At 42.6% G+C, this 72,089-nt stretch overlaps 1 protein-coding gene and 1 long non-coding RNA gene across 3 annotated transcripts; one reads left to right on the top strand and one right to left on the bottom strand.

Annotated features, from left to right (window-relative positions):
* Positions 1-18,766: 18,766 nt before the first annotated feature.
* ADAMTS5 (ADAM metallopeptidase with thrombospondin type 1 motif 5) lies at positions 18,767-64,110 on the bottom strand. Of its 2 annotated transcripts, XM_045501568.1 has the most exons (9): positions 63,947-64,110; positions 61,756-63,606; positions 49,839-49,971; positions 37,958-38,125; positions 28,247-28,530; positions 27,047-27,230; positions 26,504-26,679; positions 23,761-23,936; positions 18,767-19,679 (listed from the first exon to the last, which is right to left on the bottom strand). In XM_045501568.1, the coding sequence occupies exons 2-9, from the start codon at positions 62,857-62,859 to the stop codon at positions 19,112-19,114; spliced, it is 2,793 nt and encodes a 930-aa protein (XP_045357524.1). In that variant the 5' UTR covers positions 62,860-63,606; positions 63,947-64,110; the 3' UTR covers positions 18,767-19,111. The 2 variants fall into 2 exon arrangements, with proteins under 2 accessions (XP_045357524.1, XP_045357523.1); XM_045501567.1 differs by having other exon boundaries at positions 61,756-64,110.
* On the top strand, positions 38,133-49,902 carry LOC123610671. Its single transcript, XR_006718240.1, has 3 exons — positions 38,133-38,735; positions 43,762-43,962; positions 49,790-49,902. It is a non-coding gene; the product is annotated as an uncharacterized LOC123610671 (long non-coding RNA).
* Positions 64,111-72,089: the final 7,979 nt, after the last annotated feature.

The following is a 72,089-nucleotide window of genomic DNA, read 5'->3' as shown; positions in this document are numbered from 1 at the left end:
TGAAGTAAGTGTTGACATTCTTTTTCTTTTGTTACATAGCTGTCTGGTTATTCTACCACTCTTTGCGGAAACAACTCCTTTCCCCATTGTATTTCCTTAGCACATACATTGAAAATCAAATGACCAGATATGCGTGGAACTATACCTAAGACTTTTATTGTATTCCTTTGAGTGATATGTTTGTACGTTTGGAAATATGACCCCGTGTTTTTTTTAAAAACCTTTTTTTTAACGTTTATTCATTTTTGAGAGACAGAGAGAGACAGAGCACAAGCGGGGGAGGGGCAGAGAGAGAGGGAGACACAGAATCTGAAGCAGGCTGCAGGCTCTGAGCTGTCAGCACAGAGCCCGATGCAGGGCTCAAACTCACGAACTGCGAGATCATGACGCGAGCCGAAGTCAGATGCCCAACCGACTGAGCCACCCAGGCGCCCCCAGAAATACCACCCTGTCTTGATTACTGCAGCTTTATGGGGGAATTTTGGCCATTCTTTCTTTTTTTCTTTTAATCTTTTTAATTTCCTCTTTTTCTGGCAGTTAAATTGTTCCACAGGTAACAGCTTCTGTTTATTTGTTTTTCAATCTTTTTTCCCTCAGTATTTAGTTTGCATTTCCCACTGCTATGGCTTTACATTCATTAATCTTTTACTGTCCAGTCTCTAATCTGCTATAAAGTCCATCCAGTGAATTGTCCTCTCAGATACTATGTTTATCAACTCCATTAATCATGTTTTTAAAATCTTTAATTTTTTTGTCATTATGTTCTTACTTTCATTTAATTCCTTGAGAATATTTATGCTGTTTTTTTAATTTAAAATGTTTTAAAAATGATTTCTATTTAATTTTGAGAGAAAGAACACGAGTGGGAGAGGGGCAGAAAGAGAGGGAGACACAGAATCCGAAGCAGACTCCAGGCTCCGAGCTGTTAGCACAATCTGAGGGGCTTGAACTCACAAACTCTGAGATCATGACCAGGGCTGAAGTCGGATGCTTAACCAGCTGAGCCACCCAGGAGCTCCAATATGCTGCGTTAATATACTCGTCTGCCAATTCTATCATCTGTCATTTCTCAGTTTATTTCTATTAACAAACCTTTCTTCTGACTATGAACTACACTTTCCTGCTTCTTTTCATGTTCAGTATTTTTTGTATGATTATAGACATGGCGCATGTTATGGTGATAAGTGTATGGATTTTGCTGCCGTCATTTCAAGAGCGTTGAAGTATATTTTGGCAGGAAATGTAGAGACCTGTGGATTATTTTGAGCTTATCTTTCAGCTTGTTTGAGGAGGCATGGAGTAGCTCTACAGTAAAGACTTTATCTGGGGTGTCTATTGAATGCCTCAGGCACTCGACGAGTTTTCTCCAGTTTGAGTAGTCAGACAAAATAGTTTGGGACTTTTTCAGCTTATGACTCTGTTGTGGCTTTTGTTTTGTTTTCGAGGGGGAGAGAGAGAGAGAGAGAGAGAGAGAGGTAGGCAGAGGGAGAGGGGGAGAGAGAGAGACTTTTAAGCAGGCTCCATGCAGGGCTCGATCTCACTACCGTGAGATTGTGACCTGAGCCAAACTCAAGAGTTGGATGCTTAACCAACTGAGCCATCAAGGCGCCCCTTTCCCTTGTAGCATTTTTTTTTTTTTTTTTTTGCCCAGCCTTATTGTGTTTTACTATATGCAAGGTTTAACTTTACCCTGTGCACACATTACTAAGATCTCAAAGGGTCCCATGCAGCTTTCTAGAGCTATTTCTCTGAGCTTCCTCATAATCAGTACTCTGCCTTGGAGGTCCATCTGCTGTCATGTCCAAATGTTAATGCCTACCTCATCCACTCAGTGGGACTGCCACGCTTTGCTTGGGCTCCCGTTCCCTGCTTTGAGACTTAGAAAGTGCTTCCAGAAGGAAAGTTGCAGTGATCACACAGCTCACTTCATGTGTCTCCCTTCTCTCCATGATCATGGAGAGAAGTCAGTTCATTGTGACCTCATGTTTATTTTGTGACTTTTAACATTTATATTATCAATCAATTTATCAATATTTTTGATAGCATAGTTATGAAATAGATCTATGTGAAAATAAAATTAAGGTTTAATTAAAATAAATTAAGTTATGAAATAGATCCACATGAAAATAAAATCAAATTAGTTCTCTTGAACATTCGCATGTTCTTATTAAATGTAGGGAACATTGCATTTTTTACGTTTTTGTTACAGAGTCCAGACTGAACATTCATTCTCTCTCCCAACTTTTCCTTTTCACATTCTTTCTGTTTTACTCAGTGTCTCTCTGCCTCTCTTTATTTTTACTCAAGGCTTGATTTTGTTGGTATATTTCAGCCTCTCATTCATTCATTAAATGTGACTGGAAGTGAAATTCCAATAGAAGTTTAGCACAAACATGACTGGTTTATTTCAGTGTAAGCCCATCAACCAAAGGCGGAAAAAATTCCAAAAAATTCTATTTGCTGGAAAATTTGCTAATAAGCTTTTGGTTACTCAAAGGCTTGGTCACAGTGTGGGACTTGAGGGTGGGAGGCCTGGGTGGAGAGAAGACAAAATGTAATAAACACAACAGAAATTCCCTGGCATCAAACTGATTGGAGTGCACTAGGAAAACAAGTTATGAAGGAACTATGAAACCCGACTTTGCACTTTGGAAAAATGGAATATTTCAGAGATGCCGATTATAAAGATTGGAGCCATAACAGTGCCCCAAAGCAAGGTTTCTGTTTCAGGCCTGCGTAAGCACTTTTTTTATTCTTCATTCCTAAAGAAATTTCAGTTTGCAAACAGGATGCATACCAGACCCCTCAAGGATCTCAGAACTCGATCTACGTGGAGAATTAATGCAAACACAGGCTTTTCTTTGAGAGTGACAAAAGGTTAAGCTAAAATGAAACAAAAGGTATTTCTTTTTTTCAGGCGTATCTGTTTTCTAGTCCACTTGTTGACTCTGCCATGAATTGAAATAAGTTCATGGTGTGTGCTTGGTTTATTTGACTTTTGATTTTAAAAAGCAAGGGGTGAATTTCAGTCTCTGAATTTGGAAGAATGCATTTGGAGTGAGATTCTCCTCGCTTCTTGGAAGAAGTGACAGTGAAGTTGGTCCTTAGAAAAAGAGCACACTTTCGATAGCAAAATGGCGGGATAGAGTCCTGCCATACAGAAAGGATGGGGTCCTTCGATACACGTACATGGGTCGAGGGCCAACTCATTTTAGATGAGTGAGAATGACCCTGTGGTGCAGGACAAAGGCAAAGGGGAGACAAAGTGAGAAAATTCAGCTTGTGTACGCCCCAGAGTGCCAGAACGGGGAGTTCTGTTTGAACAATTGACAATCGGTAGACAATGACAACTTTAAGTAGAACTCCACGAAGAGAACGTGGGTACACTTAGAAAGGAGGATTAAAGAACAACCAAAGTTTAAGGAGCTATTCCTCTGTGCTCTTCGTTATACAGGCATGCCAAACTCCCCATTTTACAAACAGGGAAAACAGGGCCAAGAGGTTGAAAACGTGCCAACGTCTGAACCCTCAGATCCAGGTTTGTTGAATGAACACCGCCTAAGCTTCAGTCAGGACAAGGCAAAAGACATGGCTCAGGACCAGAGATCTGGCATAAGGCACGGACGCCAGGGTCAAGGGTAACAGAAGAGATCCTGTAGCCTACATCCAGGTAGAGCTCCTAAGTTGTATCTAATGTTACAGAAGGTGGGGCAAACACCAGAATTCTACCTTTATTACTTTGTCCTGGTTATCAAAGTTAGTAAGATTTCTGGATTATTATTACTTTGTTCTGGATTATCAAAGTTAGTAAGATTTCAGCACACTCGGCATGCTTAATAAAATACCTCTTTTATTTTTAAGTTTATTTATTTATTTATTTATTTATTTATTATTTATTTATAAAGAATAAGTGTGTGAAGAGAGGAGGGCTAGAGTGAGAGGGAAAGACAGAATCTCAAGTAGGCTCCATGCCACCAGCGCAGAGCCCGGCCCAAGGCTCGATCTCATGACCCGTGAGATCACGATCGGAGCTGAAATCAAGAGTTGGAGGCCTCACTGACTGAGCGAGCCATCCACGTGCCCCTAGTCTATCTTTTTTTAACTTCCTATTCCAATACACATAATGATACACAAAGTAGCAAGATCAGATATGAAAACGGACGTGTGGCTGGAAAACTTGGCTGGGATTTAAATGCTCTGAGGACCCATCATCCATCATCTGCGGGATTCCAGAGTCAGGCCCTCCAGGATGAAGAATGAGCCTGTAAATACTCTTCAAAGCGCGGAATCCCCGCAAATGAGAAGCCACTGTCTTTCTAAATGCAACAGTGCTTTGGCAGCTTGTGACTTTGGCCGAGTAAGCCTAGCCAAGAAGATTTAGTTAAACATCTAGGAGAACAGGCTGCTTCCAGCATTTAGCTTTGAACTGACAGAAGGAATTAGTCACTCGCCGTCTAGATCCCGTGCACAGCGACTCAGAACCGAGGTAACGTGTTCTTAGAGATGGTCCTCAATTCTGAAGACTCTTGCGAACATACCAGTCACCGTGTGTCAGATTTTGAATTGAGCCAAGATCGACCCTTATGATGGAGCACCATTTCTGCGAGAGAAAAAACAAAGTACATCAAGAGCGCCAGCGTTTTTTTGTTTTTTGTTTTTTGTTTTTTCAAATTGTACACTCGCTTCTAGAGATGTAGCGTCTTTGGCCTCGACTTAAAAGCTGTGGTGTTGAGTCTTTTAGGAGGTGGAAGGTAATGGCTTTAGACAGCAGAAATAAACGAGAACCTCAGGAATCCTTCTGGTTTGGCATGATGAAATCCAGTGGCAACTACGCGGTATATATCTGAAAATGAGTAATAGCCTCATGAAAATGTAAGCGCACTTCCGTAGTGTGTCCTCCCCTGATCCCACGATCTTACCTGCTCTTAACCACGATGCCCGTGACCTACTCTCTACCACGCGCCCTCAGTCCACCTCACATCTTCCTAATCTTGAAGATATTGTGTATTGTGCTTTCTTTTTGGTTTTGACCAAATTTCCAGCATTTGTACTACTGGCGATTTCCTTTCTAAATTAGGAAACTCTGGAGGAGAAAAGAAGGGAAGAGAAAACCCCATCCACCCCCCCCACCTTAGTCAATTATAACAGCATTAGAGGTATTCTAAAAAAATCAGCTTGAGAATGTATATTTTGGCAAAAAATCTTCGTATACAAGCCTTTATACAGCTCTTATCCTTAAAACAAATTCTTAAAGAAAACCCTAATATCTATCGTTAGTGACTCCCATCAAAAACTTGAATTGGGATTGTCTGTTGTATTACGGTGTTTTTGTATTTCCTAAAGTTGTCATACTTCTAAAACTCCCCCAGAAACTGAAACAGGCTCATTTATAGTGCTTACTATTTAAAAATAAATAACATTTTCACCTAAACTACAACATCATGTAAAAATACCCTTGAAGGAACAAAACTTTCATTCTTCTCAATTCATTTCATTTGGCTATATGGAAAGTATTCCGCTTGGCTCATTCAAAAAATGTGCAAACCTGGCTTTGGGCACAATACTAATTTTCTAGAATGGATGGGCCAAGGCTGATCTCCGTGCATTTCTTGCAATCAGTTGTACGTGGCTGGAAGTTAGACTAACAGTGATTTATAGTAATTGCCTATCATCAGTCTATGTCATGCTCACCTGAATAATCCGTCGATTGTCCCAACAATGCCCAGGGCTCCGAACCTACCTGAGATTATTTGCTTCACATGTGAGGGAATACATACCAAATGCCAAGGTCGCAAGAATGAAGCACTGACTCCCCAGCCCCTGCCTCTCTAACTTCCACAGCAGCCAGAAGAAAAGACTCACAGGCATGTTGACTCACATCCACTTAGAAAGTAAGAAGTAGTCCCCTGAGAATGTGTATCACACAGGTAGAGTGAGACGGGAGGGAACCACTAACATGGTGTTTTTCAATCTCACTGCTACTGACATTTTGAAGGGGATAATTCTTTGTCGTAAGGGGGCTATCCTGTGCTTTGCAGCATCCTTTGATTCTACTTTCTAGAAGCCAGTAACATCCCCCCTCCACTCCCCGCATCGTGACAATCAAAAATATCTCGAGACATTGACAAATATCCTATGGGGATAAAATTTCCCCTGAATGAGAACCACTGTACTAGGGAAAAAGTAAAACTAAGCTTTCATGATTGACAGCATTGAATAATGAATGAATACATGAAGGGAACATCAGTCTATAGGATGAATAAGATAAATATTTATTAAATATACTTAAAAGTAATATATATATATACACATGCATACACACACACACACACACACACACACACACACTGCATACCTTGACACTTTAAAAAAAATGGGACGCCTGGGTGGCTCAGTCGGTTGAGCATCCGACTTCAGCTCAGGTCACGATCTCACAGTTCGTGAGTTCGAGCCCCGCGTCGGGCTCTAGGCTGATGGCTCAGAGCCTGGAGCCTGTTTCCGATTCTGTGTCTCCCTCTCTCTCTGCCCCTCCCCCGTTCATGCTCTGTCTCTCTCTGTCCCAAAAATAAATAAACGTTGAAAAAAAAAATAAAAAAAAATAAAAAAATTTAAATGTTTATTTTTGAGAAAGAGAGAGACAGAGCATGAGTCAGGGAGGGGCAGAGAGAGAGAGGGAGCACAGAATTTGAAGCGGCCTCCAGGCTCTGAGCTGTCAGCACAGAGCTCGATGTGGGGCTCGAACTTGTGAATGATGAGATCATGACTTCAGCCGAAGTCAGATGCTCAACCGACTGAGCCACCCAGAAGCCCCATACCTTGACACTTTGAGAAATTTTTCACTGGAGGGAGAAGTAAGAAACCTTTATAGTTATGCTACTTTTGAGGCAACTGTGTTTGAAAGAAAAGCTGGAATGTGAGAACGGCAAAAACTATTTTCTACATTGGTCCTTATTTTGACAAACTCACCGGTTTTAAATCTACCCCCCCCCCAGTTCTATAAAGTAATCATAATTTTTCTTTCCCGTGATAACCCGTCAACTATTTGAAAACGTACTACGTTGTTCTCCAGTTCCTTCCCAACCTTTTCTATCATATGAAATAGAATGTAGTTTGAAGGTCCTCTATCTTTCCCTTTCCTTTCCCCCAGTGGAGGTGCCGTCTGCTGACACAATTCCTGAGTTAGGATTCCCAGGACCAAAACGAGTCCATTAGAAATGCTTTGGAAAGAGAAAATCTAGTAAGGACTTAAAACCTTAAAAAACAGTTCCCACTGACAAGAATTTCAAAGGTGGTTGACTGCTGGCATTGGGTGAACTGCTCAAGGACCCACTCTCCAGCTGACCATCTGCCCCCCATTGTTCACATGGATGCAGGAAGGAAGGTGAATGGATGTTAGCATTAGCAGTGTCTGCAACGTGCAGAAGAGGAAGAGAATCTGGAAGTCTAGCAGCACACTTCAAGAGTCTAGCTCTTTCCTTGGTGACTATCTTACATGAATGACACTGTTTTCAACCGTTTTGTAGAAATGATTTGACTGCAAGATGATTTCTTTTTTTCTTTTGTTTATTTATTTATTTTGAGAGAGAGAGAACAGGGGAGAGGCAGAGAGGGAGAGAGAGAATCCCAAGCGTGCCCTGTGCCGTCACCAGTGTGGAGCCTGATGTGGAGCTCAATCACAAACCTCAAGGTCATGGCTTGAGCCAAAATCAAGAGTCGGAGGCTCCACTGACTGAGCCACTCAGGTGCCCCTGCAATATGATTTCTTTTTCACCTGTAGAGACCTCTTTCTGGCTTGAGGTCCTTGAATCCTGGAACTGTGTATTATTTGCTATCATGCCTTATCACAGACCACATTACATAAGGGATCAGTAAATACGTTTTTTAAAAATTATCAGTGTATACTAAATATGCTGCAACCTTAGGAGCAAAATTTTCACTTGCAAGTTATTAATTAGAAACTTGTCATTTACAACATGTATATTTTTCTTTGTGTTACATTGGAATTCATGTTCAGCTTCCAAAGTCCTCGAGTTCTCTAGAAATTGTACATAATATTTTGCGTACATGTGCATTTATTTAAGAAGTTGAACTCCTTATACAATATAGATTTTTCCAAAAAAAAAAAAAAAAAAGGATAAATGGAAGATCAAGGGAAAAGTACTTTAAGAGGAGGATTATTTTCAGGAAAACTGGACAATCAGAAAGGACCTGTGTTGGAGATTTCTGTTTCTTCCTATGATCAAAAAAAAAAAAAAAAAAAAAAAAGTTTTAGGAATCTATCTTTATGGGATTATAGGAACAAAATCATGGGCTCCGGAGACACTCTACCAATATTAAAATGGTTTTGTTCTTTCACGAGGAGGAAGATACAACATCTAAGAGTCCTTTCTTTTCTTTTTTTTAATTTTTTTTAACGTTTATTCATTTTTTGAAAGACAGAGTTCAACTGGGGGAGGGGCAGACAGAGAGAGAGAGAGAGAGAGGACACAGAATCTGAAGCAGGCTCTAGGCTCTGAGCTGTCAGCACAGAGCCCGATGTGGGGCTCGAACTCACAAATCACGAGTTCATGACCTGAGCCGAAGTCGGATGCTTAACCGGCTGAGCCACCCTGGCGCCCCTCCAAGAGTCCTTTCTTAAAGCTCCCGACCTAGAGTTGTATGGGTGGCTCATTCATTAAGCACTCGACTTCAGCTCAGGCCGATCTCACAGTTTGTGGGTTTGAGCCCCACACTGGGCTCTGCGCGGACAGCTCATAGCCTGAAGCCGGCTTTGGTTTCTGTGTGTGTGTCTCTCTCTCTGTCCCTCCCCTCCTCTTGCTCTCGCTCCCTCTCAAAAATAAATAAACATTAAAAAAATTTCAAAAATATATAAAAGAAAAAGAAAAAAAAGTTTCTGACTCATTTTCAACAGTACATACCTTTTAAAATCCGTGCTGATGGATTTATATACCGATTCATCCATAATCTGACTGGTCCCCTGTAGGACCAATGACAGAAGAACTGGTAGGATTAGGAGTGACGTCTGTCCCTTTAAAGGAATGGGAACTTGATTATTGCATTACAGATAGTTGAATTAATGTGCTATTTATAACTCCTAAACAGCTCATTTTCTGAGTCCTTATCCTCCTAAAATAGAGGGGCTTTACTGGCTCGCGAAATGACTTGGAGGTGATTGAACAATTTATTACGCTATTGCATACAGCCGGCTTAATATACTTTGGAAAATAAAGGTTTATTTTTTATGTAAGTTCACATGTACCACTGATACCAAAACCTGTCTTTACAACATTAAATTTGGGGCCTTCTTAAGTCAGGCACTTGTGGTCCCATAGAACAACGTTTTAGACATGTTGAAATGTTATTTTAGGGAAAGGCATGCAGATTGGGAAAACAACAAAAAACAATAAAAATCAATTCATCTTCCCCACCCAACCCGGCAGACTCCCCAGAGTCAGGGCCGGTACACCAAGTTAATTATAAGACTATGCGACTCCTTGTCTGTAGCTTGCTTATTTTATACAGAAATAAATATAAAGGGTAATGATTTCCACTTGCTTGTTCACTCTTACGCCTCTCTGATTCTGAACAGTGTTGTTTCTGAAACAAAAACCTCCATTTTTATGTGTGTAGAAATGACAGGTTAGCCAGAAAAATTAACCTTAAGGGTTGATTGACCAAACTTCCAAAAATGGCATATTGTACAATCTCTTAACTTTTGGAAGAATCAAGAAAAGGTCTTTGAGTGTTGCCAATTCACACATAGTAAAAAAAAAAAAAAAAAAAAAAAAAAATGTGTTTGTTTATTTATTTTGAGAGACAGACAGAGCATGTGAGCAGGGGAGGGGCAGACAGAAAGGAAGAGAGAGAATCCCAAGCAGGCTCTGAACTGCCACTGCAGAGCCCTACATAGGACTCGACCCATGAACCGTGAGATCATGACCTGAGCTGAAGTCAAGAGCCAGATGCCTAACCAACGGAGTCACCCAGGCACCCCACATGTTGAAATTCGTAATTAGTTGTGTTAAAATGGGATATTCTGGAACTTCCAAGTCTCAGCCATAAGAAGGCTAGTAGATTCCATTTGGTACTCTGGTAACACCCGCTCTTGGAACCCAGAACCACCTTGTAAGAAAACTCACAACTTGGTGAAGATACCACAGGGAAAGGCCTAAGACTGCATAAAAAGGGAAGGGCAGGGCTGACCCTGACCTTCTGAATGCACCTGTCAAGACACTAGGTGTGTGAGTGAACCTATCTTGGCCCCTCCACTCCAGTCCAGCCTGATGCATCTCACCAAATGACCCCAGTTGACCTGTGGAGTAGACATATTGTTCAACTGAACCCTGACTCACAGAATCATGAAGTTCAATAAACCGCTGTCTTAAGCCACTAAGTTTGGGGATGGCCTGTGAATAGCAATATATAATCAGAACATTCTTATTAAAATTTTAACTTATTTGATGAAAACCTCTACATTTATTTATGGCAACAAGGGATTTCTTAGCCGCACTTTGGAAAACATTGCTGCGAGCAGATTTTCCCATCCATCCGCTCCTATCTCTTTGAAACCTGTTTGTGCTTGTTCTTATCACTGTGATTCTGACTTCACACCAAGATTTTAACTAATTCTGTCCTTGAGTCTGAGTGTATATATGGACCTATCCTCTAGCAGCCCAAGTGACTCTATGTCAGTTAGCTTAAATGGGAGTCTCCTTCCACAACTTTGTGCGAGTTCTAATAACTCAGATTCTGTGTTTGTCCTGTGTTCCCCCCTTGTATTCTAGCCCCAATAACTGGGTCTTAACCTTATTCATTCCACTTAAGCATCTAACCTAATAGCCTTTCTCATAATCCCTTGTAGATGGGGATCCTTCCTTGTTTTCACCTGTGTTCTCATTCTCTGTAGGTACCATAAAAATTGTCACACATTTAGCAGCTTAAAGCAACACCAATATATTATCCCACAATCTTATCAATGTCTAGGCTCAGTGCATGACTGAGTTTTTGAAATGAGCCCACCTACAAGTGGTTAAGAAATATGCTTTCCTGCTCCCCCAGATTTTGATGTTTTCAATAATGAATAACCACCGCAGCAAAAGTCTGTACCTGCAATTCGAGGCCAACCCTGACAAAGGCTGAAATAGGGAGACAAGGTGCTGTGGGCATCTGGAGGTGAAAAGAGAAACCGTGTATTACAGCCGAATTCATGAATTCATGTTAGATGTGGTCCTGGGGCTGCTCTGTATCTTTCTCTACTTCTAGGAACGACCCAGGTGGTTGATCATTCTGAGATTTGCTTCTCTTCACCTTGGGAGATGGACACGGAGGGAAACTGGGAAAAATAAAGGTGCACCCTTCGCTTGTGTCTGCGTTGGGACACGTAGTCATTGGTTCCGTGGGAAGATAGGAGTTTAACTGAGCAGACAAAACAATGAGCTATCCAGAAAGATTCCCACAGAACCCAGGAATTATGGGTGATTTGGACTTTTCCAGGGTCTATAGTGGCGTTTCTAACCATCTTTGTTCACTCTACTCCTGATCCAAAAGCACCCCTCAGGACCATTTTTATGCCTGTGACCTTGTCTGAACCAGCTCATTATTAGCTGTGAAGGAGACTGTAAGGTTAAATACTGCATTTTTTTTTTAAATTCTTCCCAGCAATTTACTAGTTTTCTAAATCAAATTCTCTTTCCTCTCTCTTTAAACAACAGTCCTTTGTACACTTGGAGCACTTGCCTCTTTTCTTGCTGCTTGTCTGATTCTCCATAGTTTCCTTGCCGTTTTTATTGGAATTTCAGGACTACTCTTGGATTTACTCAGGAGGCCCACCACACATAGGGCATCTAAACACTTCCCTGCACTTCTCCAATCTCACACAGTCTGCCATTCACCCCATAGTCCCTCCCTCAGGCTCCCATTCCACAGGGATAGAAGACTCCCAGCGCTTAAAGAGGGTGAAAAGTGATAGTAAATATCTAAAGTGCTTATAACAGTGCCTACACTTGGTAACAACAAAATGACCACTAACAGTTATTATAATGGGATCGTCATCTGTAATATTGGGATTTTTTTTTAAGTTTATGTATTTATTTAGAGAGAGGAAAAGAACATAAGCAGGGGAGGGGAAGACAGACAGAATCTCAAGCAGGCTCCACACGGTCAGCCCGGAGCCCGACGGAGGGCTTGAACTCACGAACCATGAGATCATGACCTGAGCCGAAGTCAAGAGACTGGCGCTTAACCGACTGAGCCTCCCAGGCACCCCTTTAATATGTGGATCTTAAGAACAACCTTATAATGGTCATAGAGAGAAACACATGCAAGAAAGTTTGTGAGATGTTTCCCACAGGTCTTGACCCAAAAGAGATGTTCAACCAATCTTAGCAATATTATTATGGTTAAGTTTCTATACCATCTTTTAAGAGTTTAGGTGTAACTACGTATTCAAAATCTATATATCCTGCTAAGTGGCACATTTAAAGCACAACAATTCTGAAATATTATTTGGTATGTGGGAGAAATTCAACCTGAAGCACACTAAATAGCAATGATTTCAAGCTTAGAAGGAATCAGCGTCCTTAGGAACCTTAGTGCCATCAAGTTTTTTCGCAAACGGAAAGGCTTTTGCTAGTGAATGAATGTCAATGCTTTTTGAATTTCCATGTGTGCGTTGTTGACTCTTTCCTTGTCTACCTAGAATAAGTTTATCTTTAAAGAAGGAAAAATGAAGGTGACTACGTTACTTGCTGTTACTAATTTAACATCAGAATTTCAATACTAGACAAACTTTAGCGAGTGATACTCAGGTACGAAGAACTTGAAGTAAGAATTCCAAAGTCCCGTAACTAAGGTAGAAGTACCGTCTAAGCCAAATGGAAGAAGAATGTTAGAAACTGCAGAGAGCCTAGGACTTCCTTAAGGACTTCCTTAAGAGCTGGCTTGGTCCTACTGTTATGAGAAAATTAAAAATAAATGGACACTATTTTCCAACTCTAAAACATATTATATGCAGTACATGCTTTAACCTAGTTTACAATTAACATTTATTATGCCCACTGAAACCACAAAGCCAATGTTTAATTTTACAGTTTGAAGTCACACATAGGGAAATGCTTTACAAAATAGGATATTGTTCCTCAACGAAAAATATTACAGTATAGGTCCCAAACGAGTCAGTTCAAGTGGTTTACCTGAATAACAGAACTGTCGTGGAATGCAGGCTACAAGACGCGGTAATGCTTTCAATAGCTGATTCAGGTTCAAAATTTGCCAAAGTGGAAGAGACATTTTAAACAAGACCCGTCTTAGTTTTCCAAGATTTTTGGTTTTTCAACTGCATTACATTTACTGAAACATACCATCACTTCTGACAAATTGAAGATAATAAGCAGGTCACATTCTACTGCTTATATACAACGACATGAAAATCTTCGGTATTTCACTCTGGCTTGAAATCATGTTTCAAGATATAAAAATCTCCGTTATACCCACTTAGGTTTATTACCTGTCTTTGCTCACAAGGCTCTTATATAGAAATCAAAAATTTGTGCCACGGCTCACGTCAAATTAAATATATTTCTGCAATCTGTTTAGTTATCTGCAGTCTATTTACAAAGCATGTACATGATTTCCTCTAGTAAACATACTAAATGGAAGCAGTGTTTGTCAACTCCTACATTAATGTCATGGCTGAGCGTGTTAACGCAAAGGCACCATCCAGAGACAATATATTTTTCTTAATCGAAAGTCTAGTCTTACAGAGTCACACACAATATGATCTCCTATTCTAATTATACTCTCAGTCTGAGGTGTTTCTAATATACTGTGGGTTGTTAAAGAAAAGACCAAGAAAGAGTTGCCAAGGGTTTACCATAGACATAAAATATTGCAAAGCTTAAAAAAAAAAAAAAGTCAGGCTAAATACACACAAAAGCTTGTGTATCGGAAACAAAAAGTTAGTTTGAAAGGAACACGGATGGTTTAGTAAGTGCTGAAACACGACTCATCTAAAAGTCTGTTCCTCTAGCCTGACACTCTTCAAGTTTCGATGTCACCTTAAACATCCTGGATGTACCTATAGCTTATGTCACTGAACCCTGCTGATCAGGCTGACCATTTGATGCATTTCCCAAACATTGAGTATCAAGTTGTGCCCCGCCTAGACCAAAAACTTAAAAGAGTTTTTGTGGGTTTTTTTTTTGTTTTTGTTTTTTTTTTTGCAAATTGAAAAATCATGTAGAATAAAATAGTGAGTCCGAAGTAACATATTTGATAGTTGGTCACTGATCAATATTAGCACCTTGATAAAAATTACATTGGATGTGCCAAAAAGAAACTGAAAAAATATATATGCTGTTTTATTTACAAATCACAGTTTTCCTCACAGTGTTAGACTTTGGATCACTCTGATGTGGCCGTGCCTTATAAGATGATGGGCCATTTGGTTTTCATTTGACCTATGACAGTCCACATGGACCAGTTGGTGGAGCTCCAGGATAAGAACCACAGGTAGCCAATTTATCACTAAAGTGCTACTATATTTGGAAGGTGCAATTAACTGGGTTGGCTAATATGTACATTTCCGTCTTCCTCTCTTTTAAAACCAACAACTTCTAGCAACTATACCTTCATTATTTTCCCCATAAAATCTGCATTGCGAACTAGGGTATCATTACACCAGAAAGACATTTGGCAGATGAATACTTTTCTGATCTGAACATCATGTGTATTTCCAGTTTCTTTATCTCACTAATGTAACGGGTTCTTGTTTCAATATGTTCCCATGCGCTAATTGATTAGAATATAATTATGCCTTATAGACTGATGTGTTTCATGATCCTATAACTTCAGACGTCATTTCTCTAGTTCATGCTAGCAAGGAGGCTATTAGGGAGTTTTCTGGGTTTTTTTCAGTGTACTAATTACCTAAAATGGTCTGTCTGACAATCTAAAACTATAGGTGTTGGCAAATGAGAAAAATGATAGAGAAAACGTACAAGTTCCTTTCCTGTGTGTTTAAATCATAGACTGGCTCTATGATAGCTCTGGATGACCATTTCTATACTCATGGCTATTCATTTATTAACTTTGAAATGTTAAAAAAATATAAGGTATTTTTATCACCTCCACTTAATCATAAATAGATCAGTAATATTCACCAATCCCCAGCCATAAACTCTTAGCAAAATTTGGCCATTATTAAATCCAATCTTGTTTCACAAAGAGTGACCTCTAAGTCATACACAAGTCCTGGACTTCATTGAATCTGGCTGCTGTGCTCACCTAAACCATTACAATGACCTTGTTATTAAGGAATGAGTCAGTGGGGGAAACATCAGAGCCAGAGATGGATCCGGTCAGTTGTATATCCAAGGGTGCTTTGCCTTATTACCGTGACCAGACTGAAATCAGTCAGAGGCAAGCTGATGTGATAAAAGATGTCCTTGCTTGTCCCAAGTCCGATTTTCACTCAGTGAGATTCATTAGTAGTACAAAGTGACATTCTATCAACGGAGACCCCATATTTGTAGCAACGTTCATGATTACTAGTATTTAAATCACTTAAATGCAATTCGTTTACTCTAACTCTAGGATCCCGCCAATGCTAGAGAATAAATGGTATTAATTTTTAAGGAGTGTTTTTAAAGCAGCCAAGGACAGTATTTGGTTTTATCATCACTGATAGCTCTTGGGACATTGTGTGCACACAAATTTCACGTATCAACAGCTCCCTGTCCGCGTTTATCACTGGTATCAGGGATTCTGAACTGTGTCTTAGCTTCTGTGGGAAGCTTCCAGGCTATCTATACACCAAGTTGAGAACTTAGGCTTCAGTTGCTTGAGTTAAGTGTTTTTCTTATCTGTGACTGGGAAAAACTAGTATTAATGAAACCCAACAGACTTATTAATGTAACTACAAGTAAGGAATACCACTAGTCAAGAAAGAGTAAGTTTAAAACTTCCTTAGAGAGGAAGACTACAGTATCAGAATAAGGATACGTGAGGAATATATACATATACGCCTGTTTCACGCAGAAAGCCTTCTGTAAAAAAATACAAAAGCAACCAGTGCTGTATATCATGTAAACTCACAAAGTGTACTTTATACACAAACATGAAGCATAAATTAAAAGTAGGACAACAGCAAAACTTTTTAAATATAGAATTTGCACATATTTTTGTTAAATAAGAATAAATACTTTTATCACACAAATTCACATACCAGTCGCAAAAACAATAAATTACATTTTTTTTTTCAGTGCTGCAACTTTATTTTTGTTTGTGATTAATCCCTTCATTCTTAGTTTCATGGGATAAAACTGTTTCCACAGGAAGGCAAAGGACGTTGAATTTACTGAACAAATTAAAACAATGCCCTGAAACCTTTAAACAACAAGGCAGGGCTTAATTTGGCCTTTTCTGTTCCAGAAGAAAGAGATGTCATTTTCTTCTGGGCTCCCTTTATTTAGTGACACTGAATCCGGAGTGTTTAGTTTTGTGGGATTAGATTCTTACTATCCTGAGCATTTTCAGACAAACTTTTTTCCTCGAGGAAGGAGCCTCAGCATCGTGAATCCTGGACTCTTCATTCACGATGCAACTATGCAAAGGGGAAATGCATAGTCCAACATTAGACTGGACTGAATTAGATTTCATTATAGGGGATTTTCCCTTTATCATTCCTTTTATCTATTGAACGCTCCATTTCTCTGAATTTCAGTTTCCAGTCTGTATCGCTTTTCTCAGGAGTTTAGATAGACATACATTCCTCAGTCAAACTATTGATACTCGTATGAAAAAACTAAAGAAAACTCCTTAAAAGCACGGAATAGTGGTTTATTCCTTTTAAGCTCTCTAGGATTATTTCAATGAGAAGTATAAAACTTCACTGTTTGGGGGGAAAATAAATGTAAATCATACTAAAAAAATCTATGAATACAGTATAGAGAAGCGGAGAAGGAGACAAACATGGCTGCCCTTCAATTATTTTTTTTTCATGCTGCTATGAATATAACAACAAAAGATAAAAACAAATTTTGTCCCAGTTGAGTTACTTGATTAAAATTATTTTGAAAACTGGGAAAAAGTCAGGTTGGCCTGGCTATTAATTCTTTTGGAATAGTCAAATAGTCGGTATGATTTAAAATTCTTTTCCGAGTGATTTGAATAGCATTGTTTCCTGTCCCTGATATCTGGTGACCTCCATCAAATGTAGGTGACCAGCTCTATATAGGACTCATTTCTCTAATGAATAATTTATTAAGAGTAAATGACCATGTCTAAAGCAAAGTCAGTCGATGAAAAGCCAAAGGATGATTAACAGTTTTGTAAAACGTTATTTTGTTTCACCAAATAATTTCTTAAGAAAATACTTAAAACAGTGAGACCTCCATTCTCCTCACCCACTGAAATCAATGTGATCTAGCAAGATCAATTACATAATTATTTTATATTAAAAATATTTTCTAATAAAAATAAACTCTGGTGAGCTTTAAGGGAACTCAAACAATTGTCCCCTAATATCTTTATATGCAAATCTCTAATAATAGGCACATTTGGTATGATTATTATAAAGTTTCATATAAAACAATTGACTTTGTAATCTTTCATAAAGAAAAAGAAATCCCGATTTATTTGAACACCTTGGATTTTCTGAGCTATGGGGTAGAGGGGTGCAGTTGACCGTTTAAAAAGAGATTTTTAGGCAGTCAATTGTAAAAAAAAAAAATTCCATTATCTAACACCCAAACGTACAACCTACCTAGACAGGCTATGGAAACAGAAGCAACAAACTTCTCAAAAATCGTCCCGTTTCATCAAACACTTACTGGTACAACCAAGTGCTTTCCAACTGGGAAAAATCTTACGGACACTATCAGTATACTTGGATTTAAAAAGACAATGCAAAGACTCACTGCCTGGATGGTGTGGAAACAGTCTTATTAATATTAACCACTATTTTTTTTTTTCCTTTTGCAAGAGCCACATATATGATAATCACTTCTAGATGTGGCTAACTCCAAAGTGATCTTTAATACTCCTATCAAACTAAATCAACAAGTACAAAACATTGCGGGTCTTAACAGAACCCTTGAACAAAACATACAAGCGAAAACAAATGCATTTTCAAGGCTGGCTGGTAAGAGGTATACCAGTGTTGAACGTGTCGGATGCGATTAGAAAACTCTCTGCCGTGTGTTTTGTACGAATATTACACAAGGTAGGATATTAGCTGGAAGCCTCTGAAAGGGCAAGCAGTGTGAAGATATAAATCGAAAATTTGTATTTGTGTGCTTTTCTGCCTTTTAAATTCTAACATGAGGAAACTAGTGTTTAGACTCTTGAATACGCCTAACATACACACACGCAAACACTACATCTACATCCTAATTATGCATTCATTTGGCTGACTGCCTGAAACAATACAGGCAGTTGACGTTTAAGTAAATGGATCCGGTGTATCTATTTAAATGACCAGCTACGCGGAGATCCTTTTCCTTTTTAGAATTTCGCAGAAGATGCTTCCTGTCAAAATGGTTTTTGACTAAAATCTGATCTCCTGTAGTCTGAAAGTATGTGAAATCTTGTGAAAACAGCAGCAGGTTCTTCATTTCCAGTAAATCATCCACAGCTCTTTCTGGAAACTGGAAGGAGTTGAAATAGCTGCAGACCTACTTTGGTCAAACATTTTTTATAGAAATATATATATATATATATTTTTTTAATAGAACCAAGTGATATAAAGTGACATACCAAGGGAGAATGATTTACAGACAGTAAAAATAAGCTACTGTGTATTATGGATGAAAATGATTATGATGCCTTTGAAGACATTCTATAAGAGGTAGGTGACAAACCAGGGGATGTTCAATAACTCCCAAGTTTTTCTGTATTCCAAGGTCACTACTGACGCGCGAAGCAGTGCACATCTCCATTTGGTCACAGAGAGCAGATTCTGCCCATAATTAGACTCCTGTTGACAATGACATTGAAGCGTGACTTTCTGTGCTTCAGGTAGACCTCTTGTTTACCACGATTGATCACCACCATTTGCCACGACCGATCAGTGATGAATCATCCAGTTAGCTCTGCATAAGCTCATGACCACAGGCTAACATTTCTTTAGCAAACATTGCTTAAACGCAGAAGGCCTCTGGGAGAGAAGGCATCCCTTCGCTAACTTCCGGTTTGCATCCTGGCACTGGACCGTCCGGGTGTGCCAGCCCGTATCACAGGTCCTGGAACAGGCGAGCCATGGGCCTGTCACCCACTGCAGCTGTGGAGTGTGTGAGCCCACTTTATTGCTGCCGTGGCTAGTGACAGAGTTTACTTTTTGGGTGGACTTCTTGGGAACGAAAAAACTGTAGCGGACATCTAATGCTTTAGTTGGATCTGTTGCAAGAATCTGCACTATTAGAATTTCCTTCGTGGCTGAGTAGCCCATCCCATGCAAGAAGTCATCCCTGTGGCTCCAACCACTGTAGTTCATGACTGTTCCATTGATGTCGATGATGGTTTCCGAGGTGGAGATCATGTACTTCCCATTGATAAGGTACTCACCATTTTTCTTCTTCAGGGCTAAGTAGGCAGTGAATCGAGTCTGGTCTTTGGCTTTGAACTGTCGGACTTTTATGTGGGTTGCCCCTTCGGGGATCCTCACCACATCAGTGTAACCCTTACTGGAAGCAGGAATGTCCACAGAGAAGAGAGAGGGAGAGAAAGAAGGAAAAATAAGTAAACACTTAGTAAACGGATAAACAAATACGAGTTCTCTAAAAGTCTTACCTTATCTTCACACGTTTTAATGTAGTGAAGAGATTAGTTAAAAATTGGCTTCAAAAATTAGTTTCCTTATAACAAAATAAAATTGTGAGTAGACTATGAGAGTATATACATTTTTATTGTGATGTTCAAAATTAGGATGATGTTAACAACCTGCCTTCGTTTTAAAACGTACACCAACTTTATTTAGATTTTCAAACACATTGCACACTCTGACCAAATCCTATCATCTTTACAAAGCTCCTTTATGTTCTTTTGGCACAAAATGGGATATGTGTAAATACTAACAAAAATCCGCCCTCAGTCTCATAGAAATCTTTAAATTAACGAGTCTCAGATTTGTCTGCAGACTAAAATCAAGCAGAGGTCTTTTAAAAATTTAAATCCCCAGACCCCACACCAATTAAATCCCATCTGTCAGGATGGGAAGAGACAGCAGGATTTTGGGAGTCGTTCCAAATGTGCAGAATAGTTGGGGAACCACGGATTTAACTGATGAACTAGAGACACAGTAGAAGTTCTGTTTCTATTTCTACTAGAACTCTGGATTATTTGAGCAGAACACCAATGGAATGTAAAATTCTCTAAGTGGGTAACCATCGCTGACTAGTATCATCAAAACAAAAAAAAAAGTGAATCTTTGATGCCATAGCAAATTTCCTCAAATGCTGTGTCCATGAAACTTATGACAGATAAAGTGAGGCTATGTGATGGGTGACAAATAAGGTAGGTCTCGAACGACCCATCATATGCTCCAGAATATGGGCAAAGGCATCAATATCTCTAATATCCACAGCTTTTGAAAAAGGCCAGGACAGAAATGCTAATTGAGCACCAAGAGACTCTACGTGTAAGGAGTCATCTTTGTGAAAATCTCTGCCTCCATAAGTAATTTGATAATAGGTCCCCATATGTTTTACTTTCTTAGTTATTTGAATAGAAACAAATTGCCCATGTAGTTTGGTGTGTGTGAAACTTAATGATCTGCTGCTAAATTCTTACTCAGGTTGAGGGGTTATGGGGCAACTAATTTGTACCCTGAAAATCCCTAAGGTATTTGCCCTGCCCAGGCATTTCCTCTGAATCCAGAGAGGGGCTCCTCCCCAGGGAAATCCTTTTGTGTGTTGGGAATCTGATGGACAGCGACTGCCACTTTCTATTGTGTTGGGAGAAAGAAGACGCAAGGCTGATGATACTGTTTACCCATCCAACTGGACTCATTATTTTTATTTTTGTAATACATTTTGCCTTAGAGTTTGTTACCGGACTTACTTTTTTTGAAATATCTAGGATCAAGAGATCAAGAGATCAAACCTACCGTGGCTTGAAACATAACCTGGAGGGGTGTTGGAGAGGATATCTCATCTTACGTAGGAAGCATATAGAGCGGAGGTATATTAAAGTATTTGAACAGGTGCACTCCAGAGCCGGTGGCAGTGCTGGGCTCCAAAGCCATGGCCCCTTACTCTTACTTTATGCTCCTTTCCCAACATCCCCATGTGCGACACCCTTACCTCTGCCAGTCATACTTTATAACCGTTACAGGAAAATACGTTCTGATTATATACAGAGTTTAAGTGACGCCGAACAGGATGTCAAGAAAATAAAGAATGAAGGGTAAGGGAATCAGGTAGGAGAGCTTTTTGGTTTGTTTTGTTTTGTTTGTTTTTTTGTTTTAAATCCTTATTCCTTAGCGTTCCTCATATTCGTGAGAATCAGTTGGGATTATCAGCCATTGCAGGAGGTCTTGAGACTGACCTTCCCAAGGCAGCGGGAGGTAGGAGGCCTAGTGCCTTGATTTCTTAGGGCCTCAATAAAATATGATTCTCTTACTCTCCTGATACTGAGTAAGAGGAGGACGGAGCTGCCATTTACTGAGGTGAGGAACATTGAGGGAGGAGTGAATTAAGATTAGGGTCGTATTTGTCAAGAGGTGTGAGCTTGCTGAAATATTTTAATATGCATCATCTCTTCTGATGCACACAGCAATATTAATTTGTAAGATAATTACTATTAATTCCATTCTACTCTCACGCATTCTGATTGTAGGGGTTCCTGGGTGGCTCAGGCAGTTAAGCATCCGACTTCGGCTCAGGTCATGATCTCACAGATCGTGAGTTCGAGCCCCGTGTTGGGCTCTGTGCTGACAGCTCAGAGCTTGGCCCCTACTTCAGATTCTGTGTCTCCCTCTCTCTTTGCCCCTTCCCCGCTCATGCTCTGTCTCTGTCTCTCTCTTTCCTCAAAATAAGTAAAGATTAAAAAAAAAAAGAATTCTGATAGTAAAAAAAATATAAAAGCGACTCTTCAAAGATCACATGATGTTCGTCACTGAGTCAGAGCTTGACTGTCAAGATTTCAGCTCCAAGATCAATGTCCTTTCTCATATGTCACATTTGACCAAGGTAATTTATCTGGAATAGTTCAACAGTCATATCACACAATATAATCTTGGTTAAATCAACTGACAAGCTGCTGTGTCACCCACCACTCGTCGCTACCGTGAATTTCTTCATCTTTTCATGTGACAATGAACATGCAGATATTGGTTGTCAATACAGAGACAAAATGCTAAATTTAGCACTTAAAAAAGTGGCTCCTAAGCTTATGTAGGAAAAATGCATAGCATAGGGTACATAAGGTATTTTATTTCTTATTTGATTCTTGAACTTCTTCCCTTCCCCTTCCTTTTTTTTTTTTTTTTTAAACAAGACAGCCTTCTCATTTTACGACCTAAGGTATAGCCTTTGCTTTAGCATTTAACAACCGTGCAAGATTAGATAAGTCCTACACTTTCAGAGTTCCAGTTTCCTCATTTGTAAAACAAAAAGGTATACTTCATCATTTCTAAGGTGTCTTGCACCTTGGCAATATATACAAATGCAGTATGTAATTGACATGCAGGGTATTTTACAGAGATGGCTCAATACAGTCCGATGAATCGCTAGCAAATAAGATTAGTAATGCATCTTTTAACTCAGAATAGATTCTTCAGACATACAATTTTTTTATTATATCAAAGATAATTTCCAGTGGTTCATAATAACATGGCATGTGACTATTTTAATAAATCCTTATTGTTAATCGGGTTTGCATATTACCTGCCGGTAAAGACAATACAGCACACACATCAAGAATGCATGCATACCGGGCCAACATTACTCAGCGAAAGAGTGGTTTGAGAAAGGGGAAAGACAATCCTGCATTCCAGCAGACTTTTTAGCCTGCTCCGTCCTCCTAGCTGATAACATAATATTTCATGCCAAAAATTGGGTACTTTGGTTTTATCATTCTTTTAAGTTTATTTATTTATTTTGATAGAGAGAGAGTGAGCAGGGAAGGCGCTGAGACAGAGAGAGAGGGGGAGAGAGAGAGAATCCCGAGCAGGCTCTGCACCATCAGCATGCAGCCCGATGCGGGACTCGAACCCACCAACCATGAGATCAGGACCTGAGCCAGAACCAAGAGTTGGGCGTTGAATGGACTGAACCACTCAGACGCCCCCCAAAACTGGATACTTTATACATTTACATACTTAAAACAAAAGCGTAATCAAGGACCGTGACAGGAAGCAGACATTACTACATATATTTCTTTATAGAGAAGATTTAAACCTGCAGAGGTCACTATAAAATGGGATTGCTGTCTCCATCAGCGCAGTTAACTTACAGGTCTTCTCAAGAAAAATGCAGCCTAATGAAAAATCCTTTGTGAGATGAAATCGTTATGATGCAAACTGGCCATCCTTTCCTAAATTATGCTTCCGAAATAAGAGATGCTTCAGAAATAGCGAGATGGCTAGCGGGGACCCCACCGACTTTTCCTTCTGGGTGTTCCTACTCTGCAAGACCTTGACCCTGATCAGAGCCATTGCGGTTTATTTGCCCCGGTGCCTTGTGACGTAGCATGAGTCACCCTTTCAGTTTCTCAAGGCTAAAGCTTTGTCCTATGCACGTAAGGGCAAGGGTTCTACCCCCTCACCTTTTTTTATTGAAGGTCCCGACCACCTTGGTGCAACTGGAGTTGTCTCCCCCGCACACTGCGCACTTGTCATACTGCAGCCTGGAGCCGATGATGCCGTCACAGCCAGTCCGGACACACTTCCCCCGGACGCACACGGAGTTACTGTACGGCCTGCATTCGGTCCCATCCGTCACCTGAATAACGAGGCTCACGTTAGCGGCGGGAGATACTTGTGCGTAGGTGGTTTGGTTTGCACGGTAAGAGAGCAAGTCCTAATTCGCTGAGTTTTGAGTTTGATCGGGACAGTACATCGAAAAGTGAACAAACAATCGAAAAAGCATAGTTCCCAGGAGTATCTAACCGAGACATCCTCGACATATTGGCAGAAGGAAGACCTGAGATAAATCTCAGTTATGCACTTTCTTTCTTGAGCCTAATTCCAAATGTGCCAGGAGACCCAAGGTCGTCCTCTCCCTTTCTGTATCCCGAGCATGTTCCCATGGTATCGTCTCGCCTTTTTACATTGCTAGAAACGATCGTTTCACTTCGCATGTGGGACGTGTCCCTTGTGCGGAAAATGAGCAAGCTCAAGATGGTAGAGATCTGGGGCGCCTGGGTGGCTCGGTCGGTTGGGCATCTGACTGCAGCTCAGGTCACGATCTGGCGGTTTGTGGGTTCAAGCCCCGCCCTGGGCTCTGTGCTGACAGTTCAGAGCCTGGAACCTGCTTCGGATTCTGGTCTGCCCCTCCCATACTCATGCTCTGTCTCTCTCTGTTTCTCAGTAATAAATAAACATTTTACAAAGTTTAAAGAAAAAAAAAAAAGATGGCAGAGATCCTTCTTGGTGGCATAATTGTTACTCTAGTGATGCATTTGAAAGTCTACACTTGACATCTAAACCTCCTTGTGGTTGAAAAGCATGCCCTATCGTGTGTTGAACTGTCAGACATTGAAATAGACACAAACATATTAGTGCAGAAAAGGAGTCTGGGGAAGTCAGAGCAAAGTACTTACTAGAAGATACTGAATACATTTGGAGTGAAGGAATCACACCCAAAAATAGTATATATTTGAAAAACTAGCTATAAAATAGTATGAATATGCACTCTGTGGTTTGTGCATGTGAGCGTATAAAAATAGCATATGTAGTCACATGTATAAATAAACTTGTATTTTGCAGTTGGGTATCTACTACTATTTTCATATATGTGTGTGAGTATGTGAGTGTGTATATGTGTGCAAAGTGAAGTGGGGTATACTTCAGCAGACCCACAGGTCTCCAGATGGTGGCATTTCCAGGTGATCTTATTTGTCACAATTTTTAAGTGAAATTGTATTATTTTTTTTTTCTTAAAATTTTTTAAATTCTTTTTTATTTATTTTTTGAAGGAGAGAGAGAGAGACAGACCATGAGCGGGGGAAGAGCAGAGAGAGAGGGAGACAGAATTTGTTTGAAGCAGGCTCCAGGCTCCGAGCTGTCAGCACAGAGTCCTACGCGGGGCTCGAGCCCACGAACCGTGAGATCATGACCTGAGCCGAAGTCGGACACTCAACCGACTGAGCCACCCAGGCACCCCGAAAATGTATTATTTTACAATGAAAAGAGAAAGTATTTTCAAAATGACTTAAGGTGGATGTTAACTTCTGTTTTCAGTAGTATGTCACACATATCTGAAGGCCAATTTCAGAGGTAGTTTTAAATGCAGCACCTGTTTACAAATTAGATAAACAGTATTTTAAATTGCTGCATACCATTCACTGTGAGAAATAAAACTGTTAGTAACTTAGCAAATGCCTTCCTGTGAAACATGAGGGAAAATTTCATGCACATATATCATAACGCATCTAACTATAGGGATATGAATTCGTATTATGGGTGTAAGACATTTAACAGTCTGGATCAGAGATGATGATCTTGAAACCGACTTTCATGAATCACCAAAGGAATTTTTTTTTTAAATGTTTACTTATTTTTGAGAGAGACAGAGTATGAACAGGAGAGGGGCAGACAGAGAGGGAGACATAGAATCTGAAGCGGCCTCCAGGCTCTGAGCTGTCAGCACAGAGCCTGACACGGGGCTCGAACTCACAAGCCGCGAGACCATGACCTGAGCCGAAGTCAGACGCTTAACCGACTGAGCCACCCAAGGTGCCCCGCCAAAGGAATTCTTTTTTTTTTTTTTTTCAACGTTTATTTATTTTTGGGACAGAGAGAGACAGAGCATGAACAGGGGAGGGGCAGAGAGAGAGGGAGACACAGAATCAGAAACAGGCTCCAGGCTCTGAGCCATCAGCCCAGAGCCTGACGCGGGGCTCGAACTCACAGACCGCGAGATCGTGACCTGGCTGAAGTCGGACGCCCAACCGACTGCGCCACCCAGGCGCCCCAGGAATTCTTAATTAAACAATGGAAAAATAGAATGCTTTCTTGCTTTCAGTTCCCTATACAACCATACCTCGGAAATTCTAGTTGTTTTCATGCTTATTTTGAAGTTAAAGTCAAACCACACCTTCCCTGACAGAGAGCTACGCTTTTCAAAAGTAGCTTTTGAAATATTGACTTGTTTTGTTTGTACAGAATAATTTCTTGTTCTTTGTGTAAGGTTTGAGAACACAGACCTTCTAGAGATGAAAAGAAAACACTCCAAAATCTAGCCACCCCAGGAATAATGACTGTTTATATTTGGTAGCTCTAGGTTTTATTCTACCAAATAATCTCCAGCAAGGCTCGACTGCTTCTGGACAGGCGGTGGGCAGTTACCTTTGGAGAAAACACCACGTAGTAACCAGTCCCCTTAGCTCTGCAGGTCAATTTGCACACATCCCCCAGCAGGACACCTGCATATTTGGGGACCCATTCCACAAATGTCTTGACTCCTTTCGCATCAGACTGATATCCATTTTTGGCCTCACACTGTTCGTGACGGAAAGATTTCCCTAAAAAACAAACAGGTCATGTGATTACTTTACCTACTCTGAACCTGAGACATAAGCTTGTGCTTTTAAATAATTTTCAGGAGAAGCCGCAAACTTCTTTCCTTGCGAGCCTCTTGACACACAAGGGTGGAAGGGTTTTATCTGTACATGGAGTTGAAAACCACCATTATTTTCTTCCTACTCTCTGAATACCGAGTTGCTTTTAATAACTGTTTAAAAATCACTCATGCATCTGTTATTAATTCGCACACTGGTGGAACCGTGAAGTACAAGATTAATAGTCTATTTCTCTAGCCTCCTTTATTACTGCTAGAATACAGGTTACAAGTGGCACATGGTGGGTTGCTGACACTTGGGAGCAGCGTACCGTTGGGTGGGCAGGGCGTGACGCTGCAGGAACGGTAGATGGCCCTCTTCCCCGTGCAGTAGCGACCACTGTTTCTGGGTGCGGGGTTATTGCAATGGCGATAGGCAAACTGCACTCCTCCCCCACACGAGCGAGAACACTGGCCCCAGGGCCCCCAGGATCCCCAGTTGCCATGGCTTGATGTCTGAAAGAGAAAATAGAAGATATTTCTAACTCAGAAAGGAGAAAAACATTCAAGACGTACATTTGGAAATCATCTGCATTCAATGACATAGTGGAAACCGCATCCCAGGTGTAAATTTTCACTGAGTTGGGCATGGTCACAGATATTGGACGTTCTGGAATGACAGTGCAATTCCAATTCTAAGCAATTCCTCTTTTCTGCTCCCTGCCGTCCCGTGGCACTAGGATCTGAATGTTTCCCTGTCAGTATTGAGCACACTGCAAGGATCACTCCTGGTTCCTCTGGGCCTTCTGATACTGCCCATTTCCGTCAATAACCACGGCCCTACAGCTAACTTTTTGTCAGCTCTGATTCCGCGTTTTTAGCAAGCTATATGCCGCTGAGGCCTTTGCACGATGCCTGGCATGGCTGATCGTATTTATGGTTTTCTCCCTCTTTAGTACCTAAGTTCTGCATCCCTTTGTTGACATCACGCATCCCATCTGAAGCAGATCCCCTGTCACATGCATAACCGCATTTGACGTGAGTTTGGCTTAGTTCCTGATAAGACTAGAGTCCTTCTCTGTCGAGAGGAAATATGACGGATATCGAAGAGCACCCACACCCCCACGCGCTCACGCTACGTGTTAACTGCACCACAGGGAATGATTAGCTCTGTTCTGACGCCCTAGGGGTCTATGACTCTGGCAACTGCAGCAGGAAGATGAGAGGGGCTGCAGGGAAGAACGCTATAAACTCCTTGGCGGAAGGAATGGGCGAAGAGCTCTGGCTGCTGTCGGGGCATCTGAGACGCGTGGTTGTGTAACAGTCTTGAAAAACAAGCACTGTGCGTGTGTACGTCAACGCTCTCCTCGGGACCTTGAAAAGCGGAGGAGACTGAGCAAATGCTCCGCTTGAGGAGCAAGGAAAAATATCTTCACTAGGAAATAAAGCCTTCTGGTGATAGCACCCACACATGTCACCGGAATGTTCTTCAGATCCTGCGTCCCCAGGCATTGCGTGACAAAATCACTTACTGAATAATATTTTTTCTTGGTCTTGTCCACACACTTGCCCTGCAGGCAAATCCTCCCTTTCCCACATGGCGTCCCTTCCACGGCTGGCAGCTTCTTGGTCAGACACACCATCTGGCCCTGGCGGACCACGGCACACCACAGGCGAGTGCACACATCCATGCCAGGGCACACCGAGTACTCAGGCCCGAACGTCAGGTTGCACTGCTGGGTGGCATCATACGTCTGTCCGGGGAGCTCCTCAGGGCCCGATATCTGCTGGCGTGGTAGGTCTAGCAAACAGTTACCTGAAAGAAAAACCGAGATTGACCGCTGCTCTGTGTTTAGGGTTCTACCTACGCAACTCATGGGTCTGAAAACGCAGCGCTCCAGCTGGTGTGGGAGCATAAGCCGGCCACACGTCTGCAGGCTGATGCCCGGGGGCAGGGCCTCCACAGGAGAGGGATGCGGGCGCCTCTCTGCATTCACCAACTAACTACCTCCCGGATTTTCACGGGCTACGTACGTGCTCTGGGGCATCTGTGACGATGACTGTGGGATGATCAAGCGAAATTATTTTGTAATAATGAGCTGTAAGAACAGCCACTGTGCTGAGGGGTGAGAGGAAATCGGGATGGATCCAGAGGAAATAAGACAATGGGCACAAAAACAACAACAGCAGCAAAAACAATAATAATAAACGAGCATTTACAACTCTGAGAAACAGAATTTGTCCATGCGCTCTGTTTATACCCTTCTCCACTGTCAGCCTAGGTCTTCCTCATGTGCCCATCCACGTCCCTCTCCATTAATTCCATAAATAATTACAAGGGGTAAGTGTTCATTCACTACATCAACGAGCATTTGGTCAGCACCTACGATGTCCCAGCAAACATACTAGATACGGGGAAAACACGAAAACGACCCAGATCTATGCCTTCACGTCTCCCCCAGAAGTGGAGAAAATAAAAGAAATGAGGTGTTTCTTCTAGACTTATGTGAATTTTAACTACAGAGCACTCAAGAGCCGCAGAATAAAGGAGCAGTGGGCAAAGACAAGACCTAATCTTTGAAAATTTGGGACAAAGCCCTTCTTTTAATTCTTCTTCTTTGTCTCCCATTTGGGTCTAGTCTTGGATGTACCTAGTAGCTGTTGGGTGCTTGAAGCGTGTCACACAAATAAGTTGGTACTCTCTTTACATAGTACTGTGAGAAGCATAAAGGAGCGACACTGGGGAATCCATAGAAGTGGGCATACATGCAGGCAATGTGAACTCATGAGCTGATACACGCCTCCCCTCCCCTCAAAAGCTTCCCGTAAGTATCCCTGCTCAGTGAGTTAGCACCATGAATTGTCTCTGGGCCTACAGGAGCATGCCCATTACCCATCGGTCTCTGCACGTTTTTGTTTACTTGATTTTAGGATTTGCTTGCTGATTATTAATAGTACTAAACGTAACAAATATTTACACTATTCTCACTTCTTTCTTAACTTTTTTAAGGTTTATTTATTTTTGAGAGAGAGAGAGACAGACAGACAGAGCACGAGCGGGGGAGGAGCAGAGAGAAGAGGGAGACACAGAATCCGAAGCAGGCTCCGGGCTCTGAGCTGTCGGCACAGAGCCCGACGCGGGGCTTGAACCCACGGACCACGAGATCATGACCTGAGCCGAAGTCAGATGCTTAACCGACTGAGCCACCCAAGCACCCCCTCACGTCTTTAAATGTACTCGCTTACTTAATCCTCACAAGAACTCTTTGAGGCAGATTCTAATATTTTCTTTATGTTACAGATAAGAAAACTGAGAAATGAAAACACAGGTCACTGACCCAAGGTCATGTAGCTATGAGGGGTTTATGCTCAGAGCCTGCCTTCCTCATCATATTCCTTCTCGCCTCTGCTTAGCATGTGGATAGATTTCGAGCTTTTATTGCTGACCGGGCAGGCGTGTGGAGGAATCTTTTAAATGGTGGATACCCTGCCTAATGGTAGAAACACCTGGTCTAAAGTCTAATTCTGGCAAAACACGAAGTGGCTGAGTATTCTTGACCAAGCTCAGTTAAGCTGCTTTCCCTAATTTTCAAGCTCTGTGGAATGCTTCTCTTCTCACTAGGACACTGTAAGCATAAAATTAACTAACAGAAATATAAAGGGTGACCGGAAATTTACAAAACAATGACAGTTGACTCTATGCGCAACATTATTTAACAATTTTAGACACATTCAAGTCATTCTTTTCACTTAACAAAGGAAAATCACATTTCAATCCTACTTTCCACTGAGAAAAGGAACAGTTCAGCACATTTTAAGTATACTGCAAATGTTTTCACAACCACGGTCAAGTTTCTTCAAAGTGAATACCTTAGAATTCGTCAATCTGATGGAAGCATTATATGAAAATGAATAAAGAACAGAGTTGCTATTTAGTTTCCGAGCCAGACCGTTTGAAGAGGTAAAGCTTCTGAAGGCGAGCCAGAAAAAGCATTAAAAATAAGCATCCAGCCAAAGAGAACTCTGGGAGAAAACCATCGAGTTAAAAGAAAAACATCAACATCAAGTCAATAGGAAAGAATGATAGTCAAACCTCACCAAGCTTTGTTTGGAAGACAGGAAGACTAGGCACTGAGAATTCTATGAAAAGCGTTATCTTCATTGCTACGTGAGAAGAGAACATTGTATAAACCAGGGAATGCTTGACAGGTGGCTGATGTTACAAGAACTGTCAACAAACATCTGAGACAGCAAGAATACTTTCCGATTCTTAAAAGTGTTGTTTCAAGAATTTTTTTTATTTTACTGAAAAGCACCGAACTGTAAGACTGCCTAACTAAGGATTAGGCAGGGGAGCCTTTAACGTGTGTGGATACATGTGGCCTGGGTGAACTTCGTTTGTCTTGAGCCAAAATAATTTACCACCTCTTTGTGGGCTTGCAGTCACTGACGTCTTTCCACCTGGCTAGGAGATGGTGAGCAAAAAGAAACATAGAATTCAATTTGAAATCAACTTCTAACAAGGAGACTTTGGGATGTGGGGTCTCTTTAAAAAGCTTAATACCCAAGTGTTAAGTTTTGTTTTGTTTTGTGTGGAGTAAAGTTGACACATGATGTTACATTGGTTTCACGCCCAAAGGGTAAATTTTAAAAATGAATAACACATTTGCTTTGTTATTAAAAATATGGTGTCTCAGGGGCGCCTGGGTGGCTCAGTCGGGTAAGTGTCCGACTTCAGCTCAGGTCATGATCTCGCGGTTCGTGAGTTCGAGCCCCATGTTGGGCTCTGTGCTGACCGCTCGGAGCCTGGGAGCTTGCTTCAGAGTGTGTGTCTCGCTCTCTCTCTGCCCCTCCCCCACTCACACTCTGTCTGTCTCTCTCAAAAATAAATAAACCATAAAAAAATTAAAAAAAAAATATGGTATCTCAGTTCTATGGTTTTCCCTTAGAGGTCACCTGGGGATGACTTCTTGCTTAAAAGAAAATGATTTATTTCAGAATTGCCATTAATTTATTATTCCGGTGTTCTCATCAGGATTTGTTGCTGCATTAGTTTCTGTGTATCCTGAAACATACAGTCTATCAGTTTCATCTATATGCTTAATCATGTCCTTTTGCAATATAAAATAGGTACGGACACCTCTACCAAATGAAATGCTTGAACAACAATAAAAAAGAAGTCAGTCTAGAGCCTGATACTGAATCACACGGTATACAATATTTAAAACCTCAATCACAGTGGGTTGGATATACATTGTCCATTTTTCTAAAAATGTGTGTAATTTGGGGGAAGAGCGAAAGAGGATTATCTGTCAATCTTTCAGCATCATTTGCATTGACCTCTAAAAGCAGCCATCTACGGCTGACTTTTCTTCATGTGTTTGACTTTCATTCTCGACCACTTCTTCCCATCTATTTCCCGTATTTTTCAATTTATCCGAGTCTGAAATCCTATCTGGGCTCTGCTGGGCTCTCTTCCACAAATTGCCGAGTTGTTTTTTTCTTTTCCTCCCTGCTTCCTTTTTTTTCCCCTTTGTGTTCACATTTTCTCCATAGAAGAATGGAGAGTTTCTAGAAGAAAGGCAACAGAAATGTGTCCATATTGCATATTCGTTTTTACCAGCCCTGTTCAGTTAAATGCTTTAAAGGTGAAAAATTAAAAAAAGTAAAAGGCAGAGATTTGCGATGAGCTATTAAAGGAAAGACGGTGGTAGTCTCTCCATGGCCACAGAGAACGTTAAGGGGGATGCCAGGTGGGCCAGGCCTCCACGAAATGGACTAGAAAAATCTCTGGCCTTTTTCTATCTGATTTCCAGCACTGTTTGTCTTTCAATTCAATGATTAATGAAAATCATCAGATCAAATTTGGTTGTTCTCTATTCTTTTCATTATTTTCTTCTCTGTTTCTAGCACGATGGTAATTTTTCTGTTTTCTCTTCCTTTCCAATAGCACAGGCATGAAATTAAGCATCGGTCCAAATACCCATGGTATATCAGAAATCAATGAATATTCCCAATGAAACTTGTCCCCTTTCACTTGCAAGCATATCTCCCTGGCAACTCATAGTTCTTTTAGGTGTTTATTTTTTTTTTTTATATATTTAAAATGTATGTTTATTCTTCATAAACCTATAGAATGATCTCAAAGTTATTTTGGCCTTTCATATATTTTTTTAATTATGAAATTTATTGTCAAATTGGTTTCCATACAACACTCAGTGCTCATCCCAACAGGTGTCCTCCTCAATGCCCATCACCCACCCTCCCCTCCCTCCCATCCCCCATCAACACTGTTGGTGGGAATGCAAACTGGTGCAGCCGCTCCGGAAAACAGTGTGGAGGTTCCTCAAAAAATTAAAAATAGATCTACCCCATGACCCAGCAATAGCACTGCTAGGAATTTACCCCAGGGATACAGGAGTGCTGATGCACAGGGGCACTTGGACCCCAATGTTTATAGGTGTTTATTTGAATGGCTAGCAGTAGAAGAGGAAGTGATGGATTACGGGCCAGGTGACAGAGACACCTTGAGGCCATTGACAACGCACAGACCATTGTCGCTAACCAAAGGCAATTCCAGGGATCTGTTGGTGACACCGTCACAAGCTTGAAGTGCACGCTTTAGCAAATGTTACGCCGAGGAAATTAGATGAAAAAGTCTCCTTGTTATAGGGTGAAGCATAGCTGTTTAAAAATACCAGTCCTAAGGGGCGCCTGGGTGGCGCAGTCGGTTGAGCGTCCGACTTCAGCCAGGTCACGATCTCGCGGTCCGTGAGTTCGAGCCCCGCGTCGGGCTCTGGGCTGATGGCTCAGAGCCTGGAGCCTGTTTCCAATTCTGTGTCTCCCTCTCTCTCTGCCCCTCCCCCGTTCATGCTCTGTCTCTCTCTGTCCCAAAAATAAATAAACGTTGAAAAAAAATTAAAAAAAAAAAAAATACCAGTCCTTTAAGTATGTCCTTATTTGCAGACTCTTTTTAAAGAATACATTTGCTGTGAAAATCAAGATACTGTCATGATGGGCCTGGAGTTTTATGAGTATTGCCTTAAAAACTGAATGTTAAGATCTTGTTATTAGCGTCATAGTCTACACTGGATTCAGAGAACTGGTTCTCTAATACCATTTTATCTCCAAACTTCTGTGTTTAGTAGATGGCTGTAAACTTAGCTCTTTAAGTATGTCCCATGTTAACATTTCAAAGTTGTCTCTAGATTTTCCTTAGCAGCCTGTGTCAAGGGTCCTCTTGAGCTGCACCTGTTTGGGGGGTGGCCTTCCTCCATCGCCTCGCACCGTGGACTTCGGGATAGAGTGGACACAGCTATCTTTTTGGCTTCACGGTTATTAGCCTTTGAGAAAAGAAATTCAGCAACCTGCTTTCACCGCACCATTTCTCTGCCGGTGCTTACCTTGATTTTTGGGGATCACAGTCCTCGCCAGCTTGCATAGAGCTAAGTTGCATACACGCTGCAGAATGTCTACAAGTATCTTGGCGAGGCTGGTGGGGGAGTGCCCCTGAGACGTGGCTTCTCCTTTTCTGCATCACAAATCGGCAGTCCAGTTATTTTAGCCTGTGCGTGTTGACTTTTCAACCGTAACCTAATTGTTACATACTTCTTGTTGGAATGAAATCAGGAAACACTCAGTATTAATGAATTTAAATTTGAAAGTGGGAGGGTGCTACGAATGTCCAGCTACTTATGGCTAATAATTTTAAAAACAAATCAAATCATGGGAATTTAATTGAGCTTTAAGACCTCATTTTTCTAGCACCAGTGGGAAGGAGACGGATGAGCTCTTTATCCATGAATAGATTTTCCAGACAAGGAACTCTTTAGACACCATCTAAAAATTGTATAAATTTCGTGAGAGTATCTCCTTGGCTTTGCTGCCTTTATATTAGTGTCACCATTTAATCAATTTAATCTTCCTACAGAGCAAATCATTTTTTTCTGAGCATCGATCATTGTATCACATGGAAACATAGAGGTACCTTCAGGGATTATGGTGATATGATACCATTTTTGACTTTTTGGCAAAAGGTACCAGACCTCTGAGCTTTTAATGTTTTAGGGCTACATTTTACAGCTTTTCTGGTTTCTCCCTCATTGTCAAATGATATCCCTTCTTGCTCTCAGTTTACCTGCCAGAAGTTCCCCCTGGCCCCTGCCATGATGACCATTTTATGGCTTTAAACTGTTAGCGGCCTAGAAAAGTAGGTCAGAAAAATAGTAGAACCATTTCTATTAACTATGAATGAAAGGGCTTTGCATGGAAGTCGGAGTCATTTCCTATAAGCAAAGTAAAAGGATTTTACAATATGGTTTCTTGGTATCAGTCTCGTCTTTTAAGAAAGATGTGTTTGTTTGTTTGTCTTTCCTCTAGGATTTTGATGCTCTCCCTGGTTTTCTCCCAAGCTCTGAAGCTGAAATGTCAGAGCCTCAACCATCTCAAAATCAGGCTTACTAGTTCTTTTTTTTTATGTTTATTTATTTTTGACAGAGAGAGAAAGACAGAGCATGAACGGGGGAGGGGCAGAGAGAGAGAGGGACGCAGAATCTGAAGCAGGCTCCAGGCTCCGAGATGTCAGCACAGAGCCCGACGTGGGGCTCGAACTCACAGACCACGAGATCATGCCCTAAGCTGAAGTTGGAACCCCAACAGACCGAGCCGGAGCCACCCAGGCGCCCCTGGGCTTACTATCACTGCACTTTCACATAAACTGACTTAACTCGATTTTTTGGTGGCAGTGTAAAAGTTATTAAATTATTTGAATTCCCACTTAAATCACAGTACATAGAGGGTATCGCTGTTTCAGTATCTGTGTGTGCTGTTTTGAAATGAGCGTAATTGAGCTTTGCAATTGTACCCTACTTTCTTTGGCTCTCCATATTCTGAAATGACTTTATTCATTACAGGCTCCTGATAAATATCAGTGTGTGTGTGCTTGTGTGTGTGTGTGTGTGTGTGTGTGTGTGTTAGTCATAACACAAGACTGCCTGAACAATATATTCAAAAGTAAGACAGTCTAAGCTTCAAGAAATGAATAAATTTAGGAAGTAGACTATGAGAATTTGCTGTTCCAAGAATTTTGGTAATTTAATCAATGTATTTAACATGGGAGTGGGAAATTCAGATAAGATTTTATCAACGCAAGTGATAAGATCCACATCGACTAAAAGTATGCTCTTGGTTGCTATCTACCATGAAGATCTCTGGAATGGACATAGAGACACATGTAAACTATGTAAATTTGTTGCAAAAGTTTTAAAAATCTGAGCGTGGACTCTTAAATACAGGAGTGATGTTTAAAAATGAAGACAATACGGAAAGCATATTTGCTGCACAGAAAGTAAGATCATGAATTCCACAAACATGAAATAAACGACTCATTCCAAAATTATGGCAATAAGGAACACAATTCTGCACAGCATTGTAATTAGCTGACCTAATACTTGCACAGGAAAATAAAAATGGTCCCGTTTTAGCCATAAGTATTTGCTGCCTTAGCAACTAAATCCATTCATTTAGGGATTCAAAGTTTAGCTCAAACTTTTGGAATGTGTAATGTGTATCCTGAAATAAAATATTAATGCTATCTCATTTTCAGAAAACCTGGGAAAAAAGCAGCAAAAGTGATATTAAGAGCGGAGACTAACGCCCCACCCAAAAGGGACTTTGTTAGATACTCACTTGTTCGATGTGCACAGGCAGATAATTAGGTAAACATTCAATTGCAGGACTTTATCATCTTTAAGTCAGCATTGTAAACTGAGCTGCACTGAAAAATACCCCTTATTATTAGTCTTAAGAAAAAGCCTGACACGTGGATTCTTAGTATTTTTTCCTAAATCTTTGAGATGTTGCGACGTCCATCCAATGAGCAAAGAGCAGCTTCTACTGAGGGAAATTTTAAACCAGGCTAGGCCTGGATTGTTTCAGGAATAGGATATTTTAAAGAGTTTAAAGTAGCTAAAGTATTACTGGTTCACCACTAACATAGCAAAATGGAGTTAATGAACAGATTTTGCCTCCAAGATACCAAAGAACTTTGTAGCAGAATTTCTTTGAAGGATTCATCAATTGTTTTGACGTTGCTTAGCCAGTGTTCGAGATGGCCAACTCACTAAGATATTATGAAATGTTACGCCATGAGCTTTGTGGAACCAAGAAAAACAACTATCACGGGTCCTCTTCAGCTAACTCTAAGCCACGCATCATGAGATAATTTTATGGACAATTATTATGATCAAAAATTTCTGTCACATTCAGTTCAACCACCAGTTTCGGAAAGAGACAAATTTTAAGAGGAAAGGAAGGAATGAGAATATGTCCATTGCTATAACCTGAGAAAATTGTGAACCACACGGTAGCTGTAGGTCAACGACCTCAACTCTAATGCATCTATCCTGTGTGTCTAGAACTTTAAAATAATAAAAGATGAAAAAAAAAATAAAGAAAATAAAAAAGGATGTTAGGAAATTAGCAACAGCTTGTTTCAAAAACTACTGAAAGGTCAGAATTTATTATTTCTAAAAACTGTGACTGCCTTGGTATTTTTATATAATTTACAGGACTAATCCTAGATTTACAGAATTTAATAAAGTGTACTATGCTCTTGAACTGTACCTAATGGATAAAACCAAAGATTTTCCTTTGAAGTTCTTAAAGTATTTTCTCACCATTCAGATTGATTTTCTTGTTCTTTTCTGTAGTTTTCATTCTACTTCTAGGAGAATCTGCCGTCAGGATAAAACCAGATTCTTCCAGTGAATGCAAATCTAAAGAGCTTCCTTTCCTGTCTTTCTGTTGCCGTGAAGAGGATCCAACAGAATGGTCACCTACGTTTTAACCACACCCTTGTAAGAGGCATGTAACAAATAATTCTGAGAGTCATATTAATAGCAGGGAAACAAGATGTCTGCCAATATTCTCACAGGAAGCTAGTGGTGAAAGACGGAATAGAAGCCAGGCTTTCAGGGCACTGGCTAGGCATTCTGTGTGGTCTCCCACACTGTTTCTCTTTTGAACTTTTCAATTCCAAAGCAAAAATACCATAGCTATAATGCCACCAAGGACGTTGGCATTATACAACAACAGACAGTCCCTTTGGTCCTTTTCTGACCCTACCTAAACAACCACCGTCTCACAGGGCGTGGTGGGTTTCATGAGGACGTAATAAAGTAACACTGGTAATAATCCCCCCTAAGTTTTGTGACTGAGCCCGTGTTGTCTTGAATGACACATACCATGGCCATCATCCAGGAATTCTGTGATGGTGGCCGAAGTGCACTTGGACCAGGGTTTGGACGCGTCGATGCTGGTTAGGATGGAAGACATTAAGCGCTTATCTTCTGTGGAACCAAAGTTCTCTTCGCAGAATTTGGAATCATCATGGGAGAGGCCAAGTAGATGTCCTAAGGGAGAGAAGAGCGCGAGCGCAGATAATGAGCGATTTTGCATTTCTACTTTTCCGTGACAATTATACTAGCACTTGGTCTCCCTCCCCTGCCCCCAAGTGTACATGAGTTCATTTTAACTGCTTTCTCATGCACAGACTGGACCCCCAGGGAAATTAAAGCTGTGTGTAGCCAGAGCAGTCACTTTTGGTGAACATTTAGAGGAAAACTGAAAAATTACACAAAGGAATAGACGGTCCCATAATCCATCTGGATCACACATGCTCAACGACATGTAGAAACAGGCCTTATTTAGAATCTAGAATTCGCCAGGCAACTGTGGGATTATGTCATAGCCCTGACTACATGTTATTTTGATTACTTGTCTAATTTTCCGCCTTCTCTGATCAACCAGGAGCCCCATGAGATCAGAGAACATCTCCTCCATCCACTGTTGAAACCTCTGTATTTAACTCAATGTTCTGCAAGCTGCAAACACTTAATAGACGGTTGTTGAATGTCAGGGACTTCTATTTTCTTGGCCAAGTTACCAGGTAGCTATCCAAGAGACGACAAGGGGGGGAAAGAAAGAGGAGTGAAATTAGTAACGTTCTGGCTCCCAACAAAGGTAAGCTTGCTGTCACCCTTTCGTTTCCTTTGTTTAGAGAGTTCTGCATGTTTGCTCATCCCCCAAATAAATGACAGATTTTGAAAAATATACCCATTGAAGAAACGTCTAGGACACCAAGATGCCCATCGTGGCGTGTTAGAGCTTAAAGAGAGAACAGCTACTAGAAACGTCGGTGATTGTCCCAAACCACTCAGCCCCGTGGGTGTTCGTGCTCCAGCTCACTATGCATGCTCCCTGCAATCCCAGGCTGCCATTTCCTGTCTATCAAGCTCGGTGTCCCAACCACATTCTTATAATCTAGTCTTTATTATTATTATTATTATATAAGATTTTCACATAGTCTAAGGATAAAATGACGTTCTCCAGGATATCTACATTTTTTTTTTAATTCCAGGACAGTATTTTGTAGAGACTCTGAAAAAGTAGACAAGTAGATCCTAATAGCTTTTTTTTTTTTTTTTTGGTAAAGTTTTATAGAATCATACACAAAGGATCAAAAAAAGGGTGTATAAAATACTATAGAAAAATGATGACTGCATTGGATTCCTGGATGCCAAAGGCAGGGACTTTGGTCATTCTGCCAAAAAACAACAACAACAACAAAAAAAACCAAAAAAGTTCAGTGCACAACAGTAAAACCCAACAGAGATGAAATCTTTCATTCCACATTCCAGCTACTTTTGGCCAACTTGTTAAATCACCAACACCTCATAACAAAACTGTCCACCAAGCAGCTGCTTGCTGTTGTGGCTGAAATTAAGTGGCCAGGGCTCAGTGACCTTCCAAAGCTCCACATTTTTATGGTATTTATACAGTTATTTACTTCAATAGCATTTGTCAGCCTAGCAAGTTTCCTGTGGGAAACCCTCCTGCTCTCACGTTTTATTTCCTCAGTAGCACGAATGTGCATCAGAGTCTGTTAAGTATGTCCCAAATAACACGCAAAAGGAGACGGGTGGCGGGGGGGGTGGTGGGGATTGTCCAATTTTTGGATGGTACGTGGAGTTTTCTTCATGCAACCCACAGCTCTGAAAAAAACAGGACCTTTCACCATGTCCTGTCCAAAATGGCTTAAAGTTACTTAGTGCAAAGAACACTTGTGGAGAAGGCACTCTGTGCTTTCTTGAACTTTTCCGTTGTAGAATCTTTATCAGCTAACGCTGTGAGATTTGTGTGGAAATTTCACACTTGGGTTTTTTTTTTCCCCCCTGGCATAGAAGAGAGAGAGGGAAAGTGGCCTAGGGTGACCTCTGCCACTTAACATTTATTTGAATCCAGGTTTTATATTTGAGAAAAATAGGTGATTTCGCATTCTATTTCATAAGATATTCGGACCTATTTAACAAAGCAATAGTCTTTTCCTCCAAATGTGTCGAAACAAATAACACTTTCCATGTGAATTTTTATTACAGCATCAGGTGATTTTGGAGGGTAAATTTCAGACTTCTGAATTACAATACAGGCTGGGGCGCCCAGGTGGCTCAGTGGGGTCAGCATCCAACTTTAGATTTTGGCTCAGGTTATGATCTCACAGTTTGTGAGTTCGAGCCCTGCATTGGGCTCCGGGCTGATAGTGCGGAGCCTGGATGGGACTCTCTCTCTCTCTCTCTCTCACAGTAAATAAATAAAAACTTAAAAAAAAGGAAAAAAAAAAGAATAGAATATAGACCATGTGGCAAATACCAAAGTACCTTTGAGAAGCCCTGAAGAGTACCTCAATTTTTTCTTTCATATAGAACAGCGACACATATAATTTTTTAAAGATTTCGATTATATAAACCAAACAGTTTATTTAAAAATATTTTGTGGGGCGCCTGGGTGGCTCAGTCGGTTGAGCATCCGACTTCAGCTCAGGTCATGATCTCATGGTTTGTGAGTCTGAGCCCCACGTTGGGGTCTGTGCTGACAGCTCGGAGCCTGGAGCCTGCTTTGGATTCTATGTGTCCCTCTCTCCCTGCCCCTTCCCCGCTCATGCTCTGTCTCTCAAAAATGAATAAACGTTAAAAAAAAATATTTTGTTATAGTTTTATGAATCTTTTGGCATGCCACTTGGCAGGATATTGTGAATCTTATGCTCCATCAATTTCCTAATTTATCAGTGTAACTTAGCTGCTGCCGAAGATACGTATAAGGAATTTTTATATGGCGACCAGAAAAGATTGCCATTCTGAGCAGGAACAAATCCTAGTTCCACTTCAGTAAAAGCTAAAAGAAGATGTGAATTTTCTAAGATCTGCAAAAGTGAATCGGGAATGGACGGCTTAGGGGTCAAGGGAAAGACAGAATCTTCGGAGGAATATTCTGTTCTCCATGAAGAAAGTCTGTCGGCTAGTTGGGAGAAGCATGCTCTCTAAAGGACAATAGGAGTCATGGCCAACGCGAAGAACATTTAAGCACCCACAGAAACAGGCAGTCAGTTCCAGTAGCTGGAAGCAGGGCACAGTGAGAGAGACCCATGTGACTTCCCTTCAGGAGCTGGACAGGAATTAAAATGGAAGATCAATGTGAGGAATGTTTGGATGCTCTTCAGGAGAGACGTGACAGCCATACTAAAGGCCGTGAGCAGCAAAAGTTGTGGTATTTTCAAATGTGAGTCCCCCGATCATTATGCTAAGACATTAATGTCAGCCTGAGGTTTGCCAATATCTCTGAGCCCTGAAATGCCAAGATACATACAAAAGCGCAGGATATTTTAAAAGGACACTCACATTAGAGACCACACACTATGGCACTAAACGCTTATTAACATAGAAAAATCCAGAATCCAGGAAACTTAAGATATAATGTCGTAGCGGACAATAATGCATTTCGAGTCGGTGTTGTGAACGGTTTAATTAGAATGGATCATCATGTCCCTGATCTCCTAGGACATCTGCCTTTTCCAGTGAGAATTCGTTCATCAGTCACCCACGGGGATGTTGAAAATTGCAGATGTGAGCAGAGATGAAGCATTTCCCTGAGAAGCAGCCTTCAACAGGATTAGCACAGCTGGGATTTGCACAAATGTGTCCCAGAGATTAAGACGGCAAATGAAGCATATGAAGCCTTGGTGGAGAAAATGTTTACAACCCCTAAACTTAGGTGTTGGTTTATCAAAATGCATTTTACGAGGAGTCTTTAGAGCAATACAGAGCAGAGTTAGTTGAGGGGTGAAGTCCTTGGAGGAGGCCGAGTGATAGAACCAAGGAACCCACAGAGAAAGGCAATTCTCACCCTCGGAAAGCCAGGTATTTCTTTCCAAAGTCCCCATAGAAAAGAAGAGTGGAGGGCATGTGGGAGACTCAGTCGGTCAAGCATCTGACTCGTGGCCTCGGCTCAGGTCACGATCTCAGGGTTCCTCAGATCAAGCTCTATGGGGTGCCCTACCTTGACAGTGAGGAGCCTGCTTGGGATTCTTTCTCTCCCTCCCCCTCTGCTCTTCCCCCCTTTCTCTCTCTCTCTCTCTCCCTCTCAGAGCAAATAAACTTTGAAAAAAAAAAGCAAGAAAAGAAAAGTAGAGTGAGGAGGAGTCAAGGCAGTTTTGAAGGTAAAAGAAGAGATCTGAAGAAGCTCAACCAAGCTCCTAGAGTCAAACCCCTACCGAGAAGAGACAACGTAGAAAGTAGACAGAAGGTGATAACTCAATGTCAGGGTTTCAAGTAGAGGTCCCAAAGTGCATTTGCAAGAATTCGTGTTCGTACGAATATTAAAATTGGAAGTATTAGTATTTGTAATTAGTAGACGTGCAAAAGATTGAAGAGCAGTTTGCTTTAACTACGTTAAGTCATCTTGTTTACAAGGCTATCTTTTGCAGTCGATCTTTAATTCTTTTTTTTATTATTAAATTTTTTTAACATTTATTTATTTTTGAGGCAGAGACAGAGCATGAATGGGGGAGGGGCACAGAGAGAGGGAGACACGGAATCCGAGGCAGGCTCCAGGCTCTGAGCTGTCAGCACAGAGCCCGACACGGGGCTCGAACTCACGAGCTGTGAGATCATGACCTGAGCCGAAGTCGGAAGCTCAACCCACTGAGCCACCCGGGCACCCCATGCAGTCAATCTTTAATTCTTGATTAACATAGCTGGAAACCTTTCACCTCAAATCTGGAGGCAATGAAAGGAACAAACACACTTGTGTAGTGAGTGCACTTGTTAATGACATTTGTATTTATATATGAACTAAGAACATGAAAGGTATTACAGAAGTCAGAAGGAAGCTCGGAGAATAATGCACCTGGGTAAGCCAATATTTTCCCAAGTGCTACAGACTTCAGAACTGCCTCTTGTTCTTTGAAATCATTATTAAAAGTCAAGATGTAAATTGCAAATGCTTTTGGAGAGAATACTTATCTATTCTTAATAGACATTCGATCATATCACAAATACAACAATCTTGCTCATGAGTGCCCATCACACAAAGTAAGATCTGGAAAGAGCTTATTTGGATTACACAAGGAAATAAATTTCATGGTGAATTATGTCAAAGCAAAGTCTGCAGGGTAGGAGTTTGAATTATACTGTTAATCTCAGAAATAGCAAACAATTAGTCACCCAGTAATTTCTCTAGTACGGTAATTGTCTTTTTAAAGGCAAAATGAGTGAGATCTCATTAAATAAATTTCATCTTTGATATTCACAGTATAGACTTAAAGAGTATCTTGCCTCCTTAAATTCACGAATGACTCGGATGTTAGTAAATCTGAGAAAATGTATATACACAGGGTGAAGACACGTTACTACAAAGGGAAATGTTGGTCCAGCGTCTTATTCAGCTCAGGCGTTACTCTACAACTAGGGCTAACTTATAATATTAACCTCAGGAAGGAAATTGGGTTGTTCTTCTAAACTTTGGTCTGAAAATTAGACAGCATTTCAAACTCTTGTATCTTGACCCTAAGCTGACCAACGGACAAGGGGACAGAGCACCACATCCTACAAAAAGTCACAAAAAGCTCTGTAATGTGTTTACTTAAGAAAGAACAGCTCGGATGAAGCATCTGTTTCTTAATGAGGTCATGTTTTTATTTTACCTCATTTTCCAGCTGAGATTATTGAGGTGTAAGAAGATCTTGCCAGGGGTTGAAAAGTGAGCCACCAGCTCACGTGGGATCCGAATCCAGAATCCTTGAAGAAGAGAACCAGGAGCTCCAGGAACTGGATCCTACATGTCTATTCAAACGCAAAGCCTTATGCAGAAGTGATAAAACCCTTCAACTCCCATTTCAAAACGTTAAGCATGAATGGTAAGCGTTGTATCAGTTATAGAATTCGGAAGGAAGAAAACTTAATTTGGGGGCCTTCTAGCTAGCTGTGGATACAAAGGATATGGAATCCTTTGTAACCAAATTCAGGATTATCTCCTGGAAGATCAACACTAACGAACCATTATAAGATAGCATCAAAATCTTGGGTTTTAGAGTCAAGTGAATTGGGTTCACGTCTTACCCTAGCAGTATACTAGCTGTTGACCTCAGGCACGTTTAGAAACTTCTTAACGATGCTTACATCTCTGTGTTTTTTCCTTTCTTGGGTGACTCATTGATAGTGCTTACCCCATGGCATTTTGTGAGGATTAAATAATGTAAAAGATGCAAGGTGCTTAGAAAATACGCTTGACAAGTATCAAAGGCCCAGGGATTGTGAGCTGACTTTATTGTTCTCACTGATATCCCCGCTTTGTTATGCTTTGGGGTACTCTAATCTTAAGTAGTTTTGATAAATTTTGATATTAACAGACAACTGAGGACAGAAGGAGACGTTTGCTAACCATTAGAGGGGGAAAAAATCATGCATCAAGTTTGTGATGTCTTTACTCTTTATGTGACCTTCAACTTGGATTTCTACACATGTGGCAGACAATCTAGAGGCTTCCACAAGAGAAATGGGAATTGGGATATGATATAGAAAACACAGAACCGGCACACAAAAAACCCTAAATCTCCCATTGCTGCGGGACGTAGAGTCAAGACCCATTTCCACCTTTCATCTGGGAGCCAAGAAGGACAGTGTGGTATGGCTCCAGACTAGATAGAAAATAATAATAATAATAATGATAATAATAATAATAATAATAATAATAATATGTTTAGCTCATGTTGATTAAAGCTATACGTTCGGGTTTAAATCCAAGTTTAATCCTAGCTTCCTTTCACTCCACATTCACAGTTGGTCCTGACATCTGATTCTGTGTGTTGGCTTCAGTCTATGGTGTTTCGAGGGCCTCTGCAGCTTTTCAAAACATGGCCTTGTTTAATCTAATCATCTCTGGGAGCACAGTCACACACATCAGCGCAACCAAAGAACTCCCTCTAACCACAGCAAAACAGGGGCAGCCGGGCTGCCGTGTCTCCACCACTTACTTCCTAAGCCTCCAGCTGAATACTTGGCTTTGACTTTTTAAGTTGCCTGACTTTAGCTCAGGAAGCATTTTGGAGTCTTTCACGGTGGAGAGATTCCCTTAGCAGATTTTATAATTAACTACGATAAAGCAAAGCTTCAGCAAGTTCGCAAATGATGGATTTCATTAGCCTAAATAAAATCAGATTGTTCTCCCTCGCATATGGGGAGCTGGCCCAACATCAATAAAATTATTATTTTGGAGAACCATGTGTGCAGCAGGTGAAATCTTTATTATTACAAGCCAATAATAAAAGTTTGACAAGTTAAAAATATAAACTCAAAATGTAAACTTACATTCACTTGCAAACTTTCCACAGTTCACACTTGGGTTATAAAATGGCCATAACCACATTCTTGCCTCCACTCAAGGCACACAGATGAGGACTGTGTTCCCGAGAGTTTAAAGCAACGTCTTAAAATGTCCGAACAATTTAGTCGATGTTTACACACACAAAACATAGCAGGGAGGAAGACAAATTATTATTGCCTGTGTAGGGTCTATATTTATCAAAATCTATTTTCCAGAAGCCCGCACTGGCATCAGTAGACTATCTATCTCCAAAATCTAGCTCTTTTTATGGAAACGATTAGCAGGAAAAGAGAAGTGTTCCCATTAATATCTGGTCCAGGGAAAGAGTCACTTTTCAGAATTGTTCATTGAAGCCACTCTGATTTTAGCCTGATGGACAGAGAAGTTGTAAGATGGGTCAAGTACTTCACGTTAATTTTCAAGTTCAGAAACATTTTAGATAGAGGGGATACAAGACCAAAGAAAATTGTGATTCAAATATGACTCTGTATTTTAAACCACTAGGTACAGAAATAAGCAGTGGTGGGGCATTGCGTGAGAAACTTTAAGTCCGTTAACGGAAGCATTATTCTTTTCCTTCCTTAATTAAAAAAAAAAAATTAAGTGTATTCATTTCAAGACAGAGAGAGTGAGTGGGGGAGGGGCAGAGAGAATGGAGAGAGAGAATCCCAAGCAGGCTCTGCACCGTCAGCATGGAGCCAGACCTGGGGCTCGAACTCCCAGGATGCGAAATCCCAACCTGAATCGAAATCAAGATCCGACGGAGCCACAGGCATCCCCGAAAGCATTTTCCTTCATCAAATGCAGTAAAACCTTGGTCTGCGAACATAATTCGTTCTGGGAAAACACGTTTGCAATCCAAAGCACTCGTGTCTCAAAGCGAATTTCAAGAACCACTGGCTCAGTTGTGATCATGCGATGTTCAGCCTCAGGTACTACTCGTATTGCAAGACATCGCTCGGTTAGCAAGTTAAAATTTATGAGACCTATTTGCTCATCTTGTGAAACACTCACAGACCAAGTTACTTGCACTTCAAGGTCTCACTGTATATCCTTTTACTGCTTATAGAAGAAATCAAGTAGAAAAATTATGGGAACAGCCTAGAAATTTTCTTCATGGCTTATGCTTTGAGCACAGTAACATACCTCCACAGTCTGTGTGCATGAAGCAAATTGCACATTTTGGAATGTCCTCAAGCAGATTTCAAAGCACTCTAGCAAAAACTGAGGTCACTTTACCACTGTCCACAGCCTATATATATAACCTCCCAATCTGGAAAGTGGTAAATGTCTAATAAAAGGAAGGGAAGAAATCACACGAGAAGAATGAAGTGGAATTAGAATCCAGAGCATGGTTAGCTCAGACCCATGGTTTCATGCAACAATCTAAAAATAAAGTGCCGGAAACAGCTCAGTGAGTGGCATTACCAAAGATCACACTGGCCGCAGAGGCAAGACTGTAATAACAGACAGATGATTAGGAAATATTTTGTGGGGTTATTGTCTCTAATTTCTTTAAGGCTCGTACTTTATAACATATGTTCACAATATCTAGGCAAGAGGTGAAATTAAAGAATAATAAAGCAATTAGAAAATAAAGAGAATGCAAGCCAGATCCCTTTGCGAAAGGAAAATTAAGTCCATATCCCCTTATCCCCAGATCTTAAATTTCTCAGATTAAGCTATATGTAATGCAGAAAGATAGATTAAGTGGGCAGTGTTTGACTGAAGAATGGATTATAGAGAATTCTAAAGAAGGAAATAGAGATGACCCAACCAAGAAATTAAAGGGAACAGAGGGCACGGTCATATAATCAAAGATCTGGGCTTGAGTTTTTCGCATAGAAGCCTATACTTCTCCATTATTGTTCCCTTGTAAAACTGCCCGATACTGTACCATTAAGAAAAGTCCTTATTGTACATATACAGTTTTAATAAAACATTTGTTCTCATCGGCACCTGTCTTCCTACTTCTCAGGCTGCTGGGCCTGCCCACGTTTACCCTTGGTTTAGGAATTCAGGAAGGCTGGGAAAGGTGATGCCGGAAGGTTCTTCATGCCAGCCCAGTTGTCTTGAGAGTCTAATGCATCCCCAAAGAGACTTAATTTACTGCCACAGCGATACTCTTGCAGAGAAACCTCCCAAATGCTAGCAATGCGTGATAACAGACCATTGCAGGATTAAAGGGAGAAATAGCCCTTCCTTCAAGAACTTTGTAATCTCTTCTTTAGAAGATCAGGATATAGGGCTCATAATCTTACGGATGGCTGATGTCACAATCCAACAGTGTCACTTACTCACAGAGTCTGAGATGAAGCAGCCTCTGCCTACCCACAGATACAGAACCTTTCTTTCGGAACTTCCATCGCTCTGAATAATGGTGATTAACTACTGGTGTACTTTCAAAATCATCTCTGCTTAATGATAATCCTCCAGAGCATTTGGGCTAATTCTTCTTAGCTTCTGCTGCACGTTCAGAATGTTGCCTTGGGCAGCTCTTGTGTTTTTCCCACTTACTCGTGCACATCCGTCTATAGGTAATAAATACTGATTAAGGATCTATATTAGGCTGTATCGTTATCAGCTTAATAGGTATAAATGAGAGAAAGGTAAAGACATATTCCCAGCTCCGAGAGCTCAAATAGCATATGTGTTTTAAAAACCTTTTCAGGCTTGCCAGGTCTTTTTTTTTTTTTTTTTTTTTAATGTTTATTCATTTTTGAAAGACAGAGAGAGACAGAGTACAGCAGGGGTGGGGCGGAGAGAGAGGGGGAGCAGAGAATCAGAAGCAGGCTCCAGGCTCTGAGCTGTCAGCACAGAGCCCGAGCGGGGCTCGAACTCACAGACCGCAAGATCATGACCTGAGCCGAAGTCGGACGCTCAACCGACTGAGCCACCCAGGCGCCCCATTGCCAGGTCTTTTAAAGTAGCACACATCTCATTATTAGCCCACGTTACAGACAAGAAATGGAGACTCAGTGTCTGAATCTCTTGCGTGAGACAAATCAGAGACCACGGAGGCAGAGATGAGACTCCGTCTGGAGGCTACAGATGCCCAATTAATGTGTAAATTAAATTATTATCAGTGATGCTGTAAGGTGGTTATTTACGTTAAGGCTTTTATGTCTGTGTGCTGTTTTTTTTCCTTAGATAGTAAGAAGAATGTCAGTGGAGAAAATTAGAGTCGTGATTAATACTTAAGAATTGAAATTTAACCACTGATTTCCACTTCACTGTGGCATTGTGCTGACTTACACAATTACATCTCTGATTTGAAGTTATTTGACTCTCCAAAGAAAACACAGCAGCCAGAAACCTGCCCTCTGTGAAATGTTCTCTGCCTACTAGGAATGTGAAAAAGCAGCTTTAATTTCTGTTTAAAAATTACAGTTTTAGGTTAAAAACCTCAATCTGTTTAAGAGAAATAGAGCAAAAAAGTATCAAAGCATACTCTGCTCCCAAGAAGATGATGCTAAAAGGTGAGCCATACGTCTAACGTTAAATGAATTTGCTACCTAAAAAGCAAAACAGAAGCATACGTGGTTATAAATAACAGCTGGTGTCTGTAACCTACCCAATTTGGACCCCAAAATAACTCCATGAAATCGGCACCATTATTCCTATACTTCAGATATGAAAACAAGCTTTGAGAATTTAAATAATAAGACCAATGTGACACAGCAGAAAGTACTTCAGGAAGAATTGAGCCCAGATGTGTCTGATTCTAATACCTAATTCTAAATACTAAAGTACTCATATACCTAGGAACCTAGGTCACTGCCCGGGAAACACATTTCCTAACTGCTGGGAGATTTTTCAACAATTAACTCCGTCCTAAATTCCCAATCTTAAGATTTAGATGTGTCTCTTATGACACACAAATCGGGTGACATTGGAAGACAAACCCTGTGGACTGTTGGTCTCAGTTCGTCTTTGTTATTAAAGACGAGACAGGACTGTTTGTTATAAGCTATTATTTACCTTTGACAGGAGCTATTATCGCTCACAGTGGAATAAACATGACAAATCTCTGTGCAAAACTGATGAGCCCTGGAGGAGTCAGGAGACTCTTGGGTAACTTTCAAGAGGCACCCCTCTGCATTTCATAGTCAACTGTGACAAATTCCATCTCAGAGTCATTGGTGGATACACGTCACAGGACAGTAGCTGTCGCAAATTTCTCTTACACGTTTAAATGACACTGTCCACAGGCAACATCTCCTGTGTGCCTGACTGTGCCTTCCTTCTCCCTAACCAGTTAACCCTAAAAGTGCAAATATAAACACATTTAATCCCCAGCAGTACATCTGAACCTGGAGAGATCTGGAATTAATTGCCAAGTATTTTGGTTCCCGTTGCAGCTGTTACAAGTGTTTGATTTGGCGAGGGAAGAGAAAAGGCGCCGCATACCAATTTCGTGAGCCACGGTGAAAGCCGCGTGGAGGCCATCATCTTCAATCACAGCACAGCTGCGCTCCGGGGAACATATGGTCCCAACGTCTGCCATTCCCAGGGTGTCACATGAATGATGCCCACATAAATCCTGCCGGGGAGAAAGAAAGAAATCATTAAAATCAATTTACATCCAGGGGCGCCTGGGTGGCGCAGTCGGTTGAGCGTCCGACTTCAGCCAGGTCACGATCTCGCGGTCCGTGGGTTCGAGCCCCGCGTCGGGCTCTGGGCTGATGGCTCAGAGCCTGGAGCCTGTTTCCGATTCTATGTCTCCCTCTCTCTCTGCCCCTCCCCCATTCATGCTCTGTCTCTCTCTGTCCCAAATATAAATAAACGTTGAAAAAAAAATTAAAAAAAAATATTTGAAAAAAAAATAAAATCAATTTACATCCAGAAGAAGCCACCTTGTCGAGTCACTTGCTCACTCCAAACAGCAAGAGGGGGATAGGTTTATGGGATCACCTGTTCAGCTCTGGAAATGCTCCAAAGACTCTTCTAAACATCTCCTGGCCCCAGAGGGGATGGGACTCAACTGCATTTAAAAAGAAGTCCTGGGATTGTAGCTTGTCCGTTACAATAGCAACCTCGGCTCTCACAGAGAGGTACAGCGTATACACAGGCGCTTAATGGGCAGGATCACTTTCACATACAGTCATGCTTACCAAAGCACTAAAATTCTGACCGTAAGTCATGCTAAGCTTATCAGAAGCCCAGCCTAATAATTTATTTTCCGTCACAGGGGCAAACTGTAACCACGTGTTTGTGGCAAAATACAAGTGTATCAGTAACTCAAATAGGAAACTAAATTGTAATCCAAAAGCGTAATCCCTTGAAAGATTGGCTCTTCATTTCCAAATGCAGCTGTAATTTCATTGGTTACGTCTTGAAAAATGCGTGCATTCTTACTCATAGCATCCGATGCAGCATTTCTCACCCTAATCAATCTGTGGAAAATATATGCGATATATTGTGTTTATAGAAGTGAGTGGGAGCATTTTTCTGATGAGAAGTTGTATAGCTTTGAAAAGCTTCTCAAAGAAAAACATAACCATATCCCATTAAAATGATCATTAAATATGATCGAGTTAGCTGAAAGAGACATCACGAGACAATTTTAAGTTATGAAGCATAAAGAGAAAATATAAGCCAGGATTTTGTACATGATCGATCTGTAATAAGCCTTCCCTTAAATGCTATTTGAGTATTAAGAGACATCAGAACTTCTTGTGTTTGACCACCGTCTTCAATGAAAATTAATGAACACTGTGTATTTCCACATCCCCAAATGCAAGATAGTATCCTAGTGAGCCATAAATGAATTCCAGAAAAGGTTTTTTTAAAATACCATTATAAAAGATGACTATTTACTGGTTGAGATAATAAGTATCGTTTCCATCATAGCTATTATCTTTGCATCCCCAACTACGACAATGTCTGGCTCATTTGCTTAATTGAGGTGAACTGGGACATAGAGTCAGATGCAACGTAGACCTTGCACACCTTCAAGACACGGTATGCTAGAAAGCTCTCAGCAGGTTCCAGGAAGTCAGTGCACGACGTTTTTACTACATAACCAACGTTACCCACTCCATGTCAACATAGTCATCTAACTCTTCCCTATTTTGCTGCATACGAATCTAACCAAGGTAAAGAATATTTAAAAGATATACCCTACGATCTTCTCTCTAGTATACTTTCAGGTCCTTATTGTGTTCCATAGATTATGAGATCCCAGCTGTGATGCATTACATTGTTGCCTCCATGTTATTATAGCTTCAGAGAGTGGAAATCTCGGCCAAGTAGCCTTGGTGAATCAAGTCCCCAAACCAGCAATAGCCTCCCCAAGTTTCCTGTGTATCCTCATATGTCATCCCGTGGGATCTCAAATTACAGCTGTTGAGAACAAATTAGTAGCTTTTAAAATTGAAACTGGAACACGCTTTTGCATAATAATCAGTCTTCTAGATAATAATATAGCACAATACATTTTCAATCCAGTTTTTCTCCAATCATCTCAGTCACGTTAAGACCAAAGACTCACTTGTCATTGCTAGACACGACAGGCTTTCCCTGCACACATTTTTTTTTAAACCCAGAGTGACGTGTATCGTCACAATTTGGGGGTCGTTATCTTCAAATAACGAAATGCAGGAATTGTTGCCCCTTCTTACTCCGTATGTCATTCAGCAGCTCAGATGAAGAGTCACAGCAAATGGAAATGGCCCTCCTGCTTTGAACAAAGTTTAAACTGGATTCTTAATATCTCTCTGTGTGCTTGTGTCAATTGCTCATTAGAGGCTATCAACTCTCCTTGTTATCCGTGAATTGCATTAAATGCAGTTGGCCCTTTGCCACAGAAATGTGTGCATGTGCCAAAATTATGAACAGAAGCAGTTGTTCTTTTTTTTTTCTTTTTGTAAGCACAACTGATTAAACCCCTTGATGACATGGCCATACTTTACATAATTTCGTAACTGTAATTATGTAAACTGGCAACCTCTCCACTTCATTCACGCATTGCAAACCTTGGCAACCCAGATACAGTTTCATCCCCAAGATTTCGAACGAGAAGTCTGTATTTCGTTGTGATCCGATGTTCATGTCAATGCGTAAAAACTCAACTTGTGCATCAAATTACTGAGAATACAGCACATCACACCTATACCAATTTGTGGTAGAGGTTTATGACATTTACAGGTGCACACTTTATTTGAAGTTAGTAGGATTTTTTTTAAATGTTATTTCAGATTAGGAGTAAGGAGACAAGGGGGCGATAGCATCTATCTGTCTATCTATCTATCTATCTATCTATCTCTATTATCCATCCATCCATCCCTCCACCTATCTGTCTTCTGGATCTGGAGGCAGGGGATATTGAAAAAATGGTGACTCATATATACTATCCACATAAAAGGTAATTAAGTGAAAACTGCTAATAAGAGTTTCTGCTTGGTCAGTGTAGATCTGAAGGTTCGTTCTAGTTTCGTTATGTTAAAGATGGCCCTTTTCATGCAGGATCCATATCTTATCACCATGGTGTAGACAGCACTGCAAAGGAAGATTAGTAAAATGTAAAAGTTGGAAAAGCATGCAGAAACTTAACAGGTGGCTTGTGGTGTAGGCCAGGAGATATGACTGGGACATTGGATCTAACTCAAAAATAGAGCTTAGATGGTCAACAAGATCGATGAAGACTTGACAAGGAAGTCATTGACATGGTGACCGCTCACCAGATGTGGCCGTTTAGGGGATTATGAATGTGTCAGCATCTGTGATTCATCATGAAATTTAGAAGGACTAGTAGCACCCCAGACCTATTCTCGGGGATGGAGTCGGGGGGAGGGAGCCAGAAAAGTGTGCTACCTGGAGAAGCAGATGCCCAGAAGATAGTACAAATCCCACTTGACCCACTGGTCCCAATGACCCCTTAGCAAATCCCAGTGGTCAGTAATGAAGCAAGAAGACATAAGAATGTGCAAAGAGGAATGAATAGCAGGAGCCATGGGATTTCTTGCCTTGACTGGGAGACTGTCTCTCATGCAGCATAAATGCGCTGCGGGAAGGAGCCAAAAAGCAACACAAGGTAAGAAGAGCAGCCATCATCACACCTGCAGCAATGGCAGCCCCAATTAAGGGAGAGTTCGTCGTCCAACGGAATCCTGAGTTAAATACCAGCAACTTCTGTTTATATAAATATTACCATCTCATAAGGGCAAGCATGGAGCTCAAGAGAAGGGCACAGAAGAGGGATTAATAAGCCTCAGATGCCTGTCTGACTTCCCAATTCCTATGAAAAGGGATTAAGATAGAAGAATTCATCTTGCATGGTACATATTTTAGTCTTAAGTACTATTCAAACATATACACCATGATGCAGATTTATCTGTGCATCCAATTCTTGAGGTGTCATTTGCCTTTCTGGCCACCTGTACAGCAATCCCCAATAGTAGAGGTCTTGATTTAGATCTCAAGAGAAACTGGGTTCATCTGTTAGTCCGACCATTATGGTGACCCATGGTATACTATCTCTGTCCATGCTTCTGGATACAGCTAGATGCTACAAATACACCGAGACCATGGATCCAGATGCATTGATCCCTAAAACAATTACGATGTGCCCCCAATCTGCTGACGCTGTGCTCAGTGCTGACACTGTGATAAATAAATAAGACCTGATCTTGGCCTTAAGAAGCATCGCGATCTAGTGAGCAAAACAGATATGCCAAGAAGGAAGCAAATTGTGACATGCTATTACAACTGATTTTCGAGGGAATGTAGAATGAATCTGAATCCATAAAAGTGTCTCAAAGGAGGTGACTGATGTTGAGGGATGAATAGAAGTCTGAAAGTCTTAGAGGAGGGGTATCCCAACCAGGAAAGATTGGTCAACACATCAGGGGATGGTAGAAGGCAGGCTCTGTTTGGGGGGAATGACAGGAAGCTTGTCATGGCTGGAGAATGTAGGATTTGTCAGGTGAAAGGCAATCAGGGGAAGCTGGAAAGATGGTGTGGCCCAAGTTCCAAGATGGGACATTTCATCTGCTAAAGGTAAAGTAAGAAGAAGGGAAAGACGGAAGCAGCAAGCTGGAGGTTAGGGGGAGCAATGCTTGGGAGAGTCCTTTTGGAGAACAGGAATGGAAGCTGATTAGACACAGTCAATGCAAAGTAGATCACTATTTTTTTAAGGTTTTATTTATTTATTTTGAGAGAGAGAGAGAGAGAGGGAGCTCGCAAGCAGGGGAGGAGCAGAGAGAGAGAGAGAGGGAGGGAGAGAGAGAGAATCCCAGACTCTGAGCTGTCAGCACAGAGTCCCACACGACCCGGGGCTGACCTGAGCCCAAATCAAGAGTCAGTTTTAACCAACTGAGCCACCCAGGCACCCTTAATGCAGATCACTTTTTAATGCTAACACTATTAGTCAGAGTCATTACCTAAGTTGTTTAAATGCTTTGAGACAAAGTTCCCTCATCATTAACATAAGGAATTTGGACCAGGTGATCCCTAAGTCTTTCCAGCTATACCTGTGTTGATATTAAATGGAAACACTCCAATTTATAGGTGGAGAAATTAAAGCTCAGGGCAATAAATGTCCAAAGTTGCAAGCCTGAGACTGGTGAAGCCAAAATTTGAACCCGCATCTGAACGCCCCAATTCCTAAACCACCTTCACCATGGTACTGGTAAGGCATCACACGTGTTTTTCTCAACAGTTCTGTTACCTTTTACATTTATAGCCTGTGCCTGGTCAAGCAAATTCTTTCCTACAACAAATAATGCAGCATGGTCTTTATCTCTATGGTGTGTTCAGTAAAACTCAGCAATTTAGAAGCATACTAAATGTATAAAAAGCACTGAGAAAGAGATTCCAGAAAAGAAGAAAATGGAAGGGCTGGATAAGAAACCTTGACTTCATTTACTTGTACCTCTCTCTCTCTCTCTCTCTCTCTCTCCTACCACATCTGATTGGTCACCTAAGTCACTGATCCCACCTACCAAATGTCTCCTTCTCTTCCTTCCGTTATGGCTTCCTGCCTGTACTATCATCTGAGGCTTCTAAGTGGTCCCTTTGTCTCCTGTAACTGCCCTGCCTGTACTCGGCAGTCAGTTACCTTCCAGAGCCCAGATCTGATTAGCATGGCATTCAACCTGCAAGCCAGGCTTCCTGTCAGCCTCCACTGCACTGTCATGTCCCCTCTTGTCCGCTATTTGCTGCATATCTTATCAACATTTTGGGGCCAAACCTTAGCCCAAGCACTCCTTCTGTTGGAAAGGGCTAATTAACTCACAGCCACCTCATTTTAAAATCTCTTGATTTGGTGCCTGCTTCTGTATTTCTAATGCCATTCTTTTCATTTTGATTATCTCAAGGCTCCTTTTGAAGGTTACTGATGGAGCCTGCAACGGCTCCCCCTGGACTGAGTCCAACTACTCCCGCTGGAAGGCTCATCCCAGAACATACTCCTGGTCACGGCCGTTTTACATCCGTAGATTACCATTGGATTTAATTAACAATTTAAAATCTTAAGTGTGGTGCTTTGAACTGACTTGTGTCTCCCCCAAAACCTCAAATTCGTATGCTGAAGCCTTAATCCCCAATGTGACTGTATTTGGAGGTAGGGCCAAAACGAAGGTAATTAAGGTTAAATAAGATCATAAGGGTGAAGCCCTAATCCAATAGGATTAGTGTCCTTCAAACAAAAGACATTGAAATCTCCTCTCTCACCTCTCCCCTCCGACCATCAATGCCGGACCCTGGAAGAAAGGCCATGTGAGCATACAGCGAAAACGTGGCAGGAAGAGATCTCTCACCAAAAACTGAATAGGTTGGAGCCTGGAGCCTGGACTTCCCAGGCTCCAGAACTGTGAGAAAATGTTTCTGTTGTTTAAGCCCCCCAATCTATGGTATATATATTTTTTTATGGCAGCCTGAACAGACTAGATACACATGACACACAATTTCTTCTATAATCTAGTCGTCATCATCTTCTCTAGACTAGACTCTATCAACCTCTGCCTTCATATTGTGTGCTGTATCACTTCCAACCCCCTTTGTCCCTGGGCCATTGCACATGACAGCGGGGCAAGTTTGCAACGCCTACTTCCTCCTTATGGTCTGGTTAACTCTGAGACTTCTTCCAAATTGAACTCAGCTGGGTTAGGCAACCTTCTAACGCATTTCCATGATATCTCATGGGCACATGTGTCATAAAAATCATCATGCTATATAGCAATTATCCATTTCCTTGTCTGTTTCCTGGGACAGATTCTTAGGAAAGGGGTCACATTTTAAATTTCTGAATCCCTCTCTGTTTATTAGGAACATATTGACTGTCTGACTAACTTAGTCATACTATTTCATTTAGAGAGCATTAGACGGGACTACGTTCTCTCTCTGCCACTTGTCAGTTATTAATTACTCTTAGAAGACTATTTCTTTTCATTAATGTCTTCATCTGCCCAATTATGATGATATTTTGGTTGTATAACACAATGATAGCATGATACCACATACACAATGACATTATGTTAAGATCTATGGGCAGAATTGAGTATTCCTCCCTTCTCTTTTCACATACTTTGTTTATAACTTGGTCACAACATTTACCCAAGTTTTCCTTAATTGGAGTGATATATGTGTGCACCTGCTGCCTTTCCCTTGGTGATAAGCCCAGTTGGGCAGGGAACAGGTATATTCCACGTATGCTGCATTCAGCTGCATCAATGAGTGCCTCACACATAGAAGGTATTCATATCCATGCGCCAAAAGCGAGAGAGAGAGAGAGAGAGAGAGACAGAGAGACAGTAATTACATAAGTGCTGTGTGTTTTGGTATATTGTCTGTAACGAACCTTAGATTTTTTAGAATATTCTTCACTATATGTATTGGTTTATTTATCAATTGAGATATAAATGACTTATATTAGTTTTAGGTGTACAACATGAGGATCTGATATATGTATATGTCGTGAAATGGTCACCACAATAAGTCTGGTTAATATCCATCACTATGCATAGTTATGTTTTTTTTTCTTGTGATGAGAACCTTTAGGTCTATGCTCTTAGCAATTTGCAACTCACGTTTGTTTTTTTCTTTTTAATGTTATTTTTGAGGGGGGAAGGGGCAGAGAGAGAGGGAGACAGAATCTGAAGCAGGCTCCAGGCTCCCAGCTGTTAGCACAGACCCCAATGCAGGGCTCCAACTCACTAACTGTGAGATCATGAGCTGAGCCAAAGTCCGACGCTTAACCAACTGAGCCACCCGGGCATCCAACACATTTTTTTAAATGTCTATTTATTTATTTTTGAAAGGGGCATAGAGGGGGTGGGGGAGACAGAGAATCACAAGCAGGCTCCGTGCTGTTGATGCGGGGCTCGAACTATGAGCTCATGACCTGAGCTGAAATCAAGAGTCTAAGAGCTAACTGATTGAGCCATCCAGGCACCCCTACATTTGTTTTTAAAATGTCAACTACAGCTGCTTAATCTGCTCCCAGTCTTCCCATTTCTGAGTTACTTAGATGTTTATTGATCAGGATTGATCTATATAGGCTAGGAACCCTGGCTAAGAGTTCACTTTCGACTTTAAATGGGATTTGAACTCAGATGGGCAAGTGGATTAGTCAATCTAGTCAGCAAGCAAGTAAGAAACAGCACATCCTTCTTCCTCCTAGCTTCAGGTCACCCGTTAGGGCTCCCTATTGTCACAAGCTAACAAGGGGCTGGCTGCTGGAGGAGAAATGCTCTCTCATTTCTCAGCACTGCAGAGCAGAACATAAGGAGAGGTGTTAGCTGAGAGACAATTGCCTATTAACTCGCAGAGTGATAACTAATGAAGGCGAGTGCACCTTATATATTGCACAGTCTGTAGCTGGTTCATTTTCAGTCGAATGCTTTCGATCCATGTTAAGTTTGGGATGAGGGGGGTCTTAAACAATCTCCAATTTTATCATCCTGCAGGTAGGACATTTGTTCCTAAAGAAGAGTGTGTGGTCTCCTAAATGGGTTTAAGAGACTGTCTTTAAAGGACCTATTTTCAAACAAAAGAGGAAAACAGGGGACAAGGAAAAGATTCTGGAAAGCAAAACGAAATCCTGGGGAGATCAGATGTCAACTGTTTGATGGCAGAAGGGGTGCGAATTCCAGCATGAGCGCTATTCCAGGATGAAAATGGTTCCTCTGCCAGAAAATTGACTGGTGCTAAGTTTCTCTAATTAGAGTGCCAGGTAAATGAATTACTAGCACCATTCTGCTGACTCCCAGACACAACGTTCAAGGTGGCCCGGGCCAGTAAACAGGGGTGGAAAACATATCCTCACACATTCACTTCGTGCCTGAAAAACAAGCAATTTAAGAGAAGACATCTGGACACAAAATTTGAACGGTTCTCAGAGCCCATCAAAACATGGATTTGATGGCTTGGCGTCTGGTTGCTAAGCAACGTACTTCTTACATTCAAAACAGAGTTGTAAAAGTAGGTTCCAGGTGCCAACTTCGGGTATTTCTCATTGAAAAAAAAAAAAAAAAAAAAAAGCCATGAACGTTTCTCTTAGGTCTTAGGGTACCTGATTTCTACGGTGGAAGGGCTCAGATGATTTCTGCTCTCGTCCCCTTATTTCTCACATTCTGAAGCATTAGGTGGAGTTTAACTTTACATTTCAAGGTACTCTTACTGGATGCTGCATTAAGGGTCTTGTCATATTTTTCTCAGTCCCCCAGTGAACAGCATTCTTTGAAATTAAGTCTATATAGTCACAATACACATGCTTTTCAGGTATTTGGTTCTTCTCAAGTTAGATGTATATACCAGAGGGCCAACCACAACCTAAGTGAGATTTGCTTTACCAAAAGTATGCTTCTGCTTGGCAGGGAGGCGACGGAGGGCCCATGTAAAATATTTTCCATGTGCAGACTCCTTTGGAAAATGTTATGTTATTACAATACTTATTACCATTAAGATAGACCATTAATCTCTTGGTCCCTTGCTTTTATCTACTTAAAACGTACTGATAGGTTTCAGAGCTTGGAAAATAGGAACTGTTAACTCCCCAAATAAAACACAAATCCAGAAAAGCAATAGGCAGATCATTTAGAACCACTAACGGATTTCCCTTTTTTTTTTTTTTTTTTTTTTTTTTCTGGGAAGCAATTAGGAAAATTATGGGGCAGGAGGAGGTAGGGAGTAATGGGGTCTTCTATTAATTTTTGTTTGTTTTAAAAATTATGGAACGTGCATTTGTATTCCAAAATGAAAGTGAACTATTAAAATGACCTACTCATTTGGAGTAGTGTGCCTACAAAAGTATTTTTTCCTCTGTCTCTAGAGAACTTCCTTCCATAAACTCTCCGAAGCCTTCTTCTTGGCAGCTTCTCGTGATGCAGCAGAGCAAGAAATCCAGACGTGGAAAATTGCTTACAAGAAAAAAAAAAAGGCTTGGAAACCAAATAAAAAAGGACTAGTTTTACAGGAGAAGTTCACTCCATACAGAAGGCTACAAAATGAATGTTCTTCCATTTCAAAGATTAATGTAGCGCAGAGAAATTACAGGATGGTTTTTAGATCACTTAATGAGAAGGAAGATTTTCCATCGTGCGTAGCCTCATGTCCTGCCAGGTTCTTCCTAAACTGTTGCCCTCTGGCATCTTTGTTTACATGTGGTTTACATTTATGTCCCCCCCATGGACCACAAGTGTTTCTCCATTCCAAATTTGTCGACACTTTTCCTTCATACCAGGGGTGCCTTGGTAAAAACAGAGAATTAGGTGGTGGAGCCTTGTGATTCTAAAGCCTGCAAGTCATCATGGCATCTTCTATCCTAGCTCTGGGCACTCCATTCCATACCATGCATTTGCATGATATTTCAAACTTTCAAATCCTTCAGCTACCCTGGGTGGATCCCAAATACTTAAAGAATGAGCTTTCGAAGGCAATTCTTACCAGGCAGCCAAGAGGCATGACTTAAAACTGCCAATCAGAGCACAGTCATGAAGCAGGCTCAGAGCTCTGAGGAAGCCAGGCTCAAAACCAGCCCAGGCTCCGTGTCTGAATGTCACATTTAGGTGGGGACTGAATGATTGAGCAAATAGATATTGTGTTCTTCCCAGAACCTCCGGGGCTATAGAGGTCAGTTTCTTTCCTTCCCTTTAACCATCTTCCTTAAAACAGGGAAATCCTGGGAAAGCATTCCTTCCTCGTGTCTTGACTCTTTGCCCAGGTCTTTCCACACTGGGGCTTCAGAAACACGTTCATCCAAAACCCAAACATGCAAGCTGGATGTGACCCTTCGCTGGCAGCTCCGGAGGGACAGGCAGTGCCTGACTGGAGGACGAGGCAAAGGAGGCACTAAGGATCCTGACAAGACTGGGTTATCCTCCTTGCCCTCCCGAATCCCTTCCTTACCAGAAACAAAAATTCACCAAGGTGGACACGTAGGAACTTCGTTAAAAAGGCAAACTAGAAAAAGAGTCTTTCCTTTGAAAAGTCTTTCCTCAGCTCATGCCACAGGAGTGGTTCCAGTAAGGAAGTATGGACATTGACAATGAGAGGTCATGGATCAAAGTGGCTACAACGGGTGAACCAACAAGCCCCTCCCATGAGGTTGCACCAAGTTGTATATTTAGGCTCACTGAGAGGTGGAAGATCCCCCTTCCCCCACCCCCACAAAAGCTGAAGAGGGAGGAGGAGAAAGAAGAGGAAGAAGAAAAGGAGGAGGAGGAGGAAGAAATGAAAGGAAGAAAGAAAGAAAGAAAGAAAGAAAGAAAGAAAGAAAGAAAGAAAAGAAGGAAGGAAGAAAGAAAGACCACCCATTCCAAAGATAAATTTGCTTTTGAGGTGCCTGGGTGCCTCAGTCAGTTAAGCGTCCCAGTTCAGTGCAGGTCATGATCTCCCGGTCCGTGAGTTCAAATCCCGCATAGGGCTCTGTGCTGACAGCTCAGAGCCTGGAGCCTGCTTCAGATTCTGTGTCTCCCACTCTCTCTGCCTCTGCCCTCCTCACACTCTCTCTCTCTCAAAAACAAACACACACACACAAAAGACAGATTTGCTTTTCTCCTTCTCCCACTTGGCTCTGTACCTTTTCTCAACCATTCTAGTCCCTTCTTATCCTATTTATGCCTCTAGGACACCATATCTCAGACTAGAGACATCCAGCCTGATTGATCGTCTACGCAGGTCTAGCCATTCAAGGCAGGGATTGCTTCTGGGGACACCCAGACCACGCGAGCAGGGCTGCAGGCTAGCTGGGTTATCCTGCAAGGAGCACTCCGGCAAATCCGCAGCGGCAGGCGGCGTGTGGGAGAAGCCAGGCGGTCAGCAAGGCTGAACCTCTGACCCACCTCCTTCCACGGGCGCTCGGACCACCCACGCAGGTTGGACTCACCTCCCGCGTGAACAGAATGGCCGCGTCGTGATGCTCCTCGTGGTCATCCTCCAGCTGGTTGTGCTGATGCTGCCACTTGCAAAAGTTCTTGAGCGTGGTGGCCGCGTTCTTGCTCACCTCCAGGCTCTTGTCCTTGTCACCCAGCACCACCACCTTCACCACGGCCAGGCGGATGTGGTTCTCGATGCTGGCGTGGCTGTACAGCCTGTTGGCGATGGAGGCCAGGGTCAGCAGGTAGTGCTGCAGGCCCCGGCCGTACATCCGCGCCATGGACGCGTCAGCCACCAGGAGAAGCTCCACCTGGCGGGCCCGGGAGATGGAGCGGCGCCGCCGCCGCCACCACGTCTGGGGGCCCTGGGTCCCCTCGGAGGAGGGAACCGTCTGGTCCGGGAACTGCGGGGCCAGCTCCCAGCGTGGGCCTGGGCCGCCGTGCGCCGGGGGGCGCTCGCGAGGCCCTGGCGGCGACGCGGGAGTCTCGCAGCTAGCGCGCGGCGGCACGGCCTCAAAGCTGAAGCCCTCGCGGGTGTAGACGTGCAGGACCCGCGAGGACCCATCTCCGTACACTCGCCCGGCCTCTGCCTCGGCCCGGGGCCCGCGCAGCAGCGGCTTCAGGGTGTAGCGCGCGTGCTTCACCGCGAAGAAGCCGTCGAGCCCACCGCAGAGGTCAAAGACAGCCAGGGAGCGGGGGCTGCCGTCCACGGTGCCGCGGTGGAAGCAGTGGTCCCGGTGGCGCCGGCTGGCACCCGGACCGCTTCCCGCGGGCGCAAAGCCAGCGGCGCCCAGCGAGCCATCGCGCTCCAGGTCCAGGAGGAACCTCCGGCCGCCCGCGTAGACGAGGTAGCCCACCTTGCCGCCGCCGGCGTAGATCTGGTCGATGTTGTGCACCAGCCCGCCGCTCCTGCGCTGCGGCGCCAGGGGGTGCGGGTGGCCCGGAGGCTCGGCCCGCTCCTGCGCCTCCTCCCCCTGCCGCCCGCGGGGCTGGGCGGCCGCTGCGGCAGCCCGAGGCTGCCCGGCTGTATCCTGGGCAGGTGCCGCGGCGGGGCCGGCCGCGACCGGGGGCAGGCGGAGCGCGCACAGCAGCAGGGACGCCCACCCGAGCAGCATAGTGCGCCGCCCGCGGGGAGGGGCCGCGCGACGGGGACTTGATGGGTATCTGTTATTCGGTGTGGAAGTGACCGGGGCGGGAGGTGGGGGGCACAACACACACTTGCTTGCAAGGCTGAGTCAAGTGTCGGAGGGAGGAGGGCCTGGCGGCAGCGCCAGCCGGTCCCGGCCTCGGTGCCAGCGTGCGAACTTTTCTTTGTTGCTTTGGAAAATGTTTGGATGCGTGCTCCGGAAAAAAAAGGGGGGTAAAAAAAAAAAGGGAAAAAAAAGGGGGGGGCGCCGGGTTGTGGAGGTTCCGCAAATACAAGGAAAGGGGGTGGGGGGAATAACCCAAATCCAGCCCCCAATGCAGCCACTAACGGTGCACGACAAAAAGTAAGGATGGTGTCGCGCACCAGGCTGGCAACTGGTGCGCGCGGCCTCCCGCCCCCTCGCTGCTCTGGACCCGCCGGCAGCGGGGGTTCCAAGCTCCGGAGCCCAGTCCTTTTCTTATTCTGTGGGTGTCCTTGACTCTACTAGAACCAGGAGGAAAGGAAGAAAGAGAGGGAGAAAAGCCATAAAAATTGAAACAAAAAATGCCAGGCGCGGCCTGCGGGCAGCCAGCGAAGCGGCGCGTCCGTGTCCCTTCGGATGCAGTGTCGTCCTGCCCGCCGTCATCCCCAGTCGGCCGCTGCGAGCGCGGAGAGCAGCGCGAGCGCTGTGAAGATGCGAGGAGGTGGAACAATGAATTTATAGCGGCATGCCATCCTGCAATGGCAATTTCAACAATTCGTCACTGCAAGCTGCCTCTTAAAGGGAGAGCTTCCCCCACCCCTCCCACCCTTCCCGGTCCGCGCCTAATCAGATGGGGGAGGGCGGGCGAGGGGTGGTGGTTGGAGGGGGGGGGGGTTGGGGGGTGATCGAGGAAAGGAAGACCGAGAGGGACCCGGCGAGGTGGAAGGAGGAACGAGGGAGGGAGCCAGGGCGAGGGGGGGGGGAAAGTATTGGGGTAAGAAAAACAGATTTCCTTGGCCTCATTTAAAGCCACAGTGGCTCCGGGTTTGTCTGATATTTCACAACCAATCGGGGTTGGCTAACCCCGGCTTACCTCATCTCCTGAAAGGGGTGTTTTGAAAGTTACAGAGACAGTGCAAGTCTCTCCCTGCCTCCTTCTCTCCTGCTCCTTCTCCCTGGGTAGGAAGTTCCTGCCGCAAGTTTTTTTCCACGGTGCACGCCCGTGCGCTCCCGCCTCGAAGACCTTGCCACTCCGTCCGCCCGCCCGCCCGCCCGGGGCTTTCGGCTGCCCGCGCGGCCCCTCGCCCCGCGCCCTCCTCGCCGGCCCGCCGCCGCCCCGGTCCCGGGGTGCCTCCCCTCCCCAGGTCCCCGGCCTCTTCGCTGCGGGACGCTCGTCGGGCTCGGGCTCCGGGTGACTAAGTTCTCCCAGCCACCGGCAGAGGGGCCGGGCGGCCGGAGAGCCGCAGGCGCTTCCTGGCGCGTCGCTGCGCCCCGAGTCCTGCGGTGTCCGCGGCCGGGTCACCCGCCGCCTGGGAACTCCGCGCCTTTGTGTGCGAGCCCGGGGCTCACCACCCCCCCCCCCTCCGCCTTTCTCCGCGCGCCGATCCTCGGCGCCCGCAATCTGTCACTTCATCCCGGGCGACTGGAACTTCCTTCGCTCTGCTCTAAGAAGGCAGGACGAGAAAGAGTTAACTGTGGTAGAGAATTGAGCTTTTTTTTTTTTTTTGAAATAAGCTTAAAAAAAAAAAAATATGTGCCCATACTTTCTCTTCTTCCTGCTTAGATGAAAATCAGATACCCGTTATTTGCATTTATGTGTCCTAAAACAACCGCTCATCGCTCCAGGCCCTGACCTACTATCCTTCTCAGAAATTCCCATTAGGAGAAAAAAAAAAAAAAAAAAAAAAAAGACTGGAGAAGAGGGGAGAGGGGGGGTGCAGGTCGGTGCTTATTGGTAGGTGAGTGGCATAGTCATTGTGACTAGGTTTCTCCTACTTTCTTTGTTTCCTGTCATTATGGACCCTAATAGAAAGGGAAAGAACATCCCAGGGCTTTCTGACCACTATCTGGTAATGGGTACAAGACCTCCTAGAACAGGAGCACCTCCCACTTCCCTTCATTCTTCAGGCTAATTAATGAATCCGTGGGTAAAATGAATTCTGTACAATTAGCACTTTTCTGCCTTTCTTACTTTTCACTTACAGAGATGCGCAGGATAGTGGGCCTTCCTCAGCGGACCCTGAGCTACAGGTGGTTTCCCCAGATCCTTGATAAGAGGTGTGATCGCTTTTTCAGGGAGTGGTTGGAGGTCCTCAGAGTGGCGGGGAACCCCGTGTGGGAAGCTCAGAATTGCCCAGCAATGGTGCCCAGTGCCCAGTGCGTTGAGGACCCTCTGGAGTCAGTCATGGGGGAGGCGGGGTGATGCATATCCTGAGCATTAGCTCATGTGTATAAATGAAAGGATCGCTTGGGGACCCTGGACCACCCAACAGCCCCTAGTGGATTCTGAAATACCTCCAGACTTGGCAGGAAATTGCTGTTGCTTAAGGCCCGTCATCCCCTTTTTATTCCACACCCCCTGGGTCTCTCAGTGGTCAGTTGCCCAAAGCCAATTCTACCAGTTGAATAGTTGGAGGGACCAGAGGTGTTCAGGATCAGGATAGATGGAAGCTGTCTTCTCTGTCCCTCCTCAAACCCTTGTGGTCCTTCGGTCTTAATAGAGAGCAAACTTTTTTTTTTTTTTTTCCTTCCAGTTTCACTGAAAAGTGAGCACCAATACTCGGCACTAAACACCATCTCTAAAACAACTTCGATTTACTAATGTTAACCATTTCATCATTGTTACTCCCAAAGGATCATTTTGCGAGATAAGCATTTTGGATGACAGTGGCTTGAACTTGTGAATTACAATTATTTGCCTTCACAGGCAGGAAATGTCTTCTTTAGCACTTATGGGAATGCCAGCCGAATTTTCCTCTTAGTGAAAGTTTTGCTCCTCTTTCAAAAACACGGTATTTCTCATGTGAATCATGCCTCTGAACTTTATGCCTTTAAGCTTAATTACATAATGACATTTGTCCTCAGAGTCTTCAAATGTTTAGAAATATGTTGAAGAACAGGACAGGGCAGAGAAGGCTCCAAGCATGAGTATCAAGCACTAAATATTTATTAGAACCTCATAGTCACAAAGAAAGGCACTATAACGACAGCTTATGAATAGGATGAGTGGATTCTTACATAGTCAGACGATTTCTACTTGGGGGTGATTTTAACTTTTCTGTGAAAGTAACTTGGACACTTGAGGAAGTTCGTTTGGTAATGCTTTTCAGATATTACCCTCGTGGATTAGGATGAAGTGCTAAGTTCCAGAACAATGAATGTCTTGTCAGTCCAAGGAAGTCATTTGTCCTGGATGAAAGTAGTCCAAGCTGTTATTTTCCTTTTACAGTAGAAGGCTAAAATATATTAGCAGTCGTGCGTAGGTGGGCTAACTGCTACTTTAGTCTTTGGTTATTCCAAAAATACAGTTGTATTTGTGCATTTTTAACGAGAACTTTTCGCTGCGTTGGTGGAGGACGTGATCACACCTGATAACGTAATTTTACATTTCCCAAAAGGAGGGGAGACTTTCTCTGCCAGCCAGTGGGACGTTGCAGTTGAAATTTATCCTGGTGATCACCTAAGGCCGCTTCCTCCGGGTTCCAAAGAGGAGCTGAGAGCAGAGACCAGAGCGATTGCCTGCGGTTAACAAGTCCACCGGTGGTCAGCTCTCCTGAATCCTGAAAACTTGACTCCTTCAGTTGGGGCTCAGTCGACAGTACCTCTTAAAATCTATCCAGTTTCGCAAATGTCTGTCGAGGGCTGGCTACCAAGTGCTGTGTGAAGTTCTCCGGAGACACATAAACATGAATAAGCCATGATTGATGTTCAGAGAGGCTCACGGTTCAGAGAGGAGCCAATTGTACCAGGAGCTGCTTGGACTACAGGCTGGAAAATGCAAATATGGAGGGAAAAAGGCAAGAGAGTAACTAACCCCTCTGCGGGTGCTCTGAGCTACGTATTTCCAGGACAGCTTCACTCCATAGGACTTGTGTACCCTTGTAAGTAGTATTTTCTCACATTTCCATTTGCTAAAGTGTCATTTCCTCCCCTCCCCCATCTATGATTTTAATGGTAAGGGTGAGGAAATAAGTGACAATAAAATACTCCCCCTCTAGCCAAACACCTGCTCCTCACCTCCCGTGCAGGAGAATCACAGCCTCTCGACTCTGCGCAATAATTTTCCTTTCCCACACCCAGATTCCCTACCCCAGGCCTTACTGTATTTCGAGCTTCCTTAGTATCGTCTCCCTTTGGGGCCTGATGGTGGATGCGAGGAAGACAGCCTCTCCGTGGCTACTTAAGGCCCTTTATGAATGCCTTGAAGACCCTGGGCCAGCCCTTTCCTTGGGGGGCCACTCAGCTTTTCAAGTTCTAGTTCTCAGAAGACATGCTTCAAAACCAGAGGTTGTTTTTAGTCCCTTCGTGTTGTGCGATTAGGCAGTATTTGTCCTTTGGTGATGGCCTATTTCTCTTACCGTAATGTCTCCAGGTTCATCTGTGTTGCCACCTATAAAACAGTCAAACTCCTGGAATCAGAGAGTAGAGTGATGGTTGCCAGGGCCCAGGGAGAGGGGGAAATGGGGAGTACAGATTCAGTTCTGCTAGACAAATGCTAGAGATCTTCTGGACCACGTCGTGCCTACAGTTAATGAAACTGTATCGTGCACTTAAAAATGTATTGGGGGGGGGGCGCCTGGGTGGCGCAGTCGGTTAAGCGTCCGACTTCAGCCAGGTCACGATCTCGCGGTCCGTGAGTTCGAGCCCCGCGTCGGGCTCTGGGCTGATGGCTCAGAGCCTGGAGCCTGTTTCCGATTCTGTGTCTCCGTCTCTCTCTGCCCCTCCCCCGTTCATGCTCTGTCTCTCTCTGTCCCCCAAAAAATAAATAAAACGTTGAAAAAAAAATGTATTGAGGGTACATTCCGTGTTAAATGTTCTTCCCACAAAGCAAAACAAAGCCAAAGATGACACTCTAGGAATGTGGGAAGGAGTATATTTACTATGCTAGCTTTGATACCAATCCTAAATGTTTAGAAGATGAAGCTACACCCGAACGGTCCTCTCCTTTTCCAGCCCTTTAACCCCGTCTCCAAATCCTCTTATATCTCAGGATGGTCTAACATGCATCTGGACCAGCCGATACACGTACACAATCTCCCACACATTGAGCACACAAGGCACGTCAGCATGCCTGTGCACACACACACACACGCTCACCCCTAACTCAGTGTCCCCTCTGTGCCGCACTGGCCTGTGCAGAGAAAGTTCTGATCTGATTAATTACACCAATTTCTCTTTGCCCCTCGCAAAGAAATCTTTCTTGCATAGCAGAGATTTTTTTTTCCAGCGAAGTTTGCTGCAATCCTGGTAAAGCTATCGTCTCTGCTATGTGCCTAGGACATATTACAGAACATTCTATCTGTTGTGATGGCTAACATACACTTCAGAATCAGTTTGCTGAAAATAAAAAATAAGTTTTTGGAAAAATAGATTTTCCTTTTTCTTTTTTATTTTTTTTTTAATTTTTTTTTCAACGTTTATTTATTTTTGGGACAGAGAGAGACAGAGCATGAACGGGGGAGGGGCAGAGAGAGAGGGAGACACAGAATCGGAAACAGGCTCCAGGCTCTGAGCCATCAGCCCAGAGCCCGACGCGGGGCTCGAACTCACGGACCGCGAGATCGTGACCTGGCTGAAGTCGGACGCTTAACCGACTGCGCCACCCAGGCGCCCCAGATTTTCCTTTTTCTTATTCACAGAAATTTTAAACTATAAAAAGTCTTCGAGTGAATAATGTACACGTGTATTATTTAAGACATACAGGTGTTATCTGTAAAGTAAAACCAACAAGTCAGTTTTTATGTTGACCAGCTGGGAAATGTTGTTTTAGCTTTTCTTACACAATTATGCGCATATTACTTGCTTTTATGAGTTACTCCAGTTCTTTTTTTTTTTTTTTTTTTTTGCCCCTTTATTTTCCGGAAATCATCTTGAAATCAAACCTTACTGGAAACACATGGAAAATCAGGAATTTCCAGCCTACAGTAATTTGAAACATTTGAGGTCTTTATTTTTCCCTTCATGGAGGCAAATTTAAGAAAAAATTTCAAATTCCTTAATGAGTAGTAATTGTAGTAGGTAGGAGTTGTTGTTCTATAGCAACAATTAATTGTTGTTGTTGTTGTTTTTTAATTCAGGTTTCATGGTAACAACACCTTGCTCAAGCTCCAGAATATTACAGTCTTCTTTGAAAGGATTCGATCTCTCCATGTTAAATGTATTTACCTTATTCTGGTCAGTAAAGTAAGAAGAGGAAATGAGTCTAAACAAAGTTGGTAGACACCAATTGGTTACTGTTTCACTCCCCACTGGGCAGGAAGGAAATGGACAAGGTGACTGGGGAGTCAACAAGCTTTCCTGCCGCTCACCATGCTGAGGTCACTGCAAGTTGCTTAGATGATTTAAGAAAGACACTCAGTATCCTTTTTTTCATGGCTGTCCATAGGCTAATACATATCTCTCTAACACACATCTGTCCCAGTCAGGCACTAATAGATGGAAAAGCAGATGATCCTACACTCAGATAGGTGTTCAGATGAAGGCACTGAAGTTTTTAGTTACTTTCTTTTACTTAGGAGGTGATGCTCATCCTATACCTCTCTTTCTGTCTCCAGAATCATTTTGGAAACATGAAATGAGACTGCCTGAATGACGATTTGATTCTACATCGCAGGAAGAACCCTTCCTGTCAATCACCATCAACTCAACTGAGCCTCCCACAGCCGCTGAAACACTCCAGAATCCCAGCAAGATTGCTACAGCTGGGGGGGATGCTTGGGTAGCTCAGTTGGTTAATTTTGCTCGGTCATGATCTCTTGGTTGTGAGTTCAAGCCCCGCATGGCATTCTCTCTCTCTCTCTCTCTCTCTCTCTCTCCCTCTCTCTCTCTCTTTGCCCCTCCCCTGAGCATGTTCTCTCTGTCTCTCTAAATAAAGAAATACATATAAAAATAAAAGATTGCTACCTCTGATCACTGAAAATAGGAGCAGATGAGCCTAAGGCAGCAGAAGAGACAGGGAAGTAGAGACCGATTGATTTATCTAGTTCAGGGAACTGTTCCTTGACCACATTTTCCTGCATTCTTCCCAAAAGCTAGACTCCTGCTTTTGTTTTTCTCCTTTCAGGATCTTCTTCCAACCCATCTACATACACCCTTTGCAGTCTAGGTAAGTGATGAAACCATGATTCCCCTTGTCCTTCAGGAATGGGGGACATCAAATTTTTAGAGAACAGATCTGGGTAGGAAAGGATAAAGTTGTCACTCAGTAAGACTCAAACCTGTGTTTTAAATCATCCTGTCAAGGGGAGTCCTCACCAGATCTGCCCACAAAGGTTATCACATACTTGACGGCCCATGTCAACTAAAGCCCAAATGATTTAGGTGACTGTTGAATGATACCTGAAAGGTTTCTTTTTGACTCATTACTTTGCCAGTCGTTGGATGTGAATTACTGAACACACATTGACATGTGATTGTGTAATCTCTAGCCTGGTTCTCTGCATCTCGGATCTTCATTTATTTCTGCCACTGCATCGATCAAGTTGTCATCATTTCATTACACCTGGTAGTGTATGAGGTGGCTTTCTTTGAGGAAAGTTGGATGAGGAAAACGGTGCATATTAAAACGGAAAAGACTGGAGGCACTTTCAGAGGGAAACTGTCAGTCGGGTACAGCACAGAGAAAGCCTCTCGGGTGTATTCCACAGATAAACTCTATGGAACCTGCAGAAAATTTAAAAATGACTTAAAAAAAATTGCTGATGGAGGGTTAAACAGCAGTCGATCCCGTGGCCTCTCTGTTAGCTCCCAGCTAAACAGATTACCCTCCAAGAAATGCACAACAATGTCTTGAGACTATGAGGTGTCTTGGAGTTTTATTTTTCCTTCGCCGCATTTGATTGTAAACCTTGTTTTGCCTTTGATCACTGACAAGTCTCACGGCTGGGTCCCTCCTACACAAGTCAATTTTGGCATGCTGAATGTAGTTCGGTGTCTCAGAATTATTCTTGTCTTTCCCCCTTCCTTCTACACTCTTTCCCTTTTCCCTGCCCTCCCTCCCTTCTCTTTCTTTCATTTTATTTTTTTTTAATGTTTATTTATTTTGAGAGCGAGAGATCGGGGGAGGGAGAGAGAGGGTGAGGGAGAGAGAATCCCAACCAGGCTCCTTGTTGTCAGTGCAGAGCCCGATATGGGGCTCTAACCCTCAAACCACGAGACCATGACCTGAGCTGAAATCAAGAGTCAGATGCTTAACCCACTGAGCCCCCCAGGTGCCCCCTCCCTCTCTTTCTTTATGTCCCTCTTCTCCACTGGAATGCATGCTCCATGAAAACACCAACCTTGCTTGTCCTTGTCACTGTTGTAACTCCAGTTTCTAGCCAGGAACAGGCACCTGGAGGCATGAGTAGACATGTACGCTCTACAAAATATGTATGCTAATTATTTTTTAAAGTCTGTTTGCACGTGTTCACTGAAATTTGTCTGACGCCCTTCTTAACCATCTTCTCTCTAATAATAAAGCCCTGTCTTTTCTGAGAAACCCATGGCACGTGTTTGAATGATGATGATCTTCTTCCTGCCCCCTTCCCACAAGCCTGGGCACTGGATACCCAACCTGGCAGCTCAGAGCACCCACACACATGGCCATCGCGGTTTGTTCCAGAAAGAGCTCTGCCCATTGGAGTCCCATGGGGGACATCTGCCCTAGTCATCAGCCAAATGTACTCTTTCTCCATGATCAGAAGATACAAGGACCAGGCACGAAAAAGAGAAATCTAGTTGCTATCATAAACACCCATAAATTCTCCATGGTTTCACACAATTGAAGTTTACTCTAACCGTTGTAATCAACACCTTCCAGTTCCCAGCGCTTTTGCACAATCACATTGTAGTCCTTACTCATATCCTATTTCATTGTGGGTCGATGGCAGGTGGAGTTCTACTGCTCCATGCAAGCATTCAGAAATGCAAGCTCGTTCCATGATGCGATCCTACCCAGTCTCCATCTGTTGTCTCCAAGGCTGACTTAGAAATGGAAGGAAGAGAGAACAAGAGGGTCGCCCCTCTTATCTGCTTCT

The sequence above is a fragment of the Leopardus geoffroyi genome, chromosome C2 (genome assembly GCF_018350155.1).
Source record: "Leopardus geoffroyi isolate Oge1 chromosome C2, O.geoffroyi_Oge1_pat1.0, whole genome shotgun sequence".
Lineage (NCBI taxonomy): Eukaryota > Metazoa > Chordata > Mammalia > Carnivora > Felidae > Leopardus > Leopardus geoffroyi.
This window is presented reverse-complemented; position numbering and strand designations above follow the sequence as displayed.

Excerpts from the sequence above, each read along its gene's own strand:
- ADAMTS5 (XM_045501567.1), bottom strand. The coding sequence starts at position 62,859 with ATGCTGCTCGGGTGGGCGTCCCTGCTGCTGTGCGCGCTCCGCCTGCCC. Across the intron at positions 38,126-49,838 it reads CACCGTGGCTCACGAAATTG|GACATCTACTTGGCCTCTCC; the intron begins GTATGCGGCGCC and ends TCTCTCCCTTAG. Across the intron at positions 23,937-26,503 it reads ACGTGGTGTTTTCTCCAAAG|GTGACGGATGGGACCGAATG; the intron begins GTAACTGCCCAC and ends CTCGTTATTCAG.